General features: G+C 35.9%; 1 long non-coding RNA gene across 2 annotated transcripts; it reads right to left on the bottom strand.

Moving 5' to 3' along the window:
- Window positions 1–49,655: 49,655 nt before the first annotated feature.
- Window positions 49,656–68,873, bottom strand: LOC128091512 (uncharacterized). Of its 2 annotated transcripts, XR_008211439.1 has the most exons (4): window positions 68,645–68,873; window positions 61,616–61,804; window positions 61,158–61,207; window positions 49,656–59,261 (listed from the first exon to the last, which is right to left on the bottom strand). It is a non-coding gene; the product is annotated as an uncharacterized LOC128091512 (long non-coding RNA). The 2 variants fall into 2 exon arrangements; XR_008211438.1 differs by lacking the exon at window positions 49,656–59,261 and having other exon boundaries at window positions 60,170–61,207.
- Between the last annotated feature and the right edge of the window lie 3,216 nt (window positions 68,874–72,089).

Below are 72,089 nucleotides of genomic sequence, written 5' to 3'. Positions count from 1 at the left end.
TGTTATTGTCATCTAATTTGAATTAGACAAAATAGGTGGGAAAAGAGTTATTTTTCTGTAGAACATTGTACAGAATCATCTCAGACTTCAGGCTTCTGGCCTAGGTCCCAATAATGAAGAATTGCTCATTTATATACTTCACTCTCTTCTCTACCAATATAAAAAGCTCTACAGGGGGTTTGATCATATCTCATTTTGGTAACTATGGAAAAGTTATTTACCAAGAAGTTGGTTAGGCACAGGAACAGGTTCCTCAGGCCAGTGGTTGCAGCCCCAAGCTGCCCAAGTTCAAAAAACATTTGGACAACACTCTCAGATGCCAAGTTTGATATTCAGGTGGTCCTCTGTGGAGCCAGGATTTGATCTCACTGATGCTTGTGGTTCTCTTCCAACTCAAGACATTCTATGATTTTACAACATGTTCTGGTACGATTAATTAGCAGGGGACACATTACAAACTAAAGGAATATTTTCCTCCTAACCACTTCAAATGTTTCATCTCTTCTAGTCATAAATTTTTCTTCTTATCTAGAGTGATGTCTGATGATACCTTTCTCTCTTTTAAAGATGGAAGAATGTCTACAAACTTTTAAAAGACCTTTGACCCTCTCTCTGTTAATCATTGCTGCCATTTCCAATAGCTTTATTTACTTTTGTATACTCAGATTAATTGGCCCTTCCATACTAGCAAATTAAGAAATAAGTAAAGAGATGAGATGGTTTTGAAGAGAAAGTAGATCTTATTCAAAAGCAGTTTTAGAATGGAATTCTTTTAATTTCCCTGCTCTCGCCAGGTTAACTGCTTTGCATACTGCATGGAATGCATGCTGGCTCCACAGTCTCTGCATCACATTGCTTCCTCCTACCATAAGAACAAATAAGTTATTCCACCACTACCCCAGTTTCATTTGAAATTACTTTTTATAATGTGGGATCCACAAGAGATTTTGTCAAAGAACCTGAAAAAGTCAGTGAGTACCCAAAGAGATTTCCTCCCAGGTACCAATATTAGCAAGATCAGTCTTTATATAAATAATCCTCCCCTTTAATTGAGATGTATTAAGAAACTTTTCATGTAAGCATGAGATTTTTGGAAATCAAATCATCCTTTAGGAGACTAAACTGTTTTTGTTTGTTTGTTTGTTTGTTTTTAAATCACACATTTTTGTAATGAGAATTCAGAGAAAATTAAGAACAATTTGTTGTTGAATAGATATTTTATAATTTTGAGATTGGATACTGCAAGGACTGCAGCATTCTTTTATGAGAATTATAGCAAAATTTGAAACATTTCATTTCTACTTTTCAAAACCTTTTTCCAATACCAGATTTTAAGTACTGATTAATTTTTTAAATCCTCAAGAAAAAGGTTCCCCCTACTCCCCCCCCAGGAAAAAGAAAAAAAAAAAAGGAGCAAATCATGGGAAGGAAACTACTGATATCTTTCCTGTCATCCTGAATTTTCTTCAGCTTTGTGTTTATATAAATAGACATAACTAGATTAGAGACCTTCAATGCTGAGATACAAATCACATGAGTAGATGGCAAATATTCTCCCTCTAGTCAATAAAATACAATTTGCTAATCTTCATATCTAGAAATGAATGGACAGAAAGATGACAATTGCTCTCGACTTCGGATTTAAAACAAAAAGCTTGTTTGGAACCAAGATAAAAGTTGCCACCTAAAATATTAATGTATCATCAAATATAACATACTTTTCCATAGTATATTAAAAAATATTATAATACCTCTAGACATAATACTGCTTGTATAAAGATGACAGTTATTTAGTAACTATAAATCAATATGCATTATATTGCATTTTTCTGAAACCCTGCATCTATTATTTTTTGAAGAGTAAGAGAATCCGGTCATCTTACAACCATATGAAACATCAGTAATAATCCAACTAGAAAAATCCAGTGTTAGCATTTACACACACACAGAAAAAAGAACGTAGGAAAATTGTTAGAACATTTCTTAGCAAACATGCACTTAGTAGTCCTGGAATATGCAAAGAGTATTTGAAATATAACCTTTAAATTAAACTTGCTAGAAAAGAAGGCTGCTTTATCCAGTCTTCTCACTCAGATCTGAAAGCTCTCTATCTTGTAAGAGCAACAGAAAGTCCTGTTTGCCAAGAAAATATTTTGATGGGCTGAAAAATGTCCTAGCGAAAGAAACCTCAACAAGCTCTCAAAACTATATCTGAAAGTGACCTGAACTTTGTTCTTAATTTCAGTTGCTTGACAAAGTTCTCATATATGAAAGTGCACACTTTAGCAGAGGTAGAAGAAGAACATCTCCACAGGTAAAAGTTCTTATTTCATTATGCAGAGCAACAAGCTCTCAAAACTATATCTGAAAGTGACCTGAACTTTGTTCTTAATTTCAGTTGCTTGACAAAGTTCTCATATATGAAAGTGCACACTTTAGCAGAGGTAGAAGAAGAACATCTCCACAGGTAAAAGTTCTTATTTCATTATGCAGAGCAACAAGCTCTCAAAACTATATCTGAAAGTGACCTGAACTTTGTTCTTAATTTCAGTTGCTTGACAAAGTTCTCATATATGAAAGTGCACACTTTAGCAGAGGTAGAAGAAGAACATCTCTACAGGTAAAAGTTCTTATTTCATAGGAAAGTGAACTGTGACAGCAAAGATCAATACTGCTGTACTGAAAGCTTCTGTGTTCAACATAATACTCAGTCATACTGTATTTGTTATATATGTACAATACACTGCTGAGCACAGCAATCATACATGCTCTTGTGAAGGGGTGAGTTGTGAGGACACTACCAAGAGGGAAAACAAAACAAGCTCACAAAAGTGTAATGCCACAATGAATTATTAATTATACACTCACATACAGACATCCGTGGGTCAGGCAGTCCCTGAGCAGCAAACTGGTGGAGACTGGGAAAGTGTTCAGGGAAATAATGCTGTGTCTGCTCCTTTTTTGTCCCTGTCCCTGTCCCTAGGCTGTCTACTTTATTCATTCTCTAGGACAGGATATTTGAGAAACTGGATTCATCCAATGGATATCAACAGAACAGTTCAAAACATACTAATGGCCAGTTTTATTTTATATGTAGTAAGGCTCCTTCAGAAGTTTAATCCCTTTATTTTAGGGCCACTAATAGTGTATAACTTGTTTTTTAAATATGCATGGAGTATCATTATATAATCTTGGAAAGATAGTTGCAATAACTAAATAGCATGTATTTTATAGGTCAGACACTTGAGAAATTAAAGTTGTCATTACTTACAGCTTATGTTTACTAATCTTGTATTACCTGATATACCATATTATGTTATATTTGATTCCAAGCATGAGGTTTAAATTTTTATCTCACAAAATAATTTATTCAGTGGACATCAGTATCCTTGATAACAATTCCTATGAAAGTGAGATCCAAAGATGTATGTAGGCCAGCAGAAGATGGAGTACTCAAACTACACAGCTCCCAGTTTTCTACAGATTATAGACTTTCTGAGACAAATTAAATAGCACTACATGGGATTTATAAATATCCTTTTATTGTATATATTTATGTTTAACATCCTTTGATTTTATATTCTTTCAACGTTTGCATTCACTTTAGAACCAGTCTGATCTACAGCTTTTTATGGCAATGGTATCCATTACATGAATAAGGGTTTACTTCACTCCATTTTATAACCAACCCCTTCTTTATGAGGAATAACATAATTCATCTTCTTCATCATAGTTCTGATTTTATTGTCTTGTACCACATCTTCTTTCTGTTCTTTGTCTTTCTGCATAAAGAGTTCTTGAATAAAAATATTATTATTTGTATAGAAAATATTTCACAATTTTGATTATCTCTGTTGATTTTTCTTTATCTCTTGTTCTAAGAGACAATCTTATGGATATGGTATTCAACTAGGGTTCAGGAAAAAAGGTATTTTATCCCTGTTTGTGTCACAGATTTTATGATCTACTCACTTTTCTTGTTGACTTAATTTCAAGTCAGTATTTACTGCTAAGTGTATATATTCTTCTGAATCAGAGAACATTCCTACTTCCAGCATGTGATATATCACCACTGTAAAACAAACTGATTTGAAATGAATACTTAAGAAACACTGTAGCATACATCTAATCTTAATTTCTTCTAAGTTGAAACACTCATATCTGCTTTTAAATCAGATCTCCCGAACTCTCAGAGATAACCCTGAGTACCTCATTTCTCTGACTGATTGCTTTATACAAGCTAATGACAACAGAACAGTTCACAATAGTTTTGAACTAGAAAAGTCAAAAAGTCAGACATCCCAGATCACTGACATGTTTACAGATAATTACTCTTCTGCTTAACCTGCAGTCACTCCCACTGTGCCAGACACAGAAACACACTGCTGACAATACCGTACCTTCAGAAGGAGCTGTACTTCAGTAACTCTGTGTTTTCATTTGATCTGTGTAAACAGAATTGTCATCGGTTCTAAGTTATTTTAGAGGAAGAAAAATCTACTGCATTGTCCTTCAGATTTTTTGCTTTGTTTTGGACACCAGCTCTTCAGAAGCTGAGCTTCCAAACTATAACCAATTCCAAACTATGAATAAACTTGTTGTAATGCTATAACATGGCAGAAAGTACAGCGATGACAGCAAGGTGGTGTCTCACTCCAATTTATAGGAGGGAGGAGGTTCTTTGATATATGTATACCTGGCATGAGATTAAGAAGCAATGATTCGAATGTTGGTTATAATAAACCCAATTTATTATAAATCCTAATCAGGGAGATGGGAAGGGGAGGACGGTAACTATTATGAATTAGGGTAATGGGGAAGGGAAGGAGGGTGACTGAAAAGCTAGGAAAGAAGCAAGAATTGTGTAAAGAGTGGATAGCCACCACCAGGATCCATCAGCTGTCCCGTTGCATACTGTTCCGATAGTCTGAAGGCAAAAGTGTAGGGGGAGAGCAGCAGCACCATGGCTGGCCTTGGGCAGCAAGCAGGTAGCAGGAAGAAGCTGCAGGGTAAGTATGGGAGGAAGCAACAGGACTCAGGTAGCAGGCCCAGGAGAGTCCGTCAGCATGCAGGCATTCTGTAGTGAGGGATCTGATGGCAAACACTTTGTTCTTCTTCAGCACGGAGGTCTCAGGTTGTGAGGAATCTGTTGTCAGAAACCTTTTGGGGGAGAGCAGCAGCAGCATGGCCGGCCTTAGGCAGCAAGAAGGTGAAGTGACAGAATAGGTTCAGGAGGTAGAGAGAAAGGACATGAGGCTTCTCATGTCCAAAAAACTCCCTTCTTCTTCTATTGCCAGAAAACCTAACTTCATGGTTGTTTGTCCCTCTTTTATCCTCCTTTTTTTCCTGCCTATGTGACATCCCTGGGTGCCTGAGCAAGTGTCATGTGAGTACCCCCTGAGATGGCCATCTTCCTTGAGATAAACCCACACAAAAGATCGCTTCACAGCCATTAATCTGTAACTTATCTCTCTCTTGTTTCCCATGGCCTTGTCCATCTGTGTCCCTCAGACAAAGGACTTCGCAACCCTTGTCCAGGACTAGCTTGGACTTGTTCAACTGTGTTTCCAGCAAGCTTTCAGGCAATGGCATAAAAGAATAATTTCTTACAGGTGGAAAGTCTTTGGCTACTGCAAATGAGTACAAGCCCAAGTACAGCAGCTTTGGACAAAGAAATGGAGGACAAAAAAAGCGAACAAACAAAAAATGCTATTTACCTTTAGAAGGCCTCAAGTAGACAGAGATCTGAATTATGATAGCCTTACCTCCACTGTCAATCCTTAAATGAGGTCTGGGAAGAGGTAGATCCTTGTTCCACCCCTTCTGGTCACTCAGGTGCATTGCTTAACCTGAGCTCCCCTGGCTGGGCCCTATCTTCCCACCAGGTGCTCAATCACTGGTTCAAGAAGTGACTTAGCATTTCTGCTACACTTGCGATTAAAAGTCACTTATCTGGATGATTATTAAGTCAAAACAACTCACCTTGTTTTCCATTTAGTTCATATACTCAAGTATTATAGAAGTGTAAGAAACAGACAGGCAAATAAGCAGTTTTCAATTTACTATGTTGCAGGTGAATTTGTTTCATAAATAATAAAAAAAAATGTCCTTCCCTAATACTGTTCAGTGATTTATTTTATGTCCCAAAAATTGATAATGCTGAAGAATCTAGAAAGAACATTGGATTTTGTTTTTGCCAGCATGTGTTGACTTTTCCAGTGATATCCACTGATTTCTGAAGTGCTATCATCCAAACAGCATCTATTGTGTCACCTTTCATTGCCAATCTGTCATTTATAAACAGTATATTATTTTTTTCCTCTAGATTTATCTCTAGTGTATAAAGAGAAAGAAGCTTCAGCATAACTCATGCAGCAGCATGCCAGAAAAGCAAATGAAGTGCATGTCAAACTAAATGAAAAAGTAGTTGAACTCCATACACCATATTAAAACATTGCTTTCTAATCAGTGTATAATCTCTGAATTTCTGCACCTTGCTGTAGAGCCTTAGGCATCTCAGCTGGAGTCCATCAAGCCCTAAGGTCTTACTTACTCACAGATCCAAGCCTAATTCACATGCAAAAAAGATTAAAAAGTCCGCTACAGAAATCAAAAATGTTATGAATTTTGTGGGGAATATGCAATTTTTTTTTCAGTGCACAAAATTCACTGTGGTTAGGACAACAAAATACTACAAGACTCACTCATCTTCCTTCTTTAGTATTTTTTTTTTTTTCACATATATATTCATATTCTGTGGAATAATATCAGAACAAGTCCTAATTATTTAACAGGTAGTGATTTAGTTGAGAAAGCATTTAGTGCATCTCTTTAAAAAATGGAATAAACTGTAACAACAGGAAAACAAACAATAAAAAATAAATAGAAAGAAATAATATTATATTAATTTGCTTCATCTGTGTATATATAATCTGAGAAATTATTTGTTGTTTTGTTTTTCACTGAATGCACACAAAATGTTTTCAGAATTCCCAGTGCAAATCTGCACATTCATTCTGATGTCTCACCATCACATCTATCCCTTTCTTTCTAGATGACATGAAAATAAAAAGAGATTTCCTTTTGTGCTGAGAGATTTCTTGGGTCATTCTAAAGAGACACATTGCCTTTCCCAGCAGGTTTCAACAAAATACTCTAATTACTCCTTTATGGGGGAAAATAAGGCAGATCTATCTATGACAGCAACTCACTGTTAACTGACAAAAGTCATCAGTATTCTAGTCATCAAATAATATAGAGAAAAGAAAAGAGCCCAGTAGGATCCTCCAGGGATAACTGCCCTCCTTGTGTACTCAGTCCAGCTTTACAGAGGGCCATAGCTTAATTCTTGTATTTTCCTGGTTTACATTTAATTTGATTTTCCACTTAAGGGATGACTGCATTAATAGATCCATATAAGATCATCCCTGTGGAAAAAAGTGAAGCCTCCAAATTTCATTAGGGAAAAGCTAACAAACTTATTAGATGCAAGACAGCCCAGTAAAGTTTAATCTCATTTTATATTGCAAGATGCTGAAGTAAAGACTACTGTAGGGAAGTCATAAGTAAATAAATGTTGCGGATGATCTGTTAAAAAAACTACAGAAAATAGTAATGAAATGAGGCTGAGTATAGTTTAATGTAAGATTAAATCTTGCAATGCAGCATATATTATAAACAGATTGCACCACAAGAGTAATACTGATATCCACTGATTTTATATAATAAAGCAAAACATACTCTGTACATGAATAACTGCTGACAGAATTCCTGTATCTTCCAGACATACTCTACAGTGATCCAGTCTGTGAAGTTTTGAAGGTCATTTCATGTGAAAATCTTACAGACACTATTCACAATTTGCCGGTGTGTTATAAAGCACAACATAGCCATCATCAACAGTCAAATAATTTGTTAATTGTCAACGGTTTATGGGCTGGTTCGGCCCAGTTCCACGACCAGTGGGGTGGAGGGATTTCACAAAATCCTCTCTTCCAGAAAAAGGGAACAGGGGACCCCAAAATAATTAAAAACAGCAGCAATGATCTGAGGAGAAACAAACTAATTTACTAAATATGGTATCGGAATGCAAGATAACACATCATAATACAATACAATAAGAATTGAAACTAATAAATCAAATATAATGAGAGAGAGAATGTCCGAAAGGTGGATAGGACTCACCATAACACTGAGGTGAGATGCACAGTCCAGTTGAGCAGCAAGGAAATGGGAGGAGAGCTGACAAAGAAGAGCGGACAAAAAAGAGCGCATCAGGCGACCTTGCCAGGAGTTCTATCTCCTCTCCCTGACCGCAAAGTCCCCTGGGGAATGTAGCTCTTCTTCTCTTCTGGACAGGTACCCAGAACTTGAGCATTAACTGTTAAACTCCCAGTGCCACATGTGATGTTATGATGTGGAATACCGAAAACCAAAAACATGACATTAATACACCTGTGTTGAATTGTTTTTTTTGTTTTTTTTTTTTTGTTTTGTTTTGTTTTGTTTTTTTGCAGGCTTGTAGTTTTGAAAACAAATGGGCTTAGACATGGAAAAGATAATGTACATATTAAAAGGAATCTTCGTTACTTAGTGTTCATGAACAATATATGCAGAAACTATGCTCAAACAAATTCACCACATTCCTGAACTCCTGTCCATAAATATCTTCATGCATGTTAAAATTTGCTTTTGTCAGTGTTTTGTATGTTCAGATAAGAGTAGTCTTTAAGATTTTTTTCCTATTAAAAAGTAACTGTAAGCTTTGTGTATATTTTTCTCTCACTATGACTGTATATAGAAGGTTGCAGACAACTGTTTTTGTCCTGTAAGATTATGCACAAAGAGTGGAGTGCCACCTTTTCAAACACTGCCTTTCAGTACAAAACTTAGCTGAAGTTACTTTAGTCCATCATGACTGTTATGTATGGTTTTAACTGACTGTCACAGATGAGTCTGCTCTGCTTCCAAACACATACCGAATTGAATGACAACATAAACACTTTAAAACATCCATCATGAAAGAAAACAAAGATCATATGACGAAAACCTAAACTGGAAAAAAACTCTCAACCTTACTACCACATACTCATTTTGCACAGACTTTCATCTCCACTGATTGCCAGACTCTAATAAGCAGTCAAGTTCATGGGTTTATCTTCTAATTCTCGAATATTCACAGCTTCCTAAATTTAACCTCCTATGCAATAATCGAAAGATTCTAGGGCTAGATGCTTTCTCCTACTTCATAGGAGATCCTCACGTAGGCTGAGACCATCTCCATTACTCATCTATCAAAGGCTGGTAGCCTTTATCCCATAAAGCCATGTAGCTTGCTCACAAAACAAATTATGGTATCTGTCAAGGTGCTGTATCATATTGTGATTATGCTACTAATTCTCTTTCATATCTGCAGCTAGAGCTCTGCACATATGTTAACATTATATGTCTGACTTCTCATGACTTGGACTTACACACACAAAGCCACCTCCCAGATAATTTGCTCTACTTAGCTTCTAATATACATTAGCATTGATTATCTATATTAATAGCATTATTAATAATGTCATTAGGAATATGATATTAGACAGTTAATTAGATAATTAGATGATAAAGTCTAGAGATGAAGCATCTCTAGAGTATTATTTGTGTGTCTTTCTTTTGATTCAACATCTTCTGGAATAATACCTTTCATTTTTGTTTCTCCAGATGAAGAATACCTTGAAAATTAATCATTCTTCATTGTATCTTAATTTCAATTCATCTTATTTAATTTATATAATAACAACTTCAAATCCCATCCAATATCTATTTGTCATTTAAAATAAGCAACCTTTTCATATGGCCATGTGGTTAATCAGAGATTTTCAGATGTATCAGTAGACTAATGAAGTCTAGAATAAGAAAAGCATCAAGTTACTTACTAAATTATCTATTTTCACTTATCTGCCACTGGCAACATTTACTGAATTAGCATAAACAGTAGTTCCTGCACATGATTTTAATGGGGATTCATGTTTATAGTCAGGAAAAACAGAATCAAAACATACTCAGGTGCATACCACTAAACCCTTTACCAGACTGATGAAAAAAATATTATTTTTCTGAAAGATTTAGTTACTTATCAGATCAGTTATGCTGAAATTTGTATGATAAAAGAGATACGACATATGCCTTACACCAAATTGATATCTGCCACTTTTTTTTTTTTTTTTTTTTTTAAAGAGATTTCATAAATAATTATTTGTGTTGCAATTCACTTGTTTATAAACATGCTTTCAGTTCATGGGACACGTTGTGGTAATTCACTTGTAACTATATCATATGCTAAAATTGGTCTTCATTGAAGGAAAAAGTACTGAACTTTGAATCAGATTCTAGGAGACCAGATCTCAGTCCTTACTCAGTCTTTCTTCTTTTCTTTGTAGAGGAAAAACATTGAAATAAATATCTCTCCATATGTTTTAATACCTAGAACATTAATAGGCAAGGATAATGCCATGGATTTTCTTGCCTCTGCATTTTCCAGATAAATATTTACTTATTTACACTGTTGTGCATGTTTGTTCACATATTTAAATTTTGGTTTGCCAGCTCTTCCTTTATCTTCCTGGTTCGCAGCTCTTCACTTGTACAGTGTAAGTACTTTACGCTTTTAATTAGTTCAGCCTTTCATTCAATATTTGCTTGTGTTAGCTCTGTGGAAACAAGTTGTTGCAACACTTCACATTTATCCATAGAATTTAGATTTTTTTCTACAATATGTGATCTATTTAAGGTTTCAAAGGAGTTTCCATTCTCTTTGTTTTAAATGAGAGGAACAGAAATGCCTATGGAAGATATGATAATAAAATGAATTTGCTATTATACTTATTTTTCCTTCTGAAAGGTATTTAACCTGGACATATGCACCTAACAAGGAACCCAGTGTGAAAAAATAGTGTGTTATTCTCCATTAAAAGTGCACTGATTTATGCATTATGTATGCTTGAACATTTACATATAAAACACCTGTAACTATTTTGTGGTTCTCTAGATTAACCAGATTTACACATCACTAATCCAACCTAAATTCAATGTGTTTAAATATTATAAACCTGCCATCAATGGCACAGAAACCTATTTTTTGCAACGCAGTAACAAGAATTATGTCCACACTGAGAAGTAATTTGGCACAGATCAAAGCAGCTGGTGCTAAGACTCCTCATTTTACAAAGTTTGTAAAAATGTCTTTAGTCTAGCAGTGTACCTTCCCACCTTCCCACCACATGACCAAAACTCTTGTCCTTCAAGGCTTGCTTAAACAACGCCACAAAACTTTCCTTCCCCAACTGCAAACCCTTCTGTGAGGGTCTTCAGAAATGAGAACCATATAATCACAAGGATGGAAAAGACCTCCAATATCATCCAATACATGTATCCACCTACCACCAATATTTCTCCACTAAACCATGTCTCTTAGTACATTTACATGTTTATTGAATACCTACAGAGACAATGGCTCAGTCACCATCCTGGGCAGCCCCCAACTGCTCTTTTGGAGAAATTTTTGCTAACGTCCAAACTGAACATTCCCTAGTGAAAACTGAGGCCATTCCCTCTCATCCTATTGCTTGTTACAGAGGAGAAGAGGCTGACCCCCACCTCATTGCAACATAATTTCAGGGAGATATAGAGAGCAGTAACGTCTCCCCTCTAGGCTAAACAATCTCAGCTCCCTTAGCCACTCATCAGCTTCATTGCTCTTCTGTGGACATGCTTCAGGGCCACAGTGACTTTCTTACAGTGAGGGGCCCAAAATTGAACACAGTACTCGATGTGCAGTCTCACCAATGCTGACTATGGAGGGATGATCACTTCCCTGCTCCTGCTGGCAAGACTGTTTCTGACGCAAGCCAAGATGTCATTGGCCTTCTTGGCCACCTGAGTGCACTGCTGGATCTTGTTCAGCCAAGTGTTGACCAACACCATCAGATTAATTTCTTCTACACAGTCTTCCAGCCGCTCTGCCCCAAGCCTGTAGCATTGCCTGGGGTTGTTTTGACCAAAGAGAAGGACCTGGGATTTGGTCTTGTTGAACCTCATCCCGTTGGCTTCAGTCTAGCTATTCAGCCTGTCCAGATCCCTCGGTAGGACCTACTCCCAGGCAGATCAACACTTCCTCCCAGCTTGGTATCGTCTGCAAACTCACTGACAGTGCACTCAATCCCTTTATCCAGATCATCAATAAAGGTGTTAAACAGGACAGGCTCCAATACTGACCCCTGGGAAACACCACACATGACTCACCAGCTGGATTTAATTCCATTCACCAGCCCTCCAGCCAGTTCTTTACCCAGCAAAGTGTGTGCCTGTCCAGACCATGGTCTGCCAGCTTTTCCAGGAGAGTACTGTGGGAGACTTGCTGAAGTCTAGGTAGACTATGTCAGTTATCCTTCCCTCATCCACCAGGTGGATCACTAAATCATAGAAGATTAGGTTGGTCAACCAGAACCATAAGCAGAACTTATGCTTACTACACCAAATCCTCTGGTTGTCCTGCACATGCCATCATGCTATATTTTTCTTTGGCTCAGTAAAGGATCTTAATACACTAACATTCTTCTCATATCACCACTGCTTGTGTAAGGCCTCTGCTCAAGCTCTGACTTTCCTTAGTAACTATCTAATGAAGCTGTGACTTTACAAACGACACAAGTACTTGCTGCCTGGCCTCACTTTCAACGTGTTGTTTTGCATTACTGCCTACCGTGAACTGCAAGAAGAACAGGTTGCCACATCTATCCAGAGGAACACCTTGCATGGCCTGACATCTGTGAGCCAGGACTTTTTTTTCTCTTTAGGCAACAGAACAAAATGCCTGTTCAGATGTCCTTGCCACTATGACTTCTTTGACCAAATTTAAGCAGGGATTTTGGGCCTGAGGCAAGACCACTTCATATTTGGCACACAGGAATGTTGATCCACAAATTCAGAACCTTTAGGACAAATATGTACTGAAGTTCCTGTATCATTAATGGTGTTGTGAGTTCATTGGCTTCTCACACAGCGTCAGGAGATGGTTACTGAAGGGAGACACAGCCTGCTAGAGCCTCAGAGCTGAAAGTTCAGAAATGCAGCTGGCTTACTACTACTCTGGTGCCTGAATAGCACCTAAAAGTCTCCACAGTATCTGCACATCTATCAAGCCACCCCCAACCTCTTCTAGATCTGTGCACTACTTTTCTTGAATGTAAAGCAGCATTGTTTCTTTGTGTTCTCATGTGCAGCAGCTGTCATGTAGGCTACATCCTCTGGGTATGCCCTTGATTTAACATGTCACATGAGGAATGCATAGCCCTACAGCTGCCCAGCATTTTGAAAGATGAGGAAATTTCTTCAAGTGCACTAGTTGTTCCTCTCTGAATTTTCTGAGAAGTGAAAAAGGACTGCAATCAGCAGAGTAGACAGAAGTAGAGTGGATGTTGTAGATAGTAAGTAAATAGATGATCAGAAAGAGATAAGCAAGTGAAAAGTTTACTGAAAAGAAAAAAATGGTTGAATAAAGGGAAATAGGAACAGAAAGAAACAGAAAGAAGAGAAAGGGTCTCAAAGGTGCATAAATAAATCCAAACAACTCTGTTTAGATTAAATTACAACTAATATTATATTTTAGATTCACTCAACATTTTTATCTTGATAATCTCAAAGAATCTGAACAAAGTAAGATAGAAGAAGTTTCACAGATTGCCTGTATTCATGACCTATTATTCATCCCCGGAGAAAGTCTGCATCTCAGTTAAATCTCAATACATTTTGGGGCTTAATTAAACAAATTTTGAATGTATATAGAAGATGTTTTGGAAAAATTCTTTTGTAGCTTCTTTAACTTTAATTGCAGATAAGTATCTGTCTGAAAACTTTACATCAGAATTGATGTTTATTAATAATACTACTCGTCTATAATTCACTTCCTATTATAAATAACTTGCTATTAGACTAGATATTAATAACAGAATATAGTATATTGTATATATAGTATATATGTATAGTATATATACACCTTTTTTTAGCTAAGATCCTATGACATACACTTTGCTTTTCCTGATCAAGTCTTTTTTCATGGACAAAACTGCGTGCTTAGAAAGGTATAGGGTGCACTTCAGCAACCAGCTTGTGTGACAAAAAGGTGTCAGTAACTGATGAACAGCTATTACAAACACAGAAGGTAAACTCAAATTTATAGTCATAAATTTAGTTTCTTAACAATCCCCAAAGATAAATTTTGATAAACAAGCATCATATGTAATGTATGGCCTCTTAACTTTTACAAGGCTTCCTGAAAACTAGATTAAGGTACAGTAGAAAACCTTGCAGGAATCTGAAATTATAATAACTAATTAATAGTGGAATTATTTAAAAGTCCAATCAAATACTCTTCTAAAAATACTCTCTCTGCGTCATGATCCCTGTCAGTCTTTCTTTTAAATAAATTTCAGTTTAAAAAATAAGAAAAAGAAGGAAATGTACAAGTGTGTACTCCTAAAATGACTTCACATATTGATTAATTTTTGAAACTTTTGACTGATAAATGAGAAAAAGACAGCTGAAATATGTGAACTGAAGATATAAATACACTCTAGCTATTCACATTGCCATTTTTCAAGCTGTTTTTTCTGTGGATTATTTAAAATTAACTATAATATACTACTCATGGAATCTGGCCGTTCAACAATGTATTTATTTATTAATTTTAAATAATATTTCCAGCCCTTTTGATAATGGCTTTCTGGGAACACAGAAACTGGTGAATTTGTGATTTATGCTGTACTACCTATATATCAGTCCACATGTGAAATTACAAAATTATTTCAGCACCACCTCACTAAAACTGGTGTAGATCTTGAACTTACAGTGGTCCACCAGAGGTGAATCACTTCATTTACACTCTAAGGGAACTGAGTTCTGTTGAACAACTCCATGAAGGCACCAAAGGAACACAGTTTCTTTATCCACAGCTCATTACAGCATAAGGGTATTAGTTATGCTACACATTTCTGCACTACAGTCACTGTGCAAGTGCACTGCAAATTCCAAGAATCACATCAAAAGATATAACAAGAATATAGCGTAGGTAGTTATAAAAAAGATTGGTGAGTCCATCTCCAGAGGCTTACTTTAAATATATAATGTCTGTTCTGACTCTAAAAAATGTTTAATATTTAAAGATAAAGTAGAAAGATTGATTTCTGAGATCTCTTTTTCTGTAGGTAACAAATATCATTGTTTGTTGGTTTTTTTTGTTTGTTTTTTGTTTTTTTTTTTTTCCTCAGGTAAGAATAAAACAACAATTACTTCAAACATAGCTTTATGTTTAAGGTTTCTGTTGCAAAGCAACAATGATATGAATAGAAACCACTGTCAACTGCATGAGCTTCTTTGTAATGAAAGCTGGTGAAAAGATTTTAGCAAAATTCTACAGTTTTACTGTTCTTTGGTATATTGCTTCTTTTTTTTCTTCTGCATATGGCATATCTACAGTTCATATTTTATAAATCCTCCTGATAAAATTATTCTAAATTGTGATATAGATTAAGAAAATAAGTATATACTGAATTTGATGGAGATTCTGTATACATGAAAGCTACAGGATACAGCTGCTTATAATTGGCAACTCTGAACCTAATTTCATTTTCTGCATAATTGTAATGAAGTAAAACTCATCTTCAAGGTGTATTTAAATTCTAGGCAATTCTGAAGTCTGGTAGCTGTGGCTGAGGCTTGAGATTAAAAAAAAAAAAAAAAAAAGAAAGATTTTTTTAAGAAGAAACAGTAGTTTGTGCTTCAGCCTTAAATGATCCCAATATCTGATGCAATAGAAAAGCTGAAGAAAAGATTAGCCATTTGAAAAATGAACATTTCAAAGCTGTTCATTGATTTCCTAAAGGTCTACTCACTAAAAATACATTTAAAGTATAAATAGCAAAGTTCTTACTGGTAACTCGTTACTTTGAGTCAAGCAGCTTGTACTCCACTGCTTCAGAACAGTATAAAATATCAGTACCCTAGTAATGAGTTAGTTATGATTGTGGGTGCCAACTTGTGACATGAAGGCAAAAATGTGCTGCAGACAGGACTCAGTATGCAGGCCTCAGATCACTTACATCCTCTAATCATTTTGACACTGAAGATGCCTTGTGGATGGTAGATGAGATTTGATTCTTCAGAACGATTGTACTCTGTGCAGGGGAACTAAGGATGTATTCACAAATCCAGCAGCCAGGGACACGTGTTCACAGCCATAGTGCCAATACTAGATTCAGTAGCATAGGTAAGCAAATGCAGTGGAAACAGAAATTTAGTTACAGCGCATGACCGATTGCTGATATGTATTACTGTGTCAGGATCAGATCACTATTTATGACAAGTCACTATTCAGAATACTTGATATGTTGACAATAGAGAATGTTCTAGAAGAAAGAAAAAAAAAAAAAAGAAACAAATTAAAAGTTGAAATAGTTTCAGGGAAAAAAAAAAAAAAGAAAGAAAGAAAAAGGAAGGAAGAAAAAAAAAATAAACAAAATATGGGCAAGGGAATTAAGACCAGAAAGCTTAACTTCATTCCTATGATGCGTTATTAATACTGGGAGTAAGGAAGGTATTATAATAGGACAAGAAGACAAGAAACTGCAATTAGAAGAAATAGCCTGTCCCCTACATTTAATACTGAGAAGGCCTCGAGTGGGCTACTTTGCCCAGGACGGAGCTAGAACAGACCCAGTAACAGGTAGAGTGTAGAAGTCTATTGGAAAGAGGAAATACATTCCCCCACATTTACAAAGCTTATTCTATAACAGTAAGACTGTACAAGGCAATGACATGAACAGAGAAGATCTGTAGCATGTTGGGGATCATGTAATCTCATCAGTGGAATCAGTGAAGTAAGTTAAGCACCTACTTCTTTGGAACCACAACTGACTTTACTTATGCATGGAAACTGAGCAAGATGACATCCTGTGGCTCAGTAAGGCCATTTTTTTCTCTGTGGATTATATTGCTTTGCTTTCCTAGGATAGTTTTCACAGTGTTTCTGACACATTCAAAATTGCTCCTCTAACAAATATCCAAAGCACAACAAATAGAGATACTAGTGATACTGACCAAGTTCTGTTTTGCAATGTCTTCTTCGTTGTGAGTGATGAATGTAGCACATTATCCCCAAAATTACTACGCAGCCTGCAAGAACAATTAATTTTTCTGATTAATTGCAAGGTAGTTAATTAATTTGACTTAAAGTTAATTAGAATTGTACTCCTTGAAGAAAAGAGTTGGTCCATTTAACATATGTCAGTCTTTTTCCACTAATGACCTCAGAAAGAAAATATTATAAATTCTTGAACTTTGTTTTAAAAGGCTGTAGAATTCCTGCATATATTCCTCAGGAAAACTGAAGTTTAATTATTTATTTTTATTTGTTAATTTTTTACCTAATCACAGAAATTCTAAATACTGACATTGTGACATAAAAGCTAATCAGCAACCAAATTTACGCACAAAACTTCTGTTGTTTCTGATTTATTAAGAGTCTGAGGGACACCAGGTAAAGGCAACAGAAATGAAATGTAAGGATGCAGTTCCCTTCTCATGAAATTCGTAAGTCACATGGCCACATACTTCTTGGGCAATGGTTCCTTAAACACTCCTTATAATGCTGTTTGCACTGCACAGTGAAGGAGCTCTATCAAGAAAAATGCAACTGTATCTGCCCATAGAGATTGTATAAACGTGACACAGAAACAGAGCTCTTCCTTATGACTTTATACAGCAGACTGTTGTCAGAAATATTTCAAGTTAAGGATCTTATGCTCAACATTCTATGGAGATGCTAAACAGCCATAAACAGCCAGCTCAACTGGCTAGTGCGCTTTACTTGCTTTAGTGTGTTGGTGAGTCTAGTCTGCTCTTCAAAGCTGAAATAAAATATGATTTAAGATAGTAAGTAAAATCAAAAGATACAGTAATGCTACATTCTTTTTCTGCATTTAAATAGAATAAAAACATATTCTTTAGATTATACATGAAATGATTTTTTGTGTACAAGACAATATATAACAAAAGGATGTGATAATCTTCTTGACATGCATTATGATGGAACAAAAATATGTTTTAACTGCACTCAGAAATCAGTAAACAATTTTAAACTTAATGTGAAGTCTTACTGTGAGAAAAATACTCTGAGGTATGAAAAGTAAAGAACCAATCAAATTAATTCTTGAACACATTTTGTAAAAAATATATTTTTGGATATCTAACAGTAGCCAATCATCTTGCATCCTATCATACGCTAATACTTCATGAATACAAAGCTATTTTTTGTAGATATTCATGAGCATAATGCTCAAACTTATAAATACAATTTATGAGAAATCTATGAATAAACATATTCTGGCATTTCCAATAAAGCTTTCAACACCCTTTCATATTTTTTCTTAATGCATCTTTATCCTTTCTCATTGCATCAATTTATTTGAAGAATTTGTATACACTGAAGGAAAAGCTGTGATTTAAATTGCACAATGAGAAGTGGAAAGAGCGTTTTTGTTTCGCTGTGTGCTTAGGTAGTCAGGTTTTGTTCTTATTGTACTGGACAGGAAAGCAGAAATAAACTCATCTGAACAAACTTTTTTTTACTTTTTTTTTTTTTTTTCGGAGTAGATTGGTAACCAGAATTTGTCGAAATACACAAATAATTTCAGAGATATCTGGATAGCTTTGAAGAGACAGTTAGATCGATAGTGATGAAAATTTAGGGTAGTTTTTGATACATAGTAATGCTAATATATAATAGTGTTAATATGTGTCTTGTCTAGAGATCAAAACACAAAACTGATCAACAGTATTTGCTAAAAAAGTAGTATTAATATTTAATTTAAAATCATTCTAGAAACATGATGAAGATAACAGTTCTTCATAAAAAAAAACACTATGACATTTGATATTTTGACTAAATAATCTTTTGCTGAATAAATTGATAGTTGTAATCAACTGGGATCAGGGACTGCAGACACGTGGAAGTGTGCTTCAGATATGCTCCTCATTTCTCCAATTCCTTCTCCAGCCCCTACTCCACTGCCAGGATCTTCTTTCATCATCAGTGAGTCTTGCAGACACTCGCACTTGCAATAGGAACAGATTGTCCTGTTAATACCAGACTGGCCATATTCAGGATTTTGAGTGAAAGTAGTAAGTAAAGTCTACACTGTGATCTGATTTTAAATACTTCTAAAGCAGTATGACATTTTTAGGCAAAATTTTATACAGAAAATTATTACAAATAGTAACCTTGAGCATACTCAAGGTCCTGTAGCTGATTGTTAGTAATCTAAACTGAATTTAAAGTCCAAAGGAGTAAGTATGATTTAGTTTAGAGTTCAGTACAAACAACAGTTCAAGATCTAAAGTGCTTGTGACTTGAAACAAGTTTACTTAATTGTTAATCAATACTTTGAATCATGAGATAGACTGTTTTTAATGGGATATGAATAACAGTAAAACTAATATGCAGTCTTCACAAGAGAGAAAAGTTAAAACATATTGTCCAAAATGATAAAATAGATCCAAGAAGATCATAATATTTGAACCATATTTAGGCTATGTAAATTTAATTCCTAAACATCATACAGCAATATAATTTTTCTACTTGACATATTTAGTAACGTATTTGGAAATACGTAACAATGATATAATGAAACTTGAGTGTATTGTATGAGATGTTTTGATGCAGCTTACAGAATGTGGATGAAGTTATAATGTTTTATAAAAGAAAAAATTGCTTTTAATTTGTCTTTTAATGAATCTAGATGTCGCAAGCAAGAACCAGCAGACAGGAATCAGAAATGACACAGGTAAGGTGAATTTGAATATCGATTTGATAATACAGATAGAAATTAGGGTGTATATGATCAGGCACTTTATGCTAGCATTATTGATTACCTGAAGGGTGTTGGTTGTCACAGGCAAATGTCAAATGCTCTAATTAGATTACTGTACAACTTGTATAAGAATTAACTGCACAAGAGATTGCAGTGAATGTGCCTTTGTTTCTCATACTTCTTTTTTCCTCAACAGATCTTTTACATCCGCTGCATGATGACACCAAGAAATACAGCTTCTGCATGCAGATTTGTTTTGGGATGTTCAGTAACTTCATGTATTCAGACAGCGTGATTCCTATCTCTGTTTCACTAACAGATCTACAAAACCTCTCAAAAAGATTAATTACAGCTCACATCAATTTTGGCCTCTAGATGTCATGTAAAGAACGTAGCACCAAAGAAGAAGCAAAAGAATTTTGATTATGTCCATCAGAGAAAGGAGGAAGAATAACGGGTAAGTGCCAGAATTTTAAGAAGGGCTAGGTTTTCTGTTTGCATCTTCATAAATATCTGAAGTTCTTAAAAGTAAGTGGGAAGTAGGAAGAAATAAATTCATTGGAAGAAACTGTACTGGTTGAAGAACTTCTGTAAATCAGCAAGATATGAGGAAATACTAAACAAGGTTCAAGAACTCAGAGATGTCATATAACTGATATTCAGGGTTAAAATGGTACATAAAATACAATAACTGTCAAGGATGTTACAGAAATGCAGTTATACATCTGACCTTTTGAATCAAATTCAGCCTGTGGTTCCAAGTATATATCAGAATACTTTTGATAACACTCATAAAAACAATTTTCCAAATATTTTACTTGCAGTTTTAAGCTGCACAGTGCAAACACTATAGAAACACTTTGCTCCATAACAACATTTATCCATGGATCTTAAAATACATTAGTCTAACAAGTGTTGTATAAAATAAGTAAATTATTTTCATTTTTGCAGATCAGTGAATAGGAAGAAAGTTATTGAAATACAGGTCACAACTATAGCTCCAAAGTGATAGCAAAGCCAGAAGAGGAACCTCAAAATCTTTTTCCCACCAAATTAAACTTCCATTATCAAATATTAATAAAAAATATGACAGGAAATCAATTTAGATTCTACAAGGAATCTTGCATGATGAGTTTCTAAGGGAGCATGTTTTTCTGTTTAGTAATATACTGGAAAACTTTTAGGCATCTGCAGGCTTAGATGCCATCAGTGAACAACTTTTCATCTTTATGCAGACACTGGGCATTCTGGCAACACAAAATGCCCATGTTTAGTAGAGACTCAGAGGAAGTCTGTGTCCAAAATATTGAGTCCTGCACAGCACATGGAGGACCATGCTGACCATGCTGACCATTATCCTTGAAAGCCACAAAACCGTATTTCTAACCTACAGAACACTAGAGCTCACCACAGCTTCTTCCACTATTTGCCTCTATTGGCTATAAATCCTTCAACTACCTAAAACTGTGTGCTTTTTCCTGTCCTACATAGCCTTCTCCTAAGGCTATCAATGAGATTATCAAATGGCAACATAAAAGCTTTATCTCAGGGATTCTGTTCCTACTTACTATCAGTGGCTTCCAAGCACAGAATTACAAAATAAAGATCAAGTTTAAGCCAGTTGTTCACTTCTTTGAATGGCCATTTCAAAATGACATTGTTAAGTTACTATATGACAATATATAGGAGTATGACAGTACTTTCGTACTTCTTTAGGTGTCCATTTTTATTTTCTGTTTTCTCCCACTAAAATGTTATTCTGATTAAACAAAAATAGCTGCAACAGACTGACCTTGTTTATCACACTCAATAGATGTAATCCTCTAAGTATGGCATTTTAGGACTTAAAGAATAATGAGATTAGACTACACTTAAAACCAATACATTGAAATTTATGTGTGCCTCAAATGCATAAATGTTCTCAGCCTTGATACACAACAGTGAATGTTTTTAATAATGTTTTGGTATGCTTACACACTTATAGCTTTATTTCACTTTTGCAAGTAGTCAAAACAAAGAGAAGCATTTCAATAGAAAATAATGGTTAACCCACAAAATTGGACCCCATTCCTCACTTTGCCTTTCTCCTATGTTTTTCTCAGATTCTTAGGAACATTAAAACTTAAGTGAAGACAACCTTTTACAAAATCAGTTCTTGCTTCAGCTTCATGCAGTGACGACCCCAGCTAGGTCAGCCAGTTTGTATCAGTCAATTCAAATTGCCAGTAAGGAGTGGAATTTTGTGCTTACTACACCAATTAAAAATGGTGAATGATTTTATTATCATGGAGACCATTTCTGCCCCAAAATGGAAATCCTATTTCTCAATTTCTTTGTAAGTAGTGATCTATAAGAAAAAGTTAGCCAGTCTGTTGAGCAAACAGACAATAACATGACACTAGCTTTTAACAAAAAGTAAATGAAACTGTGTATGACTAAATGATAACAGAATCATAGAATGACAGAATTTCAGGGATTGGAAGGGACCTCAAGAGGACTGAGTCCAAACCTCCTGCAAAATTTGCACAGCTAGGCATTCAAAATGGTCTTGAATATCTCCACAGAACAAGACTCCACAACCTCTCTGGTGACCTGTTCCAGTGCTCCATCATTCTTACCATAAAAAAGTTCCTCTGAATCTTAGTAAGGAGCTTCCTGTGTTCAGGTTTTAGACTATTTCTCCTTGTCCTATTGCTACACACCACTAAGAAGAGCTTGATCTCACCCATTTACCTCCCACCTCCTTATAGATATTTGTAGACGTTCTCTCTCAGTCTACTTTTCACCGGGCTGAACAGACACAGTTTACTCAGCCTTTCCTCATATGGAAGATGCTCCAGGCCCTTTATCATATTTTTGTCCTCCAGGAGATCCCTGTCTTTTTAGAACTGAGGAACCCAGAACTGGACAGAGTATTTTAAATGTGGTCTCATCAGGGCAAAGGAGAGGAAGAGGATCATTTCCCTTGATCTGCTGGCGACACTCTTTTTAATGCACCCCAGGATACCACTGGCCTTCTTGATCACAAAGGCACACTTCTAGCTCATGGCCAGCACTTCTGAAATACTTCTGAAAATCCAAGGGTTAGGCAATAACAATTTGAAGTCTCATGGTGAGAAAATTCTGTTCAAGACTCTGAGGAGTCCTACATTTTGGTCTAAACTACATTTGGCATATCAAATCTTTGAGGCTTTGGAATAATAGTTCATGAGTTTGTACAAACAGAAACAGTACGGAAAAGAAGTGAAAAGATTAAGCAGGAAATTATTTTAAAAGTATGTTTTTTCCTTTTCTGAATGATCCTAACCTTGAGAAAGAAATTGTTTTAACAAATTAAACAGTGAAATACAAATGAATTTTTAAAATACTATTTAATATTTTGTGTCTTTAAATTAATTAAATTAAAATATATTCCAGGAATACAAAGTGCCTTTTACTCAATTTAATCACTGGTTAATTTGATCCTCCATTTAATTTGATCTAAACCCCAGGAATCAAATCAGATGTATTAAAAATAGCAAAACTTTCACTCCTTATTTTGATTAATTTTGATCGCCTTAGGCATGTAATATTGGATAATTCAATCACTGGTTATAGAACATTGCCATTTTAATTAATTATGAAAATGAAAAAAATTGAGTGAGAAGAGAGATAAAAGCTCAAGGAAGAAAATGTATTTATAACTAAAGGACAATTACAACTCAATGTTGTGTTATTAAGACATTATTACTACAAACTTTAGTTATACCATTTGTCATTGTAACCTACTTGCTTACTGTCCAAACTTGATAAGCACCTTAATCTCTGATTACACTGGAAGCATAGAAGCTAAAAATCCAGTGTGAACATCTGCCTCCTCTTGAGATTTACTTGCAAGAAGAGGCCAGTCATAATTAATGTGTACTTTAGCATTTTACGAATTTCAATCCTGCCTCAAGGCAAACCTCCTTGGATATGTTATTTTTCCTTTATTTCCCACCGATTCAGGGAAAAAATGCTGCAGAAAGCATATGCAATTATTTAAACGAAGGTGAGGAGAGAAGGAGATGAAAATATCTAGCAAGTCTCTTCATTACTTTTCATTCCTCTTATTCTATTCTCCTTTCCTTCACACTACCCACCATGTCTCATTGAAGAAGCAGAAAATGAAATTCTGGTGACTCAGAAGAGAAATGCCGGTTCCCTGAAGATGTGCTGAGGTTGGTAGCACTCAGAAAAATGTAGATTGATGCCATAATTAAGTGCTGACCAAGTAGACTAGCATCATGTAGAAAAATTATATTACAACTTTCCTTTGTAAATATGGCAGGAATTCTGATGTAAATTATACACATAAATGATTTGTGATCCAAGGAACCGAGATGATGGTAATTAAATAACAATGTAGCAGTTAAGTAAAAAAAAAAAAAAAAAAAGGATCTCATTTTCTGGTTTTTTTTTTTTTTTTTTGTATGTTCATTTCATTTTCTCTTTCCTTTTTTGTATGACTGGCTTCTTTTAGGATTAATGGTATTGACTCAGTAGTCCATGAATATGAATGCACTTGTTCCAAACTACTGGCATTCAGAAATAGAATTTGCCAATTTGCCACTTCCTGATCAAGCACCAGCCAAAGTTTTAAAGAGACTGTTTTTGCTTTTTGTTTTGTTTTTGCTTTGCTTATTTGCTTTTTTTTTTTTTTTTTTTTTTAGCAAATTATGATATGTTGAGATCTATCCTCGAGGCTCCCCCCACTGGTCCCAGATTTCATCGATTCATGAAATAACTAAAGATCTGATCAGTGCAAAATGTAAGGTTCATTTAAAATGGAATAATCAAAATATCTACTTCCCATTATACTTGTAGCAGATTCTGTTCTGCTGCATAATGTGCACTTTTGGACTGGCTGGAAAATTGACCTCTCACATGAAATATAGTTCTTTAGCAGATACTTTACTCTATTTAAATTACCGTAGTCAAGAAATAGTATATTCTCCTGCTTAGCCATCACAGCTACTCCTTGTCTATCCTCAGAGAACTCCTATTTGTTTAGATAGTTTGCTTTCCACATTCCTATTCCAACACTTAGTAATTCAGATTAATTTTTCCAGCACAAAATCCATTGTGAAACATTTTCTATTGTTGATTATTTTCATAATCTAAACAGATTGCACTTATTACTTTATGACTGGATAAAATTGCTGAGAGATTCCTGCAAAGGAAACAATCCTTCTTAGTGACCTTACAGATTTGTTCTGTGTATTCAGACATTTTAAGTGTAAAACCTTGCTAGAAGAAGAAAATTTTCTCAAGAAGTCTGTCTATACATCTACTTACATCTATTGTGAATTGTACTTACTTTGGGCTCAGGGCTATTCTCCAACATTGCATATACTGCTTTTCAGCAGGTAACATTAGTCATTGTGATAATTTCTATAGATAGTTCATACTGAAATACAATTTCAGGCCCTAAATATATATTTTAAAAAAAGAAAAGAAAAGAAAAAAGAAATAACTTGCTAACAGTAATATTCAGAAGAACACTGCCACAGTATTGCAGTACTCTTTCCTTCAGTTGTGCAATCTACCAAGACAGATTAAAAAAATAAATAAATACTTTACTCTTATTACTCTTTTAAATTAGAAAACATCGATAGTGATTAAAAACTTGTGTGTGAATGTAACAGACAAGCTAAGAAACAGAAGCAACAATGAGATACAACTTTGAATCATATTGAAAATTAAAGAAAAATAATCCATCCATATTAAGATTTGTTTTCGTTTCTACATGTTTTCTCATTCCAACAGGCACCATGGAACAAATACAATAAAAGTACCTTATTTCCTCTTCTCTAGAGTATCAGTTGTTCCATGTCTTAAGGATCTGCAGTATTTTTAATTTTCCACATTTAAAAGCAAACTGTTGAAACTGATTATTTTGAGAAACCACAAGATAATTTCCATTTTAAGCAGTTTTTTGTGATTTTTTTTTTGTGAAAATGAAAAAAAAAAAAAGACAAGAAAAAAGAATTTAAGCCATTTTCAAATGTACTTTTATTACTTTTCAAATTTAATTATTATAAGAACAGTATCACTATATTAAAACCTAATTACCTTATACTCTTTCTGGCTTTATGACAATGCTCACAAAATGCTTAATATTCATGTAACATGCTACCTCACCCTGTAATATCACCATATTTATGGAAAGAAATTGTAATCCTCTTTACTGGCTCAGGTTAATTCCAATAAAATATTAAATCCATTTTCTAATCTAAATGAGTTCATTAGGAGAGGCATGGTACTGAGAATACCAAACTCTCTATAGAGTTCAGCTTCATTACATTTCAGCACTGTGCATTTCCAGAGCTGTTGTACTACATTTATGAGGATTTATCTGTACTGTTCCAAAAACATTCATCCTAATTCTGCTCCTTCTGTGCATGCTAATCATGAATATGTTAAGTGGAAATACTAAGCGAGCAGCCAATCTCATCCCCAGATGGGTTCAAGTTATGATTACAGAAGCAAATTTGCCATAAGCGCTCTTAAAGAAGTGCCAGAGAAGAGGAAATGAAGGTGTTTCTTACTTTCTTTTTTTTCCTTTTTTCCTTTTTTCCTTTTTTTTTTTTTTTTTTTTTTAATTTTGTATGGATGAAGTGAAAAAAGAAAATTTGCAAGAAATAATGTGTATAGAGGGCTGGTATTTACAGTCTGATGTAAAATAGTGATCTTGCATTAAACCTTTAAATGTTATGCATGAAACAATTCTAAACAATATACAACAAACTCCTTTGGGCTAAATTCTGGCATCTTCCACAATCTTCAAGGGCATTTCTCCACAGAAGTAATCCTATTGATCCTGCAAGAACTGTTGATGAAGTATGGTTTGCTCAAACTTCAGTCTAAATGAAACAATATATATTTAATGATGTTACATTAAACTAAACAGCAGTAGATACAACTACTTTTACCTTGGGTAAAAAACATCACCACCTCCAGGAATTTTCATCGACAAAATCTGTATTTTAGATGAAGAAATCATAAACTAAAATGCATACAACAAAAGATATTCTCAAATTATTTACAGTCAAGTGCCAAATATGTTATCTGCATTAATGATAGATGAATAGAAAAGTACGACCTTCTTCTTCAAACTCTCTCCATTTCTCTTATAAAAACTATAAAACTTATAAAAACCACTATTCCTTTGCACAGTTAATGATTCCCATGTGCAATCCCACCAGCAAGTCACCAAAATCTTTAATGGCCATACATATTTTTATAAGCTACTGAAATATGGACAATGTGGATCAGAAGCTTTTTTTTTTTTTTTTTTTTTTTTTTTTTAATCTAAATACAGCAGCTCTATGGCTCTGAATTTCTAGAGCACAACTGCTTTTAATTAGACATTGCAATTTTTTATTTTACACTCCTCATCAGAGTTAAGATAGATACAAGGAAATAAATCAGATCTGTCTTTGAAGAATGGACATGGCTGGCTAGTAATCTGAAGGACGTCCACTCTGAATAGCTTGGCCAATATTAGTTAAATGGCCGCTGGTTGTCACTGTTGCTCCACAAAACAGGAGCTGCAAATGTGAACTAGTCCTCACAGTCCCAAGCTGCAGACTTTAGGTGGATCTCTTTACGTGGCCTGAGATAAAGGCATCCATTGAATTTTAATAGTTTTCAGAAGTGGACTAGTATGTTAAAAAGAGCGGCTTATTAAAGACAAAGAGATCTGATAATTGGAGCTATGACAAAAAACACAGAAGGCACAACAGAACAAAATATAACTGCTAAAAACAAGCAAACAACAACAACAATAAATAAAAATATTTTAATCAGAATTCATTATTTCCTTCTGAAGTCCAATATGCAATTTAAAGCTGTCATTTGTATGATGATTTAGAGCCCGATCATGCAAATACTCTATATGCAGTGCAAATAGTTCTCCTTACTTTACAGAAGCTGTTAAGTCTCTTTCTACAATCCCTGTGTATTACAGAACTGGACTCCAACTGTGCAACCATCAGTATTTACTTCTTTGAGTAGTATCAGTGGGAAACTGGCTTAGTATCCTCAGATTCTAACTGCTTAGACAAACCAACCAGTGGTGCAATTCACAGTGGCAAGCAATGAATTCCACAGTTTGCAAGAACAATTAATTAGCACATAATTGTCACAAAATTAAATCAAATTCATGTGAAGTTGGTCTTCCTCTGTTTCTTGAATTTTTCTGAATAATTTTCTTGCTGACTGATAATTCTGTGTAAGCAGAAAGCATTATTTTTATGATCAGTAGGGATTCTCAGCAAAGCGTCACACTTTATTCTGTTAGGCGTTTGATTTTGACTGTAATATAGGGAAGCTGTGCTACAAAAAGGGACAAGTTTCAGAATTTTCTTTAGATTTTCTTTTATTTAGTTAAAAAACAACAAGAGGAAAAAAACAAAAACAAAAACAAAAAAAACACCAAAAAGCCAAACCAAAACAAGAAAAAAAACCAACAGGGGAAATATTCATATTTAAACCAGACTATTTATTCCAGGTTGGCATCTATGGGCTCCTCTCTAGACGGAAAGGAAGCGTATTAGTTTGATCATCCCTTATGTAAAAGAAAATTAAGTATTAAAGATTAAGGAACTTTGACTAGACTGGTTTCTTAAAAAGTATCTCTGAAAACATGAATACAAATTTCTATCTTTCTAATTTATTACTCTCACCTTTCTAAAAAGAAATACCTGCTTAACTGGTGAAAATATACTTTCCACTCTATTATATTTCATTTCAGTGACCAGTTAATAGATAAATAATAACCTATGAATCATACTTAAAGGGTATTTTCAATGCTATCAAGAACATATATTTTCAGATAGTTCTTCTGGCAAGTTCAATTTTCTTGAATATTTTAAGCTTTTCTCTTAGTTTCACCGTCTAAGTATTTGTTCATATGCTCGTAGTTAAATCAGACTTCATTTACCATATTTGTATTTTTGAAATAATCAGTACTAATTTCCTTCACGGAACAAATATTCCTGTGTACCTAGACAATGACTTCAGAGAATAGTATTTCCACTTGTACAAAAAGGCATCAATTAAGCGTGCAAAAACTCCCAAGTACTAACTGTTCGATCATTATTGTTTTCAGTTCAAAAGGTCACAAAGCACAAAATAAATTAAAAACAGAAAGCCAGGAACAAAAGTGGTAAGTGATGGAATCCCCACAGTGACTGAGAACAGAAGGATCCTTTAACTATGCTTTGCTTTCCACCACACAAAGATTTCTGCCTTAAGACATGTCAGCTCCAGTTTATCAAAGGAGCAGGGCTCACCCAGCAATCCAATGCTTGGACTTGAGTTAATGGCTTGTTAGAAAGAAACCTTCAGTTGAACGGTGCTGTGAAATAATTTTTGTGTTCATTTAAGAGGAGCTGATTATCTGTCCCACATCTAGGTAGAGGGTTCCCTTTTTACATTTCAGTTCTGTGCCCTACGTCTGTGATTTTTTTAATACTTCATTCCCCTTACTTCTGCATCACAAAAGAATCAGTGAAGCTGCAGAGCACTATCAAACTTTGCATTGGCTTTCAAATGTGTCTGAGTATCCAAGGTATCGGAGCCTTCTTTTGCAACCTACTGAGATCATAGAATCTCCATTCCTTCAATTAAAAAAAAAAAGAAAATGATATTTTATTTGTAAGTATAATACTAAGGGAAAAATTACTTCAACCCCAGAAAGCTATTTTTAAAAGTTTTGTAAAATATGTGAATTATAGGTTATTCACAACCTGACCACATTTCACTATATTCAATAGTAATCAGTTTTCTTCTGACACTATGGAGTTTCTAATACTGACCTTTTAAACACTTACAAATTAGAAATTCTGAATTTCTAGCATCATGATACTTTGAGAAAGGAACATACTACAGCATGAGGACAAGTCAACTTCTTTTTTTTTTTTTTTTTTTGGTGATAACCTTGTAAAGGTTTATAAACACCTTTACCAGCATGTCCCTGAGGACAATGTACATCAAAACCAAGCTGTGACATCAAATTGAGAGATAAATCCACACAGGGCTGGATTTCAAAGCTGAAGAACACACTCCCAACAGGGAACTGATGAAGGGAACTGATGAAGGGAAGCAGTGTCCAGTTAAGCTGAACACCGTGAAGCTAGGCTGCCTGTCTTGGAGGGGCTCACAAAGGAATTTTCCTGTCCAGAAACCGAAAGCAGAAACCCTTGCAACAACAACAACAAAAAAGCTACTGTGGTCATATTGTCGGCATACAGATGCTTTTCATTCTAAGTGTATAAGGATTTCAGTAACATGAAATCTTTTTCAAAAAAATACGTGGCTAGTCTTTTTCCAAAAAAATCACAGAGAGGACAGGAAAATAAAGGCCATAAGACACCAAATGTCACTTCAATTTTGGCTACATCTTCTTTTTACATTTTTGTCCATGGATGCACTAAGCTTGATATTATTCAATATGGCTATGAATTTCCGAAGGCTGACTAATTATTAGTTTTTAAGATCTTTTTAAAAAGAAAACATATAAAATCTTAATCCCTACTTCACTGCAGTCATTAGGCAAATGCTTAACTATACCATTGTACTTGGAGCAGAGCTGGACAGCTGAAATATATAAGTTAAATCTTAGCTGTCAATTCAAGTGTGAGGCCAAAATGAGCATAAAAGCATTTCCTAATAAGATGTTTCTAAGAACTGCTGTCTTTAAAGGACAATAAGAAATTATAGCTAGTAGGCAGGCATTTCTGTTCAAAAAAACCTACAGTCAAAAATAACCACCAAAGACAGTTAAGATCGATTGCAATCTTTTTATCAATTCAGTTTTGACACTGAGCTCCCACATTGCTGATCTACCCCCCAGACACTGCATAGAACTAAATGGAGAGACAAACCTGTAATCTCATGACCTTAAGCATATATCCACCCAATTTTTCAGATGCACCTCACTACTCTGGGAAACAGGCTGTCCTGTATCATCAGAAATGCAGCTGTTTGTATTTTGCACCCGCAGAGTGAAGTGGGGAGGAGGGTATTTAAACCTACCCTTTGTTTCTGATTAAGTTCCTAACAGATCCTACAAAAGGAAAAAAAAATCCTGCTGTGATTTCTCCATTTTCCTCTCTCTATAAAACATACATATAATTTTAAAATCTCAGGTCACTGCTGAACGTCTTTAAATGCTCTTTTGCGTTTCTGTGACAATAATTCCTTTGTATAGTGGTAAACTGTCAGAGGAAGTTCCTTCGCCTTTATCTCTACATATTAATTCCTACATATTAGAAATGAAGAAATGAGGAAAAAAAAAAAAAAAAAAAGCTGGTTTTTCTATTATTTTGCTTATCCACTGCCTGCCAACCAGCTAGAACTAGAACATCAAAGCTTTTAACTATTTTTTTTAAGGCAGTAAACTACTAGCTTCTTAAAAGCATTTGACCTGGGGAGAGGATTCATTTCAGTCAGCATACTGAATGGTATCTGCTGAGTCGACTCCAGATAAGTTGAGCAACGAAAATGTAAGTGAGGAAAGCAGTGCTGCAGGATGGTGGAGAAGGAGAGCAGGTAGTGATGGAATAAGACTGCCTGATGCAAAAAGAGGAGGCATGTATTTTATTCTGGAAGGAATGATTTCCTAAATAGGATTAATCAGTTATGTCATCAATTAAAGATGGGCCTTCAATGAAGTCACTAATGAGGAAGAAAAAAAAGTATCTGCATGAGTTTTCAATCAATTACTATTTATTTTCCATTAAAAAAAAAAAAGAAGAAGAAAAAGAAAAAAATAATGGATACTTAATCCCAAAAAGTACAATAGAGAATAAAGAAGAGAGACTGGAAGTATATGTTATGTGAGACTGTACAAAAAGGAAGTAAAACATGTGGAAAGGGGTACTGTTGGCTGCATGTTTCATTATGCTGTTATTGCTATTTCTAAAAATGCTATATTTTTTACTTACTGAGTGTTCCCCATTTTTTAGGAACAAGAATATGACAGTAAAGCTCTTGGGGAAACAAGTGCATATGAAGCAAACGTGTATCATTTAGTTCCTCTGCGTGGAAAATATTGCACCCATTTACAGTCATCAGCAGTTTGTGGAGACCGAACAGTGAATTGCACAGTGAGGCAATGGGTGGTACACTTCAGCAGTGGCAACAGCAACAGTGGATCACCTCCACTGGTGCAGATTTTTACAGACACATTGTGTAGGCTCATGTGCATTGCTGGTAAAATACCACAGCTCACAGTGGTGACTGCTAAAAAATAACATTTTGTAGCTGAAAATTTTGTCTACCAAATAGTGTCATTGTGTATCTGTTGTAGCTTCCAAGGAAAAAGACAGGAGGCATTACTTTTGGAGTGACCTATATATATTTTCTTGTGTAGCAAAATATGTAGTAGGAAGTTATAAAAGATAAAAAAAATATATAATTTGAAATGGAGAGGCTAGGACTTGCTCGCTATACTTGTCAAAAATAAGAAATATTTTGGCCCAAAAATGTAAAGTCTTTTCAACACACTAAAAGTACAAAAAAAATGACAAGGAAGAAATGTAAGTTAAATTCCAAATAGTAATTGTAAATTGTAAAGCTCTGAGAGGAAATCAGAATCCAATACTTTTATTATTCTTTATGACGATGTATGTTTAGGAGCAATATTTTTCTTGAAATATTTTGCAAGCAAATAAAATTATTTAAAGGCAACTTCACTGAAGGAATGCAAGACTCATTCTGAATGCTGTTCTTGATAATGTTTCAGCTTTTCCCTGCTGCATGGGCTTGGCAAGTCTTTTCACCTTGCATCACTTCTGGCTCCAGCCCAGTCTTTTTCTCTGTTCTATACACAACAAGCTCTTCAAAAGCTTATTGCTTAATAGCCAATATGAACACAAGATCAGGTACCAATTCAGCTTCAGTTTCTAGGCACTGCTATAATGCTGTTAAAAACAAAAGCAACTGAAAAAAAAATGCTCTTTTTGCCTACTATTTGGCAGTACTCTGAAAGCAAGCTAGTCCAATTGAACAATTTTACACAGTTATTTCAGAAATGAACTATATTAAATTAATTATATGAAATCATAGGCTTGTTTTTATTTTAATGATGAATTTTTAAGTGATTAACACTGAAATAACAGCATTAATTCAAAATATTGACCTTCTTAAAGCACTATTTGGCAAAAAAAAAATGTATCAAAAACTGTATGTGATGTATTACACAAGCATCACAGTGAAATATCTCACTATGCAAAAAGATACATACCAGAAAAAGCTAGAAAAACCTAGACAAAAATGTAACTTGAGTATTCCTCAATCTGAATTCATAAGCTTTTTTTCTAAAAATCAGAAGCCTGACTTAGTGGCAAGCTTCTGAAAACTTGCAGAGCTCTGATAAGAAAGGACATCTCTCATAAATATTCATTAAAAATTACCTTTTCTGGATCATGAATTTTTCAAGCAGACACTGGTTTGACCTCTGCAAGGAACAAAACTGAGCCCATAGCAGAATGTCTCCATTTTCTAAAAAAAAAAAAAAAAAAAAAAAAGGGTTTTTTCTGGGTGAGCATCTACTTTGTACACTATATGAGCCTTCAGGTCAATTACCTCTGCAATCCAAGCATCCAAGCAATAATACCAAATTCAAATTACAGTCTTTAAATCCTGAATTGTTATCTTATTTTCTTGAAAAACTGATTGTGAGGAAAGATTTGCATTTTAAACAGTTTTCTAAATTGGCATCCCAATTTCTCAGTCATCTTTTAGTTCAAACAGCAGTCTTAATTGGTAATTCATTAACACCTCCTGAGCTGGGAAGCCTGGAATATGCTTGCAAGTCTTCTCAAGCTGTTCTGTCCTGCTACCTGTCTGGAAAACAGGGAGTCCTTTTGCATACTTGTTTCCACAAAGTATAAAACACATAGGTTGCTCAGCATCACCAGCTACTTGCAAAGGATGCATAAATGGGTGCTCTGATAGCTGCATCCAAAATGTGTTGAGCTGAAGAAGCCCTCACTTTGTCTCCATTTTGTCTGTTTCACACAGGCAATTCAATCTCACTTTTGCTAAGGCCTGTGATGCCATTTTAAACAATCTTAGGTTTTAAACCATCATCATAACCTCAGCAGCTTCAACTTTTGCTGATCATCTTTACATTAACATCTACTTGATGTACAGATAAAAATACCATTACCCAATGAAGACAATGAACTGTAGGCTTTATATCTCAACTCTACAACTCTACACAAAAAGGAGTGGCTCTGGGAGGATCAAGGAACTGTTCTATACAAATGTATTTCAAATTTGCCAGTACAGAAGAGAGAAACATTGTGCTTTTTGTGGATTAACATATACATACTGTAATAATTTTTCCTTAGAATCTTATGATTTTAAGGCTATTTGAACATCAAGTATCGAAATGAGATATTTCTTCTAATTATTTCTCTTAGTTGTAGGTATCCCTGTAGGAGATGTGTTAAGCAAAAGATAGGTATGTATTTTTTTTCTATTCAATTTCCTCTCTTCTGCTTCTGTTCAGGCAATCCTTAAAAATGGAGTTCTAAACGTAACAGGACTGTAACTAACAGGGAAAAAATTGGCAGGCTGGAAATTTTAGATTTTGGCATGCTTTTATAAAATTCAGCTAGCACACTGCTCTCAGACAAGATAATTCATTTAAGCAAAACTGCATGATTTGCTGCTTGTGCTGAACATAAAATCCTTCTAGTGCAGAAACTTAACACGACATGTTAGGAGGATTTAAGCTATGTATTCATACAATTTTAGCAACAACAAAAAAAGTTATGTTGGAAGAGTGTGAATTGTATCTCTGCAAGCATGGTAGAGACAGACATCTGTCTGAATCAGCATAATAAAACTTTGGCAGAGTAATAACTACATTCTAAAAATGCATGAAAATTGTTCAGCATAGAAGGATATTTTTAGAAACCTTATTCTTTTAAGTTGACTTTAAATGTCTTTAAATGTGTTTATTTAATTTGTTTATGACTAAAAAAATTGTACAGTTTGAATGTTGAAATAGAATGTTATGTTTGATACAGAAGACAGATATCCGTCAATGCCTGTTATTGTACTTCACATTTCCACAGTTATGTACAGAGTTGAGGAAGGAGAGAGAGGAAATGAAGCCAAAGATACAAGATGTGGCAAATTATGTATGCTCCCCTTTTCAAAGGCAAGGTGCATATATACATATAGGCTATTCATTATGAACAACAGAATTGCTATTTGCCTATTTCAAATGGAATCCAAACGTGTTCAAGCACAGCAAGAATACCGAGAGCGAAGAGTGCTTAATATTCTAGCCCAGCTCACTGAAAAAAGCACTGAATTGACAGAGCAGTGTTCTGTAGAGCAACATGATGTGTCTGCTTTAAATGGAGAATAATGGATTTAAGTTTAGTGCAGAACTAAAGGGCTCAATTACTATTCATGAATTCTGAAATGTTCTACTACAGAAACTCCTTTTGCATGAAATGTTCATCAGAATCAATATGCAGAACTACAAAAAGTAAACCTTGCCCCCTCACACAATGCAGTACTTACCTAGATTTGCGCATTTACAAAGAGCATTGCTATGGCATTTATCTAAAACCATCCAGACTACTATTTATAATAAATATGCTTCGTATAGTTGCAGGAAAAGCTACTCTACTAGAGCCTTTTTCTTTAGCTCTTAGACATCCACATTTAAATGTGACCAGCCTGAGGTGTGTTCTGTGCTTTGAGAAAACAGTTTTTGTGATGCCTGAGTGTAGGCTTTTAGCCAGTAATGCAGGAAGGCTGATTTCCAGGCCCTTTGAATGGTTTCTGCTACGTAACTGTGCTTTTGTTGGAAATCATATTAACATTGAATGTACAGAAGTCCAGAAATCTGTTTTATGTTTATTTATTTAAAAACATATTCCTTATTCAGCATTTACAGTTCTCAGGTTCATGTAAAGTCAGAACCATTACTTACAGTAAATACAATTCAGCATTTCTCTTGAAATACAGGCTTTACTCACAATTCATGTCTCATCAGTCTCTATAGTTATACCTTGTAAGCTTGCTATTAAAAATAGGTTTTAATCAGTTGCTAAAATGCAAGCAGGGAATTCCTCTTGTATCTTGCACCATACATACAGGCATGTAATGATATCTCACGGAATTATTCTTGAAATTCAGACTCATCAATGTTCGAATGTAACTTTCCTTTGTAGTCTGCAGTATTCAGTTTAACAAGGACTAATCAGAGCAGAAATTTTTACACTGAATGAAAGGTAATTCAAAATTACTTTAAAATATGAAGTTTTTCTGTGGATCCTTTATTATCTTAAAATAACATTAAATCTTACAAACATATATTGTAATTTTTTGTAATTACTTAGGGTCAAATTAGTCAGCTGTCTACTTGGAAAATAGATACCATTCAATATTTAGTATAATATAAATATTGCTAATTCTTCAAACATCGGTGTTTCCTGCATTATATTTGAGATTTGAACAGCTATATATATATTTTTTTACATTTACATTATCATCTTAATAGTCAAAAAATCTGTTTCCTTCCTGATTATACAGATGACTGTGTCGGTTCTGAAGGCAGCTTCTAGAGGCTTTGTGTTAACAAGCTACTTCAGTTTGCATATTCCATCTTTCAAAGTAACATATGCATAATTTTATCATCGTTGTATGCCATCTGGAGCATACTGATTGAACTGCAGTTTTAAAGTGAAGTCTATGGAGTACTTTGATTACTTTTATCTGGAAGAATTACACACTTCAAAGCTTCTCTCATATAATGTGCATGGAGTTTGGTTAGGACTTTGCACGTATTTGAATTAGTATATGAACTTGAGTTTGAAATTAAGATTTTTTTATTTTTTTTTTTAACTCCTTCTGTTTTATTTTTCTCTACAGTGAGTAAGAGTCCTGTAAAGTAAAAAACAAATCTTATGCTTATCACACAGGTGATTTTCCCATCATTCTTCCTCAACCGAGTGGCCCAAGTAAGGACAACAAAACAGCTGTGTTTGCTGCTTTATAGTTCTAAATCTGAAGAATTAATGGAAAGGTTAAGCCACAAACCTCCTGCAAAGAAAACGTAATAAACTGATGACACCAATCCAGGGTCATTTGACAAGGAAACTTGAAAGCTATTAGTTCCCACTAAAGCTTTTCAGAAAAATAGGTGGGAAGTCATTTTTTGAGAAAGATTAAGAGCAGATCTGGAAAGGAGTAAGTATAAGATCAGAAATGACTTTATCAGTGTTAAGTTTGTCTGAATAAGTATGAATTCATAGGAGAGAAGGATTCCATGGCCAGGAAATGCAACAGGGAACAAAACCCAGAAATAATAGATTAGGGGCAAAGAATATAAGGAGAAAACATGTCATGTGTTCATTTCATAAATGAGAATTCCATTTCCTTGCAGTAAAAAGGAACTTGTTTGTTGTTGTTGTTTTTCCTTTTCAATCATAAAAATCTATGATTGTCTCCATTTTGCTCAAGACCATATATTCCTAAAAGTTGAAGCTACAATAATTGCATTGCTGGCACACAAGAAAAGGTTGAGTTGAAGCCTTTTATAGTGGATCTATAGTGGGGGTCTAGAGGAGCTAGACACAATATCCTGTTTTCCTAAGGAGCTCACAGATGCAAGGCAGTGAGAAGAAAACCTAGATTTGTGAAGGTGTCTTCCTATGTGAACTTCATTTAAGCTCGTGTGGCAAAGCGTTTTGATTAAAATTTGAATTTCTACAGAGATTGTCTTTCAAAATGCATCAGTTTATGATGATCACACAAAAGGTAGATTGATTTGACATTGTTAATTCAGTAGCTAAGAAAACATAATTTAGATGAAGTAGTATTTGTATCTCACAGTATAGTATGGCTCCTGTGTCGTGTCACCTTACTCAAGTTCTCTAATGCATCTTGGTTAAATGGTGACAAAGACTAGGCTCAGACAATTCATTTCATGCAATCTAATGTCACTAGAACTACAGTTGAGATTACTTTAGGTAGAAAAATTTATCAGAGTTCATCCAATTGAAACAGTATAGATTAACTCTGTTGCCATAGAAACACATGATTTTGGCATTGCAAACACAAGAACACTACATCTATCCTAGTATTTCATTTCCAACTAAGAACTATCAGATTCTTCAAGGGATGATTAGAATAAAACACGGATCAGATGGACTGTTCTATAAATTTGAGGCTCTCAAAACACACAATGTTCACAGAATTATCTAAAGCTGGTGTAAAACTGTATCATATTATCTTTCCTATAGAAACAAAAACATAAGAATTCCAATCACAAAATGTGTACAAGTAAATTAACTTCCTGTAAATTAAGACCAGATCTGTCTTTTGCTCCTGGGAGCTAACTATATTTATTTTGGGCATCTTTCAGACATTCTCAAGTATAATTTACCAAAACAACTTTATCTGCTTGCAAACAAAATAAATAACATGTTAAATAATGTTATTATAGCAAAAATTTTCCTTTGTATTTGGTTAAACCCCTGATTGGTGTTTGAGTTTGCTGATTTCCAACAATTTAATATGTTTAACATTTTTGGGGTGTTTTTATTCCCCTAATATCTGTGTGTCTGTGAGACTTTTTTCAATGTACACTTTTATTCTGTCTCTTTACACATGCACAGAACACAAATAAACTCACAGACGTTTAAATCAGAATCAGCCATTTTGTGACTGGGATCGGATATTATTGCCAAAGAAGAAATAGCATTTATTTCAGTAATTCTTAAGTCAAATTCAGCTTATGGTTGAACTGCAGAAAGATATTCATGCTCAATTTAAAGGCTCTGCATTGAAGAGGTTTTAAGAAATGTCTCCCCAACCCATTCTAATGGTTAACTGCTATAACTGGCAATGTTATGAGTCTCACAATTAGTTTCAAGTCAGCTGCCTTGTTTCCTACCAATGCATATTCCTATGTGTTCATCTAATGCAATTTAGATATGTACAACTACTTCTTCATAGATAATGTGTTACTAATTCAGAACAACTTTGTTATTAACCTGCTTTACAAATAAAATTTTCAAATATGTTATTAAATATATGCATAAAATTTAAGCTACTTAGTTTTTCACTTCACAGATTGTTATTTAAAGACCGTAAGTAACATTTTTACATATATGTATTGGAAAGAATAAGATACTGGTAGCAATAACTCAGTGGAACCAGAGTCTGTTTTATTTCTGTAATGTCTTTGCTTTAAGGTGGTATTTATTCTACCATGAAATGTAACTCAGAAGCTGCAAAATATCAAGACAATCTTCACTGAACTAAACGTACTCTTTCACCCCATATTAGATGTCACTTTCTCTTCCCCATGGATATACCATATCAGTATTAAACGCAGATGGAGTCTTAGAAGTGAGGAGAATTTCTGTTTCCATTTTTGACTGCAGCCTTTTATTACTGTTCTGATACAGCAGTTCTGGTTACAATGCTCTTATGTATTATACTACTTTCCTCATTGTAAATAGAGGCTGACGAACTGTTTCAAAATATGCTACACTTTTAACGCAAGATAATCCAGGTGTTTAACTAAAATATCAGTTCCAGCTGAAATCAATGCTCCTATTAAACAGGTATTCTGTATAATTCAATTGTTATTTGGGGTGATAACTGCTCTGTGAAAAATACACTAAAGATCTTCTAGATATACTCTGCCTTAGTATGTGAATAGAAATATACATCGTTCAGGAAGATATACAGGAAGATTTTTGATAGGATACTATCTCTTTGCTCTAAAGAATATTTATTACTATTTGAACATTATTCTTAATATTGCAGGATTCCTAGAAATACTTTGTCTTTATACAGTGAGCTGTACTATGGTGGGTTGACTTCAGCTGGCTGCCAGTTGCCCACTCAGATTCCCTCTCATATCCTCTTTTCAGTGAAACCAAGGGGGAAAAATAAAGTGAAAATGCTTGTGGGTTGAAATAGACTAGGAGAGCACTTACTGTTTACCATCACACACAAAGCAGGCTTAAGAAAAAACAATTCAATATCAACAATATTGCCAGTAAAAACAGAGTTGAGTAGTAAGAAACATAGACAGAATATTAAAATGATATCTTTCCTCTTCTTGTCCAGATTCAGTGTCACTTCATTTCCCAGTCCTGTGCTTCTTTGCTCCCCAAGTAGCACAGGGGATGGGGAGCAGAGGCTCTGGCCATAATACTCTTCTCTGACACAGCATGGGATCTTCACAGGCTGCAGCTCCTTCAGGAAATACTCACTTGCTCCTGCTCGGAGTCCTCCACAATCTGCAGTGTGAACAGTTGTCCTCTACATATGCTGCAGAAAAATACCTTCTTCACCTAAGGATATATTTCTTTGATTTGGTTCCAAGTTTTTGGAGTTGTAAAATTTCCAGTCCCTCACTACCTCCCCTCACCTGCAGTATTTGATGATTTCTTACCAGTGTTTAAGTACTTGCAAAAGTGTAAAAAAGTTGTCCCAGACTTGAAGAAATTTCTCTCCCAGTATTAAGCACAAGTTAGAGTGAAAATCTGTATATAAAGATTTATTTTAAGATTGGTCCCTACTTCCTCATTGTGCTTTTTACTCAAGATCAGGAGGGCTAATTATTTCTGCTTGGGACCAGAGGAAGAATGGCAGGAGACAGAAGGTGTGGAAGACTGAAGGCATTAAAGACCAGGTTCCATAACTTTCTAATGAGCAATTGGTTTTGGTATGAGTTTATCTTGCGGTACGTGTGTTAAACTGCAATATGTAGGTATTGTGAAACTTCATTCTTAATTAGAGTGCAAATGTTTTTATTTTTAATGATTATTAGGCGGGAAGGTAGTTTCAAACAGTTTGTTGCATTCCAACGATGCAAAAAAAGATCAGACAACAAGTTTATTTCCTCTTCTTATTTTATGAAAATATTTATATTGTCTTACGATTAGCATTTATGATTTTCTGATTTAGCAATGTTTTGTTCAAGTTTGAACAAAACATTTGCTCAGTCCTAGAATTCCGCTTCTTTGGTATCACTGTTCAAAATTGGTTACGCTTTCACACACAAATTTAATATATAAATTTTATTCCCTCATGTTTCTTCCAATAACTCTTCTTAGCAATTTTTAAAATGACTATGTTGATAATCCATTACATATACTGTTCACAGTGATCATGTAAACAAATTCTGTAATATCTGCACAAGTTAGAAATATTTTTTTCTGCAATCATTCAGCTTATTAACGTGAAATATAAGTAGAATTAGTCAAGTGCACAAAGCAATATAGACATGTGTAAGACTATTATGTTAATTTCAGTCCATTTTAAGTCAAAAGGCATTTTTCCCTTGACTGAATAGGAAAACGCTTCCATTATTGCTTTAATTCTGTTTGTTTATTGGAAATAGCACATAGAACTATAGTTTCCGTCAATTCTAAGTACTTGAGCTCAGGTGCTTTTACTTTTAAGGATATTCAGATTGGTTTTCAGGAGTTTCTAACATTTGTTTATGCATGATAGCCACTTTTACAAAGTAAACCTCAATAAATTTCCAGGGTAAAATGGTAACTTTTATTATTATTATTATTATTATTATTATTATTATTATTATTATTATTATTATTATTATTATTATTATTTTCCAGCACTCTGCAGTGCAGGGAGTTTGTAATTTGACAAAAATATGAATACCTTTTTTTATAGTTTACTTTCTGTAAAACATGATGCTGTATACATCCAGCCTAGATAGGAGTAAAAACTGCTGCTTCAGAAGAAAGGCATGAGCAGTACTAATGATGAAAAAAAATCTGTCAAGGGTAAGCTTGTTTTGGATGGCTTCCAGAAGTTTAGAACTTTTTTAGCAATTTTACCACTTCAGAAATTGTGAAACTATAATCACTTCTAACAATTTTTTCCTAAGTCAAACAGCATATGCTACCATATTTGCCACCAGAAACAATATTTCTAGTGCACACTTATTTTTTCATTTTTGCTAACCAGCAGGAGTTCAGCCTCATTCTGGTTTGCTTTCAACTGCCAATGACAGATATGAGAAAGTACCTGGGCTTGCTTGGCAACAATGTTTTCATGCTCTGTGAAGGACAAGCAAACAAAATTACATCTGCATATTAATGATATTGTTGATACTAATGTCAAAACTCAAAATATCTCACTGGTTTCTATAATGTTACGAAATGTTGCTAAGAACAGAACAACAGAAATAATCAATCTAAAACCAGACTGTTTTAGCACCTGTCTTCTGTGTCTTGTAATCTCCATCAGGTAGGACATTATATCACTGCAGGCAATGCCAGAAGCAAAGGATGGGTCCAAGCTAATTTGAATAGAGGAATGGTCCTCCATTTATTAACGGCAAGTAAGCAGAGCTAAGTTATACTAAACCCGATGCAAATCCACGACCTCCAGACTGTTTCATGTTGTCAGCAGTTTATGGGCTGGTTCGGCCTAATTCTATGACTATCAGAGCGGAGGGATTCAAGAATCTATGCCTCTGGAAAGGGAAAACAGGGGACCTGAATGATGAAAAACAGTGGCAATGATCTCAAGAGAAACTAACTTACTAAATATGGTATCAGAATGCAAGATAACACACTATATTACAGTATAATTAGAATTGAACCTAATAAATCAAATGTAATGAGAGTGTCCAAAAGGTGGAAAGTCCTCACCATAGTGCTGAGGTGAGATGTGGAGTAGGGTCGAGCAGCAGGGAGGAGAGCTGAAAAACGAAAGGGAAGGTCAGATGGTCTACAAAAGGTAGGGTTGTGTTCCCCTCTCTGAACACAAAGTCTTCTGGAGTATGTAGTTCTTCTCTTCCGATCAGGTGCCTGGAACTGGAGTATTAACCTTTTAATTCCCAGTGTGCTACGTGATGATGTGATTTGGAATACTTGACAATCAAAAATCATAAAATCGTAACACAAGTCTAGAATGTTAGCTTTATCTGAGATGATGTCAGAAGTTGCAATTTTGCTTCTCAGTAGAGTGGACTATTTGACACTCAGTGGAAGTCTGAAGTAGCAGGTGAAATCTCCACAACTTTTAGGAACTAAAACATTGCTGTCCTAGACAATATTGGCATTATCGTCTCCAATTATTTTGATGTAGGGAGACAGAACTTGAGACTGGGATATATGTCTCATGTATTAAGATAAATAGCTGACCTTTGTCGAGTCAAATAGTGGCCAAATCTTTACCCACCATGGATACTATCCAGCAATAATGGACAGCACTCTTCAAAACATCTTATTGTTCAACTGACTTGAATCAGATCAAAGAATTTCAGTAAGCCATATGTCTTCAGAACTAACACATCCTTCTAAACATGAAAGAAGAAACTTCAGATTCAAAGGCCACATTGTGCTGTAGGCACAGTATTGAAGACAAGTGATATAATTCCATATCTCATGCAGTCCAGTATGACTTTGGAGCCTTCGCTAACATGCAAATTTCTACCTATATGTGAAACTACATTTGACATATTCAAGGATCCAAGATTTAAAAATATTTTCACATATATATCAAAGATTTTCTTCCTAAGGAAATGACAAATCCAAAACTCACACTCTGCAGCAGTTCTATTTCATCTGTATCCTCAGTGCTTTCCTCAGAACAGTAAACAACTCCATCATTTCTCCTCCTAATCTTTCATAAAGACTACAGGCCTAATTTTTCCTTTCTTCAATACAAGCATTTGTCATCCTAATGACAATATTCTTCTACATGCCTGAAATATTGCACCTAAAATATATAATTACTTTAGACATGCTTTCACATGTTTTTGGGGGTTCTCTTTTTTATTTATTTATTTATTTATTTATTTATTTATTTATTTATTGCTAAAAATAGCAATCTTCATTTTCTTCTGTCTATTTAGTCCAAAGAAATTTTATCTTTTTCTATCGACGGACATTTTTAACCCCACTGCTCTTTGAAAACAAACACACACACACACACACACACACACAAAAAAAAAAAAAAAAAAAAAAAAAAAAGAAAGAAAAAACCCCAAAAACTAAAAACCAAAACCAAAACAAACCAAAACAAACAAACAAACAAAAAAACCCAAAAAACCAACACCCAAAAAAATAAATGAGGTTTGATCAATTCCAGATTTAAAATTCGGGTGATTCTTTATAAACATTAGAGCAAACCTGTCAGAAGGTCACTCAGGCATTTATTTTGAGCCATGTTCTGTATTTGTATGCATTTACTTACCTTACAATTGTTCACCATCTAGATATGCTAAATCTTTCAATTCAGTGAGGCATCATTTAAACTAAATTGAACTAAATTATTCATGATCATTCATAGGCTATAATCTTCAAGCATGCCACCAAATGGCATGACACTTTTTAAAATTTGAAAGATAACCCTGATAATATATTTTGGAATTTGACCAGAAATAACATCACAGCTATTTTAATGACAGAACAAAACAAATTACTTTGATGCAGAAAAACCTTTCATTGAAGGTAAGGAATGACTGTTCAGAAAGAAACAAGCAAGGCAGGCATCTAAAAATGGACAATGCCATTATTTAACAACCAGAACTGTAAGGAGGTAAATGACTTATTAAATGTTATGTTCTTGTAGGCAGTTTAGTAGTCTGTGACTTGCATTCCTCAAGTGTTTATTAGTTTCCGGCTTTTCTCTGAAATTAAAATATCAAGAACTGGAATAAACAACTACATTTTTCTGCAGATTCCTAGCTTATTACTTCTCATCTTTACAAAAACACTAATAATCAGATTGGTTTAATACCCACCCATTTGCTTCTATCTCTCATTTCCTCATTTCTAGGCATGAAAAAACTCTCAAGAAATTGCCCTTTGCCTGAATGAGTCAACTTCCCTTCTTGCTTTTTTTTTTCATCTTAAAGATTGGAATTGCGTAAAAGAGATGTTTTCTCTATGGTTGCTCTGATACCACAATCTTCAGTCAGGTCTGATTGCTATCTCTCTGTATTTAGGATTGAGGAAGGAGTTGTGCACCCCTGCTGCACTGGGTCCCCAGTACAGTTGTGCTTACAGGCACCTTAAAGCCTGAGAGCCTCTTAAATCAGACATCATTGGCAAAAGAACAACTGACAGGCACAAATGGAGTAACAACAGGAAATCTGTTACACAAGAGACAGTTACCAAAGGTTGGAATGGAAGACCTGCAGATTTCCAGGCAGAGCACCTCCATCAGTCATTGACAGATGAAGAAGCCTTCAGGAGTTGCTGAGTATAATCAGTTCCAGAAACATTTGGGGCTCTGTCTAAATAAAATATGTCCCTAATGCTACTACTGGTAGTATCATTTAAAATTCCATAGGGATTTTGAAGAGAGATACTACCTCATTTTCCTATTCTTGAAGAGCAAAAGACACCACCAAAACTGCTGTAGTCAAATTCAGCAGACTGAAAAGAGACTTATGATTTGTTAAAGGTATCACATTTTGTCACTCGTTTTCTTCACTGCTCACCCACAAATCTTACCACCACAGCTTGTGAGTCTAGGTATTTAAAAGCTTATGTAAATACATAAGTTTTCTAACAGTCATGTAGTCATATGACTGTCAGTTTCATGCTCTCTTGATTTCACTTGCCATAGTTACAGAAAATGTACCATGTAAATTTCCTAATAGCCACTTATAACAAAGAAAGCATTCTTTTCTCTCTTCACTGTTTCCCAAATCCCTTCTCTAAGTGCAGTGAATTTGGAGCCGTGGTATTTTACATCTTGTGGGGACTTTCTGTCATAGGACTTCTGATACACTGGTTTCTGTACTCCTTAAACATCAAAACACTGAACAACTAAGTTTTGAATTCCAGATAGATAATTCCTGTACGTTGCAACAACCAGGAATATACATTGCTGTAGAATAAACACATTTGAACAGATAACCTGAGCAAATAATGTTACTTCAGTCCACATGGAAACGTGCATTTCCAGCAGCAGAGATTATCTACAATATTGTCTTATATTTAACTTATTTTCTTTTTTTTTTTTTTTCAAGCATATCCTACTAAACATAAGAGTGAATTTTAAGCTGTTCAATGGACTGTTGGCCAAGATCCCCTTGGATGCTGTCTTTAAAAACAAAGATGTTGAGGACAGCTGGCTTCTTCAAGGATGCCTTCCTGAGAGCACAAGAACTCTCTGTCCCTCTGAATAAGAAAGCGGGCAGAGGTGGTAAGAAGCCAGCAAGGCTCAGTAAGGACCTGCTGGGCATGCTAAGGGTGAAGAAAGGTGCGTCTGGAAACAAGGACATGTCACCTGGGAAGAATACAGGGATGCCGTCTGGACTTGCAGACATGGGATCAGGAAAGCCAAGTGGCAGGCAGAACTGAACTTGGCGAGGGATATGAAAAACAATAGGAAGACTTTCTACAGTTACATGGGCCACAGGAGACAGGCCAAAGCAAGTGTACCTCCTTTGGTAAATGTAAAAGGAGAACTGCCTTCAACGGACGAAGAGAAGGCTGAGGTACTGAATGAGTTCTTTGCCTCGGTCTTCACTGGCAGCCAGGATTCCAGTACTTCTCATGTCCCCGAGCCCTGCATCCCTATACCTCTAGGTGGTGACTAGGGTAGCAAGCCAGAAGCATGGCTTCACCAGAGGAAGGTCATGCTTGACCAATCTGGTGGCCTTCTATGATGGAGTGACAGTATTGGTGGACAACGGAAAGGCGATCGATGTCATTTACCTGGACTTGAGCAAGGCCTTTGACATGGTCCCCCACCGCATCCTTATCTCCAAATAGGAGGGATGTGGATTTGATGGATGGACCACTCAATGGATAAGAAACTGGTTGAAAGGCTGCAGACAGAGGGTGGTCATCAATAGCTCTGTGTCCAGGTGGAGGCCGGTAATGAGCAGCGTCCCCCAGGGTTCTGTATTGGTACTGGTGCTCTTTAACATCTTTATCAATGACATCGATGACGGAATCGAGTACACCTTCAGCAAGTTTGCTGACAATACCAAGGTGAGAGGTGTGGTTGGCATTGTGGAAGGAAGGGATGCCATTCAGAGGGACCTCGACAGGCTTGAAAGATAGGCCTGGGTGAACCTGATAAGGTTCAACATGGCAAAGTGCAGAGTTTTGCTCTTGGGCTGGAGAAATCCCAGGCATCCATACAGACTGGAAGGAGCTGTCCTTGAGAGCAGCCCTGTGGAGAAAGTCCTGGGGGTCTTGATGGATGAAAAACTTCACATGAGCCAGCAGTGTGCCTTTGCAGCTCAGAAGGCAAATGGTATCCTGTGCTCCATCAAAAGATGGGTGGCCAGCAGGGACAGAGAGGTGATTGTTCCACTCTACTCTGCTCTTGTGAGGCCCCATCTGGAATATGCATCCAAGTGTGGAGCCCCCAATACAAAAAAGACAGGCAGCTGTTGGAGAGGGTCCAGAGGAGGGCCATGAAGATGATCAGGGAACTGAAGCACCCCCCCTATGAAGACAGGTTGAGGGAGCTGGGCTTGTTCAGCCTGGAGAAAAGAAGGCTGTGGGGTGACCTGATTACAGCCTTTCAATACCTAAAGGGAGCCTATGAAGAGGAAAGGAATCAACTCTTTGAAAGGGTAGATAATGGCAGGACAAGGGGAAATGGTTTTAAGTTGAGGGAGAGAAGATTTAGGTTGGCTGTCAGGGGGAAATTCTTTACAGAGAGAGTGGTGAGGTGCTGGAACAGGCTGCCCAGAGAGGTTGTGGATGTCCTGTCCCTGGAGGTGTTCAAGGTCAAGGTGGATGGGGCCGTGGGCAGCCTGGTCTAGTATTAAATGTGGAGGTTTGTGGCCCTGCATGTGGCAGGGGGCTTGGAGATTCATGATCCTTGAGGTCTCTTCCAACCCTGGCCATTCTGTGATTCTGTGATTCTGTGGCCTTTTATCACTAATACAATTCTATTGCTCCTGGTTAATCTGTAAATGTGACCCTTCTTTTCGATGTCACAGACCCAATGGCAGTATCTACATTGTTCATACAGCGACAAAGTACTAGAATCCATGTCACATTTTTTGAAATAGTATTACGCTTTGCCACAGCAAGAGCCAGTAAGCAAACTGAATAGATAATTCTGGAAATGTCTGGGATGATTTTCAATCTGCAACCAAATTCAATTCAATCCACAACCAAAATGCAACTGATATCTGAGTATTACTGGAAATTAAAATTCTGACATTTTTTCAAAGATTCTGAAAGGAATCATTTTGTGCAGTAATTTTCCCTATCATTTCCTTTTGCAAGAAACACCTTGAGAAATTATTTTCAACAAGTGTTAAATCATAGCACTAAGTGCTATGAGTATGAAAAAATCCACAAGTTCTTAATTTCCAAAGGAACAACTCTGTTGGTGTACCTCACAGCATGACAGGCAGAACTCAGAATGAGGAGACATAGAGTCATAGAGTCACTTTCATTGGATAAGATTTTCAAGATCGAAAGTCCAGCTATCAACCTAAACACTAAAAAAGTCCTCCACTAAACCAAGTTTCTAAATGCCACACCCATACGGCTCTCAAATAGTGATGGCGTCTCCATCACTCCTCTGTACAGCCTGTTCCAACGCCTAACCACCATTCCTAAACTCTTCCTAATAACCAGTCTGAATCTACTGCAGTGCAGTTTGGAGCTTTTGTCTTGTATCCTTTCACTTGTCACCTGAGAATAGAGATCCATAGATCCATATCGTCTTCACCACAACGTCCCTAGAGGTAGTTAATGGCAGATTAACCAATGTGATACACATTAATTATAATAGCGGACGATCTGAGTCAGTTTAAACAAAATCTACACATAAATATACAAACATACAAAAGTGTTTTTGCCCTTTCAATACCAAATTTGATTAAAATTTGTACTTTTTTTTTGAAGGAAAAGAACATTCTTGGTAAACATAAGACTTGTCAAACTTTAAAATCTCCTAAATTTTATCTCATTTATGTGTTCTTCCCCCAGGCAAAGTTTACTTTCAGTCTTGCTATGCAGCTCTGACATCTATTGAGCTGGGCAAAAAGTCATTAAACTAAAAGATACATGGCTTCTAATGCTGGTCCTGCAAAAGTCTTACTGTAAAACATATTAGGCCTCCATGTCTAGCTGCAGTTCTATTCTTCTATCCTCAACATCTTCATGAGGTACATGATGGGGAAGAATGCACTGCTAAAAAATTTTAGATTTGAACAGGAGAATACACTCAGACCAAGAAATAAGGTGCTATTCCCACAGTCATATCTTCTCAAAGGAGAAATTACTTTTTTTTTTTGGACAAAAATGAGGAGAATTCTGCAAAAACTATTATAACAAGGTGATTTTGGCTTCTTACAACAGCATCCTAAGTGAATTATTTTTGAGTGACAATAATGTAATTAAAGTCCAGAAGTCATGTACTTTATCTGAAATCTTGATAGAAATATAAATTTAAGGACATTTTGCAGACTCTTTTATTTCACATAGTGTTTATCTCAAAGGGTGCTCATTACAGCAGTGCTTCCTGTTCTGGCCCCAGGTCCCTGAGGAACTCATCAGTAGTCCTTCAGGGATCAATAGGAAACTTTTGCTTGACCGTGAAACTGAGATACAAATTATAAACTGGGGTCCTTGCAGGACAGTGGAGGTCATTTCTGGGGAGGTTTGAAGTGGAAAGAAGGAAATCAATATGTAGTTTTAAAAATAATTCTGTTCTGAGAAGAAAGATAGCAGTAATACAACAGAGAATTTTATAATTGTTTACTTCTGCAGTACATCCAAAGGCACAGAAGATGTTTTTTTTCCCAATTGAACTACATAGGTTCCTCGTTTCAGTGGAAATACAGAGTACAATACCACTATTTGATAAAGCAAATTCTCAGCTACAAAACGCTACTTTTCAACACAGTCACACTAACTAGCTATGCATTTTCACCAGTGATTAACAAGAGCCTGCATGATGCGCTCATAAATATCTGAGCCAGCAGCGGTGACTCACTGTCACTATCATCACTTCTGAAACGCACCTCCCACTGCCTCGCTGTACTCAGATCCACTGTTTGGTCTCCGTAAATGTTCAGCAAGTGTTGATGAATATCAGTGGGTGCCTTTTTTTTCCACCCAGAGAAATTCAGTGACACATCTTTTCTTTCTATGCACTTTCATGTCAGACTGCCCCTCTGCTGCCATCTATCACATGGTAACAACACATATTTTGGTGAAAAGGTGCAATTTCTACTGCCATAGCATCAAAAACTATATGGCACTGTGGACCACCATAGTAAAATAGGAGTCATTACTTTTGGAACAGTCTTTATAATACTTATAATTGCTATACTGATTTATAATATATTTCAGAAACAATATATTTTTTAAGAGAAAAAGAAGCATCTAATAAACACGGAAAAGAAATTCTAAAATACATGTAATTACAAGTTCTGGTTTCAAACACTGCTCCTTCTAATGAGTTACCTTATAACTACTTTTCTTCATTGAACAGTGGACTGCTTCACAAGCTTACACTAAACTGTTAGTTTTCAGCTGGGAGAAAAGTGTGTCCTACCACAAGACTGCAGCAATTAACACCAGATTTTCACAAATGAACCACCTCGCTCTTGGTTGTGCAAGTTTTGACAAGTGTTTAATATTCCACAGCTCTCATTTTGGAAGATAAAGTCCTCTCCATTTCCAGTTCCCTGAAATTTAAAAATCAACTGCTAGATGCTAATCAGCCCCAATGCTCTTTTGAAAATCTGCCCAGACCATTGCTCAAATCACAGTAGTAGACCTATAATTTGTTACACAGACAGTCACAGGCAGAACATTTATTAAAAAACTAATTTACTTTTGAGATCTTTGCAGAGGTAGGGCTTGCAGGGGAGAGGGGGATCAAATCTCTTAAAATGTAAGGTCAGTGGAAGCCTCTGTTATAATGATCCTTGCAATGACGCCTTCATCTAGGCTGGGCAAAGATCCCTGAACCATTGTTTCACTCAATTCCTATAATCCAGCTGGTCTATAGTCTTAATGTTACCAGACTAGCACATTCACAATGCACTGAAATTGGCTGCGTTAAACTACATTAAAAACACCTCTAACACACAAAATTCCTACATGACCTTTTCTGTATCTGCAGGAACTGTTTTTATTAAGATGTAAAATTTCATCAATTTTGCATCAGGAACCACCTGGGAAGCTTTTCTAGAAAGAAAAATGCACATTCTCCATCATGGATGTTAAATATATTTAAGCACACAAAGTGGACCAGTGGACAGTATGAATAGTTTATTTTTTTTCCCGAGCTCCTCATTAAATTTAATTATTTGAAACATTTGTCAAAGCATCATTTGAATAGAGCTGTTGAGAACCTGTGTTTGAGCGATATAGTACTTTTTGTCAAAAAAATTATGCAGTCAAGAATTCAGGAAAGCATATTTAGGCACTTATAAACTTCTCAACTTATGCATCATATCAAACAGCTTCAAATCACCTCATCATGGAAATTACACTCATGCATTAATATTGTTTAGCCACAAAATTATTATAGAATTATAGAATGGCTTGGTTTGGCAGAGACGTTAAGAACCACCAATTTCCAACCCCTCTGTCACAGGCAGGGTTGCCGGCCACTAGATCAAGCACTAGACCAGGTTGCCCAATGCCCCATCCAACCTGGCTTTGGACATCTCCAGGGACAGGGCATCCATGACCTCTCTGGGCAGCCTGTTCCAGCTCCTCATCACTTCCTCAGTAAAAAACTTCCCCCTGACATTTAATCTGAATCTTCCCTCCTTTAATTTAAAATCATTCCCCCTGGTCCTACCACTATCTACCTATGTAAAAAGTTGACTTCCTTCATGCTTATAAATTCCTTTTAAATATTGGAAGCCTTCAACAAGGTCTCCCCACAGCATTCTCTTTTCCAGGCTGAACAAGCCCTCTTCTGGATCCTCTCCAACAGATCCACACCTTTACTGTTTTAGGGGCGCCAGACTTGGATGCAGTACTCTAGCTGGCACCTCAGAGTAGAGGGGGACAATTGCCTCCCTTGCCTGTCTGGCCATGGTATAGCATGATAGAGCAACTGTATGAGTTTTTGGATTGGATAATGGTTGCACTTAGTTGAAGGGGACAGGAGTAGACACTTTTTGTGAACACTGGAGAAAGTCATTCTTAAGGCTGAATTCAGTAAGCTTCGTGCCTCTGAACTGGGATGAACTTTCACAAGTAATTTATGCTAATCTAGTCTATGTCTCTAGAGAAAATAAAAATGAAAGCTTTTGCCCAGGTATGTTTTTGTCCTTTCTACTTTGGTCATCACTGCCCCCGTGTGCATCCAGGTTGTGGGCAGGACAGAGTACCAATATTCATCTAATGGATCCAATTCTGCTTGAAGTAATGGCCTATTGGGATTTTTGACATAACTACAAAAGAGGCATAAATATCATTTGTCTTTCAGATTACCAATTCTATTTTTAATATACCAGAAAATGAGAAGGGAAATAGACAAGAGAGGTTTTCCTTAACATCAGCAATCAAACTGTAGAAATACACAGATTCAGAAACAAATATTACTTTCAACTACTATGAAAGTTACATGTATATCATGGTTAACCTGGTTGTACAGTTAATTGCAATGGAGAGACTGGAAAGGTTGGTTTGAGAGAGCTGCTGTAATCACTTATATTTATTAGCAGTCAGAGGCAAGCTTCTGCATCTTCTGTGATAACTTCTCTGTTTCTCTTGCTCTGGATTTGTTTATTTTATTATTTTAAGACAAATGGAGTGACGAGTCAGGTCAACCTTCCTGGTGGAAAGAAATCATCAAGTCATTAGAAGAAAAGGGACACAGAAAGGATCAAGAAGTCTGTAAATGATTATGAAATTTAGAAAATGCTAGGAAAAGCAGGGTATGAAAAGTCTAGCATTAGAAATAACTACTTGGTCTCTCTCAGGGAGCTCAATAGGGTTTGCTACAATCCAGGGAGCCAGAAATTGGCTAAAACCCAGCGTAGAAACCTGTCCTTTTACAAGGACACTGAGACTGGAGAAAGAGTTGGCTTTGTAAATTGGCTTGTCTGCTTTTTTTCTCTTTTAAAACTTGTACCAACAGGTCTCTAGTTGTTTGTTTTTTTTTTTTAAGAAAAAAATAAACAAAACATAACATAAATATCTTTTTATCTTCCTTGGGAAGCTCACTATCCAGAAGAAAAAAAAAAAAAAAAGTCTTGACAGCTTTGCCTGCTGGTTTGAAGCCTCATCAGAGTTATCTCACACTATATTACAAGATACCTTAGCAGCTGTTAAGTGGTGACCTTCTGTCCCTGAAAAACCTGTCAGGCTATATATGGTATAAGGAGGAACAAATCTAAAAACAAAACAGAAGAAAAAGGTAAGGATAGAAGGAAATATGGACAAATGCAGCATAGAAGTGCAGCAGAAAACTGGAAGAATTATAGTAGGACTTTGGCTTCTCATGAACCCAGGTGGAAATACAGTTTTTGGCTTTTTAAAATGACCTTTTGGAGAACCAGAATCTGTTTAGCAGCCTACTGCAAAATGAAAGATATCAAAACCAGTTATCAGTTTAGTCTACAAGTTTCAAAAATATGACTTCCCTAGAGAGAATTTTTTTTTGAAAGTGAACAATTTCATCTGGGAACATCAAGATGGGAAAAAACATGGAAAAAGCCTTTACAACAAGTCTGAAGCTCAATCCAACATCTGTTGAATAGAAATTCCTTTGAAATCTTTAATCTGAACTTAAACAGTAATGGCTTTAGAAATCCAGGCCACTGAGTAAGATTATTGGAAGATTTTACCTGAGAATTATTAATAAATTACTCAAACAATTAATTACATAATAAAATAAGGCAGTATCAGAAAGAATAAAATGAAAACTGACCAAACTAACTGATGGACAGAAAACAAAACAGTGTCCCTAGTTAGTAAATATTAAAACTTAAGAAGCATGAAAAAGGAAAACAGCTGAAGGTTGAAAGGACATATTTGCAAAGTTCTATTAAAATGAATAGAAGTAAGATGGCACAAAAGGTAAGTCAAAATCCTGAAGGTGACACAAAACCCTTAGCACTATTTTGTGCTTGAACAAGGTCATTATATGTGAAATGTAAACATTCTGCAGAAGCCTGCATTCAAAGAACTGAAGCTACCTAAAGAGAAACAAAATATGAATCAAATACACATTGAACGAAGAACTAAATTTTTTTATAGGAGCTGCTCAAGATAAGGCCACATTCAGAGGCTTTGTATATCACCTTGAATATGAAAGACGCTTTATGACTTACAATTTAGACACTGATACATAATTTAATATGATCTCTTGTATTTCATTAAATCATGTTGATAAAAAGACAGTCATATTGAACATGGAGAGATAAAACTCAGATTGCACAGTGATAAAAACACTCCTATTGTGAATGAACACATGTTTATTGTAAAACAAAATCTTAAAAAAGTGGCTTGTATTCAGGTTTCAGGAGAAAGTATATATCCCTGGGTAGAAAACACGGCAAAGTCTACAGCTCACTGAAAGAAATACTTTGGAAGTAAAATGGCATCCAATGAAGATTTTAAAAGTAGCCACATGCAGAAGTAGAGAAATGCCAACAGAAAACCAAATGGTAGAAAGACAAAAAGTAGAAATGATGAAAATAAAGTGACAAAGACAAAAGCAGAAAGTGGTGCTATGTGTGTGAATGCGGTCAAAGGCATTTTAAATGAATGATAATAAGATTCCCTTATGTGGTGAATCTTCTCTTGTAAAACAGTGAATAGGTACAGGTTCAAGGTTATTTCCTTTGTGATCTAAAGGATGAAGAATTTAAAAATATAGATATCTAGCATGCAGGATAATGCATAACCTATTAGAGCTGACAGCTTGGCTGGGGTAAAAAACATACAATAGATGACAACTTGATTATTATGCATTTTAAAATGTTGTTAATAATATGATTTTTAGTGCATTTTAAGAACACAGGCTTCAGTTACATATATTCTACAAATCTGTAGAAATCTAAGAATCATTTTATTTGGAAAAGACCTTCCAGAACATCTAATCCAACTGTCAGTCTGACCTACAAAGTCGTTAAATCCTGTCCCTGCTTGCCACCAGTATTAGTATGGCAAAGCTCAGACTTTGTTTGGAGCCATGTAGTTGGCATCCTCAAGATGAGAGTACCTTCTTGGTATTGAGTAACTATTCAATAGAACGCTTAGAAGGAGACAGGCTGATTATACAGCAGCTTATAATATATTTTTAGAAATGCTATGCCCACAAAACTGTACTGTTGATAACCTGAACTAGATTTTGCAGCCACAAGAGAATTCATACAATACATATTCAGAACAACTAAAGCGAAAATAACTGGAAAGAGTACTTCTTGTCAACTTGCACCTGACTTCCACACAGAAGAGAGAAACCATTTTCAGCTGCTTCAGAGGAAAAAGATGGAAAAAGAAATAGGCATTTAGAACTGATGCTGAGTAGTCAGGGGAGGAGACACTACAGAAAACAGCTAGGAGAGAGCTTTAGCTCCTGAGGTAGTTTGTACACTGCATTACAGGGTGGCCTTACATACTGGCTGTTACACCTCGATGTGAGGCTCAGAATACCAGACCTAGCTGACTTTTCTCTTTTATGTGCCACCCTGAGATGCAGACTCCCATGTGTCCAACCTCATCCACTGAAGATCAGACAGTCTCACTGCCTCCCTCCAACTCCTGATCTTTCTGACTACTCTCCTGCCTTGTCTCAGGTGTAGAAGTTTGGCATTCCCTAGGGAGGAAGATATGCCAGAAAATATGTTGACTGAGTCTGTTTGTTTACTATCAAACCAAGAAGCCAGCTGGGAAATCTCAGGCCTGCAGAACCCTACAGTTTAGTTAATCCGATCCATTCATTAAAAAGCCATCTTCTTAGTTTTGACAACATTATATGATGTGATTTTAGAATGATTTCCATATGTGCATATGTGCCTTACTGCTTTTGGACTCAGACCATATCACTGGAATATCTATAACAAGGTCTATATCTAGAGGGAAAAATATATTGTCCCCTGCCAAGAAGGAAGAAGAGATAGAGGGGAATAAAAGAAAACTAAAAATGTCAGGAAACACAAGTCTGTTGTCTGAAATGTCAATCACTGATTTTGGTAGCTGAGATTTCTTAAAGAGCTCAGCACTAGCATAGCTCCTTTCTTCACTAAAATCTACTCTCAGGGCATTTCATGAGTAAAATCTACCCTTGCACAAGAAAAGGTGAGCAGTAATAAGTAAGCAGCATGTATATTTTGGAGAAGTTGAGAATAAGCATACCAACACACAGTTTATTAGAAATTGGTTTATCCAAAGGCAGTCACCTAAGCAACCTAATTATGCTGTGCCTGCAATCTGCTTCCACTGAATGTTCAATACTGATCATTTTATGCAATCGCTGTAAACAGAGACATAGACAATACCTGGTGTCTGGATGTGTGCCATGTCTTTCTAAGATAGATGAGGCTTACTATTATTCTATGCAGGAGAATAAAAAATTATGAGTAACTCACATTCTCATTTACCACTTTGATCCTGTATACTTTCTTCCCAATGGCTATGTAGAGAATATAATTACAACCTGTCATATTATTTTTTTTTTCAGCTACAAAAAATGCAATTTGGCTGAAGCAAAATGTTTTGCAAAAATGAATCAATTTCAATTATACATTTGCTAGGATTAATTCTTATGCAGAGAAGGCTTCAAGGGAGAGCTAGGAAAGGCGAGGCTGTGGAAAGAATCTGTCAGATCCAAAATAACAATTGTTCGAATGCAAATGGAGAAAAATAACAAAAACCCTTTTATTCCTAAAAAACAATAAAGAATCTAGTTCAGCCATCCCCTGGCTGGACTCCATGCTCTAAATCTCAGTAGTAGATTTTTCTGTGAAAACCCAGTCTCACAATCATCATAAAATAAATATAATGTAAAATTAAAGTTACTTTAAACCTTCAATATTTCATAAAATGAATTTGCTTTTCCACTTTAATAGTGCCTTACTTAGAACGTTGACCAGCTTTGTGTCACCACAGAACCACATTTTAATGGTGCTTCTCCCTGTATGCTAGTTGGAAAATTGGAAAGCCCTCAATAAACCTCTATCAAATTGATCAACAAAAGAGAAGAGTATAATGCCCAGTAACATTTCTGCTTGCAGTGACATTCCTAGCATTTTATTTATTTGAAGAAATGACTGTTCAAAGAATAATGATGAACTTTGTAGATGAGCAAAGAAGTTCCTAAAGAAAGAAAGGAAAGGTAGAATGGTAAATAAATCAGGTGAGACAGAAATCTCTTCCAGTGAGCTAGAATATATATATACTCCTTTTTTTAAGACACAAGGACCCAGTTCTGTACTTTTTCAGCTAGCAAGTAGCTACTTTAATACCCACGAGGTCAGATAAAAATCTAATTAGCATCAGTCCACTGCTTGATAGGACTGTGACTCAAGTCCTGTAGTCCAAAGTAGGAAACCCAACCCAGAAATGTCAATGTAGCTGATAACATCTATTAACACTTGCTCTGTGCACATTTACAGTAAATTCCAGTTCTTACCACAGCTATGAAGTTAAAAGAAAAGATAAATGAATCTAAATCAATGCTTTTTCTAACTCAATCCTCTCAGTATTTATTAGAAAAATACTATTTTGACTGACTTTTCTTTGTAAAGACACACAGGAAAAGCAGTACTGCATAATCCTAATAGCTAGTAGTATGTTACCTACTAGTAATGTAAAAGAATCTATAAACATTCTAATATTTAATACAAAAATTTCTGCAATAATATATTTTAAAAATAAAATAAATTTAGTGGTATGAATAAATAATTTCACTTCTCTTTGAAAGTCAGTGCCAGACAAATGTTATGGTCTAATATGAGTGCTGCAAAGGGTGGTGGAGAGACAGAAAGAACCATCCATTTGAATACTTATTAAAATGTAGGAACAATTGATTCTGTCTTTCCACCGGTGACACTTCAACAAACTTTTGCATTTGACCTTCACTGTTAGCCCATATGAGCTATGAATTCACATAGCACATTTCATTATAAGATTGATCACGTAGTAAAAACTGTGTGGTTACACACTGTAAATGACACAACATACATCTACATGTGTAATTCCTCATTGTGCCAGTTCAGTGTGCTATAGTACAGACAGTGCACATCCTGCACTGCCTGCACTCTTAGTTGAATATTGGAATACATTCATGCACATGCCATATATATAAACACACACATATATATGTACATGTTCACACAGCTCCTCAAATAATACAAAAAAAGCATTGCTTAATTTTTCTCTCTCTTGATGGAGGAGCAGAGGAAACAAAGTTTCCTTATCAAATAGGCCCACAAATAATCCTGAGAAGCACATCATATGCATACTTACGTGCCCCATTCCTCTGTGTCCTTGGGGATGCAAGTAAGCTCTCCAGCCCTGGTGCCGCAGTGGCACTCATTAGGTGGTGTCAGCACCTCAAACCTTGCCACCAGTCTTTCTGTGTAACACTTCTACTCACCCTGCTCATCACCAACCTCATTGCCTCTTTTTATCACTAAGCCCATAATACATGCCCATATATTGAAGGCAAGGCAGATGGCACATCTCATTTATTCAAGAGAATATCAAGCTGTTCCCCATGATCACTCCTTTTATATCAAATCTATGACTTTTAGCAAAATATATAAACTATATGACAAATGTATATTCACGCTGTTTCCACCATGGGTGAAGATGTTTCATCCTTCTTTTCTGCAACATGCTGATGTTTCTGAGTGATGTTTCCTATTTCTGGATGCTACTCAGTTCAGATGTGAAACAGTAATCATGAAGTAAAGCATGTGCTGCGTCCTGATTGAGTGGAAATGTTAGTAAAGCTTGCATTTGTACATGCATCTGGGGAATAAATGAAGAGAGTTATGCATGAAATACAAATAAAGCATCATAATAGCTTCATACTAAGTCAGACCTAATCAAAGGTCCATATGGTTTAGTATTCTGCCTCAAGATAGGCCAAAAATAAGGTAGTCAACCCAAGAACAAAACAAGTGCACCACAATGCATACCCATGGCATGATTACAGATTGGGTTAGTAATCTATGCTGTTTGTTTAGACCCAGTTACCTGGTGACTTAATTTTACGTCCCCATGTAGTGAATGCCCGGTCCTTGGGGATGTTCAAGGTCAATCTGGACAGGACTCTGAGCACTGTGATCTAGTCTCTGTTCACTGCAGGGGAATTGGTCTAGATGTCCTTTAAGTGTCCTTTCCCAGTGAAATGACTCTACGATTCCACATTGCTACACTAAAGAAGGTGGCAAAAAAATTTCAGTCATCTCCCATCCATTCATTAGTCCACATGTTGCCATATTCTGGCATGCCTTCCACTGTATGTTTCCCAGAATGAAGAAAAGATACTTTTTCATGCCATCTGTTGGAGTTCTATAAATAGCTGGGACTTTATACATGGCCTTTAATAGCAAATTCCTAACAAGCTTCATACTTTCCAAAATTGGGTCAAAACTCCTCAATATTTTCTTGCATGGGTGCTTGGCTTTAGCCGAGATACATCACACAAAAAAAGTACACTGCAAAAATTCACTGAATGCAAATTTCTCAGTATGCCAGAATGAAGAAAAGTCACTGGACAACAGTTCAGTAGCACAGTCACTTTGTTGAAGAAAAAAATTACCTAAGTACATGCATTTGGTAGAAAACTTAAAAAAGAAACAATGGAAATGTAATGTTAATTTCATAAATGGCATCTTAGCAATTATTAGTAGAAATTGAACTCCAAGATGCAAAAACATCTGCTTGAGTCAACAATATGCCATTAAAAAGACTAAAGAGGTCAAAATACTGCTATCAGCTATGTGTTTTTCCTAGCATTATGCAAATAGTAAAAAAAAAAAAAAAAGATTAAGAAATAGAAGATGTTTAGACTCCAATCTTTATCTGATATCAGTGGAATTTAGGTATCTAAATATTTTTTATTGCCTACAAGTGCTTATAGTAAGTATTTTAAAAGCTTTAAATGAAGATCTAGATTAGTTTTCACAGCTTTGAGGTTCTTTTATCTGCTATTTTTTTTTTTGCTCTCTCCTTTTCTAACATATAGAAAGAAAATATAATTTTATGTCATAATTTGCTTTACCTTTGAGTTATAAAAAACCTTTTGTTTCAAAGACATTTTAAGTCATGAGGAGATCTAAAATGATTGGCAAAGATATCAATCTTTTCTCTGTCACTACTGAGTGACATCAGGGCAGCAAAATAAGGAGCAAATTGCATGATAAATGAAATGAAATGTCAACCAGAGCATTTTTAGAGGACACTGTTTTATTTCTGACTAAGAATTTGAAAGGAAAACATTGCCTTTCTTGAACTTATACATCAGAATATATTACTATATATAAAGTAACCCATGCTATGAATTATCTTCTCTGTGATCAAATAGATCATCTCTTCAGAGACTTTCCTACTTGCTAGCTCCATTTCAGGTCACTAAAATCATGAGATTCAAAACCATATCTTCATGATGATGAGGTAATAGAAGAAAAACAAACAGGTTGGTGTTTGCCTCCATCCAGACACAGATGATCATAGGCATCTGGTCTATCCGTTTTCAACCTGCTCGAAGAAGGGTATAAACTGCAGTACAATAAGCTTTACTAGATGATTGCAGTTCATGAGGAATCAGGCTCATCAAGCTATAGTACTAAAGATTCTTGAAGAGTGGAGATTAAAATAATACAACATTCCAGTTAAATCATAAGTCTTCATGGATAAAGAATGTAATATTATATAGATGAGTTATTAAGAAATATAAATATCTCATGACTGAGAAATGCTCAATACTTTGATTACAAATTAGTAAAAAAAAAAAAAAAGTGTTTCGGAAAAGGAGACAGTAGCAGTTTCTGGCAGATGTAACTTTCCAGTTGTCAGTGGTTTATGGGCTGGTTCAGCCTGGTTCCCTGACTAGCAGGGCAGAGGGATCAGCAAATCCATGCCTCCAGAAAGAGGAAACAGGGGACCCAAATGATGGAAAATAGCATCGATGATCTCAAGAGAAACAAACTGATTTACTAAATATGGTATCGGAATGCAAGATAACACGCTATTATACAGTATAATTAGAATTGAAGCTAATAAACCAAGTATAATGAGAGAGAGTGTCCAAAAGGTGGAAAGTCCTCACCATAGCGCTGAGGTGAGATGTGCAGTCAGGTTAAGCAGCAGGGAGGAGAGCTGAAAAAGGGAAAGGAAAGTCAGATGGTCTATAAAAGGTTTTATCCTCTCTCTGAACACAAAGTCTTCTGGGGTATGTAGTTCTTCTCTTCCGATCAGGTGCCTGGAACTGGAGTATTAACTCTTTAACTCCCAGTGCTCTATGTGATGTTATGATGTGGAATACCAACAACCAAAAATCATAAAATCATAACACCTGAATTGAATTCTGCACAGGACAGAAAAAATAATCACTTAACCACTGTCTCTCAAAAGTATGAGAGATTTTTTTTTTAAAGCCAACAATAATAGCAATAAAATGTTTAAAAACTACATTAATATAACCTGTAGCTTTACATTAATGCTTTCTGCTGAAAGAGTAATGACTTCTAACATCATTTCTAAGCCATGCAGAGGTTCAGCACTGACCCAACTGATGTAGTTCTTTGCTACTGTAACACACAAAATATTTTGTAGGAGATTCATATCCACATTCTTCTCAGGTCTGTCTTCTGCTAAAGGTCTCATTTCTCATGAGATTACTCAGTTCATGAAGTATGACAAAGAATGGTATGGATTTCTCTCCGAGCTTCTCTTCAAACTGTGGGCTGTCAATCTCTGAAAGGAAGAGCAAGAAAGGGGGGGAGGAAGAAGGAAAGGGAGGAAAAGGCATGTACGTTCGCACACATGAAGGAGATAGAAGGCATTACGGATGATGGATACATAAGACAATGCATTCTGAAATCAAATTCCCAAATTCACCCTCCCCCTTTTCATCTGTCTTTTATTTATGTACAGTTTGTCATATTCTGTTTTCCCATCTGGTGGCAGTTATGTGTGTCTGATGAATCCTCCAAAAATTTCAACTTTATATTCTTCTTTGGTTTCTTAGTGCATTTATGGATAACTTCTTGAAAGCTTTTCTCAAAAGCAGTCACTTGGGTAACATGCTTCTATTTTGCAGGTATTACTGCTACCCTGTGTGTTGCCTGCCTTGCTCTGAAGCCCATTTTTATAGCTTTGTGATTGCAACAATAGGTATACATTATATGAAATAATATTCACAAATGACCACATTGTTCAGTATACTGCATCCCTTTACATTTACTAGTGGCAATAAATCCAATCACATTACTTCAGCTACAGCAGATTTATATCTGCTTCCTTTCAGTCAACACATTAACTTTAAAATTTTGTTGTGAGTTTTTCATTACCTGTCTGAAACATCCCTTTCATACCTATCAAAACTGATCTCCATTTATACATACCCTCAGTCCCTACTTTCTAATAATAAATCTCAAATTCATCAGCCCGCTTGTCAAATCTCTCATCTGTGGGTAGCAGAGCATTCGCCTGTTACGCCCCTGAGCTGTGGGATTCACTGAACTGGTCTCATCTCCATGTCCCCCGAGCTCTTCTAATCCCTCTTTGATTCCCACTTATTAAAAATTACTTTTAATATTTGATCCACTACTGACACATGCTGTAGGCTCTCAAGACTACCGCTACTGACAAGAAAATATTTCTGTGTTCTTTACAGAAGATGCAGTGACACTTTCTAGACTAAAAACGCAATTATTTTTTTGCATTCCACATGGATTACAAGTCTTGCCTTTCTCTGCCTCTCATTTCTGAAGCTAAAATCATTTCATCTACATAGGCTGTGGTCTCCAGACCCCAAATCTAAAACAAACAAACAAACAAAGTGAGGTTGCTTTTAGTAACATACCAGGAATGAAATACTGAGTAGGCACATTACCAAAGCTCTCCTAATTTGTAGTAAGGATGCTTTACAAAATATCTTCTAATGAAATCTAAGTATTTTTCTGGCCTAATCAAGTACTACACTCAAGGAAACTGAAGCTAGGGGACATGTCAAAAACCACAACAGGCCTTTGGTGGAAGATCTCTGATGCTCCAATGTCCAAACTTCTGCTTTTTCAGCAGCACACAACTGTGTCTTTCCTGCCTATGCTCACTTTGTCTCAGTCTGCATTTTATCATGTGTAAAAGACTTTTTATTTCAGGAGCATTATGTGAGAACAGTAAAGTGAAGTACACACAGCTCTGAAGCATATTAGGACCGTAATTCCTGAAGGCAGATACACAGAATCCCAGTGACCTAAGCTTCATCTCACCCCTTCAGGGTATAATAAGTGGTAGTTTCAAAACCAAGGACAAGCAAGAAAATAAGCACATCTATAATTTGGGTATTTGTCATTTGTTTTCTTTCAATCCTTCCAGTATGTCTAATCCCACATTTAAATTTGTATACATAATCATACACACACTAATGCTGTAGATCTGATGCTGTATCACTAAAAGCCCATTTTAGAATTGCTTGGGGTAGTCAGTAGGGCATTGTCTGACTGTTTTGGTAAACCCAGTGGGGATCAAGGACAAAAGAAAATTTGTGATAAGTGAACATAAGAAGGGGATTTATTTTCTGATCACGAGAAATGGCTGCACTTCTGATTATACCTATCCCCTGACCAGGTTTCATAGAAATCTTAGTAAAATGCAAGGATGTCTTCCTGCTTTGCACACTCTACTGAATATCATGCACCAAGGCATTTTTTGAGCTGTGGCTAAACTGAATGCAAGCTAGAGATTCTCTCCCTGGCCCAAAGCAGGGCCATGACTGGTGGGAAGCATTGTCCTGTAATGCTTGTTGCAGTCTTAACAGAGCACTGAACAGCTCCAGGCCAAAAACAAAACAAAACAACTCAGACAGAACAAAGCACCAAATGGTAATGATTTCACGTGTATATTTACATCTCCCATACACAGTTAAACAGTTTATCACAGCAGGCTACATATATTTACAGATTTGAGTTCCAAATCAGCCTTTCTGAGTTTTGGCTCAAGATTAATGTCAGGTTGCCAACTCGACTTATTGCCATATATATTTTAATTCATAAATTACTGGTACATTGAATTTTTTTTTAGTACTCTGGAACTTCTTCATTGTTCTGTGGTTTATTTAAAATCAACATTAATGGTTCAGAGAATTTCATAGTGAGCTCTTTTATTACTCTAGGGTGAAAGTTATCTGGCTCTGTCAATTAAAAAAAATGGTTAGCTCTGACAGTTGCTGGTTAACACCTTCCCAACTTATTGATTGAATAGGAAGTAGTTCTTATCACTATCAGATATGAGTATATCAAGATTGATATACGTGAAAGATACGATTTGCTTTGTTCCAAATCGGAGTAGAAAAATTCATAGCCAATTCTTCTGCCTTTTGATGGTTGATACTTTTACCATCCTTATCTAGTATCAGCTGCACACCGTTGTTAGAATTCCATCTTTCTGCAATACTGAAATTATTTCTTCCTCTTCATCCCACGCTGTTATCTTTAACTTTTCATATGTATCTGCAATTCCTAATTAACAATGTACACTCCTCCACCAGTTTTCTGGCTTTCCAAATGTATTACACTAGCTTTAATGAGGATTGATTTTCCCTCCCTAACACCATTTTGGAGTAAGAAGCTTTTGAAGCTTTCTTATACCACTTTGGAAATGTATGTGTCTTGCTCTGAAGGTAATGCCTCCTATTTGTTTCCATAGAAACTACAACAGAAACAAAGAGCACAATAACTCTGTTTGATGGAAAAAATTCTCAGCTAGAAAACACTATTTTCCAATGTTAGCTATGCATTTTCATCTGGAATGAACAGGAGTCTGCATGCTGCTCTTGCAGAAATCTGCACCAGCGGAGGTGATCCACTGCTACAACACATCACCCACCGCCTCACTGTGATCAAATCCACTGTTTGGTCTCCATCAACATTCAGCAAGCATTGATAAATGTCAGTGGGTGCTGGTCACATCAGTTGCTCTTCTGGAGCAAGTCTATTATAAATACTTTCAGAAATAAAAAAAAGTATTCTGTATTTTTAGTTAGGAAAATTATGTTATTAGAAAATAACTAACTTTGAAACAAACTTTACTTTTTCTTTAATAAAGAGTGAAGTGTGCTAATTTTACCTCCCCTCCCCTTTCAGCCCTTCTTATCCCCCACCCTCCCCCCTCCTCTCCATCTTCTTCTCCCTTTCCTCTTTCCATCTTTTCCCAAATCTAACAGAGTTCTTTTGTATCTTGGCAGAGAATATGGTTAAAGACTTCCTCCGTGTCTGCTCTGAAAGCACTTTAAGGAAGAAGGGCGACAGCCAGTAGTAAGTAGCTTGGCTCTTCCTGCCTCAGCTTCAGCAGCACTCCCACCTGGCACCTGCTTATGAAACAGATGGGAATTGCAGGCTTTTAATTTCCTGAAGCTGTTTGGTCTCACTTCACCTTACCCATCTTAGGGAGAACACTGATAGGCAAAACTGTCCAGAGAAAGGTGTCAGTTTTACAAAGCTAGGCAGGATTTTAATCAACATGAGATGTCACGTGCTTATCTTTCCTCTGCCTCTTCTTCATAGAGTCCACTCCTCTCCCCTTCCTTTCTATTTGTTGCTCATTAAACTTACTCTTTTTTTTTTTTCCTAAATCTTCCTGAAATGCCTTGAATTCAGAAACCATCTTGCTGTTCATTACTTCAGCAAATAATTTTCTTGTTTTTCTGTTGTGTTTATTTAAAATGTACACTAGGGAGCTGCCTCTATCTTGTCTCTTTATTTCATCTACTAAAATAAGCCAATATTTTGTTTTCTTTTCACTTGGGTCAATTAGAAGTTGTAATACAGAAGGAAAGAGGCAACAGATCTATTTTCTTCCTTTTTTCTTGGTGAAGGACAGTAAAGCATTGCTCAGATTCACACCACTCTTCACAATAGCCTGTTGAATAAATTCCTTTATGCACTGAGCAGAGATACCTGCTTTAAATAGATGGTACAGTGTGCTATAAGATGATTAGTAACTTATCATAGTGGACCTCTAGTTACCCACAACACCAGACCTCAGGGTTTTGTATGATAAATGCCCACCATGAGTTACAGAGCTACAGGGAGTTAAATACTTAAGCTGGGGACAGTAAGCAAGGGACGACAACAATATTTTGGGCCTTGAACTCAGAGTTTAGAAAGAGGAAGAGTGGAAAGTGCCTGTTTAGTTCAAGTTTCTGGCTGGAGAAGCTCCTCCAAGCATGACAGGCAGCACAGGAGTACATACACAAGTGGCTGTTTAAAAATTTAACAAGTAGGCAGTGGAGGCTGCTATAATAGGTTGATCAAAGGCAAGAGTCAGCATCTTGACAGTGAATGACTAGTAATAGCTACAGCAAGGTTGGACTCTAAAGAACTTGGAAGGCAAAAGCAGTTATTTCTGATGCATTATAGAAAAAGGAAAGCTGTGAGAGAGGGATACCAAAAGAGAGTGATCTTTTTAGCAGTATTCTTCATGGCTACAAGTGGAGCAGAACGCTATTTGTCAAGGCCAGGGTGAAGGATGTTGCTATAGCTGAGATAAAAGAAGAGGCTGAATGAGCTGGATAGAAAATCTTCTGTATGGAAGTGTTTTCAGAAGTGCTGAAGAGGAAGAAATGGTGGGGCTGAGACACTGTCCAGAAGCCTCGCTAGTCAAAATGAGCAGACCATAGGTCAGACTGACAGGTGCAAGTGGGCAGAGGGCAATGAGATCTTCAGATGTACTGAGCCTTCCTGATGGCTACCTACATGAATGCAGTAAAGGCAGTAAAAAAGGCTAGTCAAAGGAAAATATATTACTAAGTAGATGAGAGAAAAGGGAACTAAGTTAATGTTTGCAGAATGCATTATTGAGATAAATGGAGACAGAGAGATGAGAGACATGAGATCTGGTAACCAACTGCGGAAAACAGGAAAAGGTTAGTTGGTTAGATCTGTTTGTCGGCTAGTTTGACCCTGATTATTGAAAGCCTCATCAGTTCAATTACTTAGTTCCCTTGGCATTCACTCTTATACTGTACTGCAGTGGAACAGTCATCTCACGGCAGGGAGCACCAGGATATTTTTCTGTCAGGCTCAAGTGGGGCTGCCAGAGCAGGCAAGAAACAACACACTGGAAGAACTAAGTACATCACCTGCATTCATTTGGCCAAGCAATCACCATAGCTTAGAAAAAATGATCTGCAAATTGTAGACAATCTGGAAGTCTTCTCTGAAATGTAACATATTGACTTTTGTTTTTAATGCACCATTTTTCTTCTCATATTTTGCTTAGTCATTCTAAAATGTTCCCCATCTGTTTAGTTATAAACCACATGGCACAGTGGGAGTACTGTCTGGTTAGAGACTAATTCTAAAAGCAATTTAAATCAATGTGAATGTAATTTCCCACGTATAAGTTTCTGACATTCCCTTGTCAGTTTTACCCTTTATTGCAAGGAAGCATTCGGTTGCAGTTCCCTGTTTTTCCACAAATTACTGTTATAAAATAATATCCTTATCCTCTGAATAGATATTAGAAGTACATACGACTCTTTCAGAAAACTAATCCACTTAGATCTCTAAGATTCATCCCGTGAACATGGTAAGCTTAACTTAGCTTACGCTTTTGGCTCCAGTCATTCTTACTTGCAGTTACTGCAAAAATTATAGTGTCAAGAGGGAAGATGAGAAAAATGATTCCCTATTTTTTTTGTACTTTGAAAGAAAAGTCAGAGGACAATCTATTAAGAACCAAAGAAAGAAAGCCAGTGAAAGAAGAAATCCCAGGACATGTATGGATGAAAGCATGAAAGGCAATTAGTAGTTCAAGCTTTGGCTAGGAAACAAAATCAAAAGCTTGAGAATCCTTGTGAAAAACAGGCTGCAAGGGATTGAAACTAAACTTTAGAAGAGCTAGAATGCAAACACAGTTAATATACCCCAGACAGAGTCAATTGAGACACCTGCATTAATTTAGAATAGGAAGAAATGAATTAAAGGAGAGTGAGGATGAAATGCCAATGAATGAATCAGGAAAAACAAAACAAAACAAAAAAAGCCAAGAAAATAACAACAACAAAAAAAGCGAGCCACTGAAACAACCAAAAACACTGAAGCAGAAAAAAACAGGACCAGAAGGACAGTAAGGTCACTTCTGTCAGTCTTTACATACAATAAATTTTCAAGAACCTTTGAAGAGCTTTCTCTTTAGAAGGAAAGTTTTGAGATTGCAGCTGCAAATCACTACCCTAAATGGGAAAGTTATGTGAGAAAACAGTTTGACGCTGGAAGAGGAGTGCTTCCTGTGAATGCTGTAGAGCTAGACAGTACTGAGTTATTTAAATTACGTCTCTCCAGTTTTTTTCCAAAATTAACAAATTTAACAGAAAAATACCAAATCTATACAGAAAGAGAGGGCAAGCTGTAGAACAGTATCTAAAAATATTTCACTTTTCTTTTGTATAGAAATACAAAGTATTCCTGGGGTACTTCTACAATTTCCCAAATAAAGTTGCTGCTTCATTTGCTTAATATCCAGTCATTTTTACTGCACATAATTCACAGTTAAAATTAAAGACAAAAACACTATATATATTTGTCCCACCTCAAATGTACGTAATATACTTAGAAAGAACATCCCCAGGTCCTCATCTCTGTAGCCTTAGCTTTAGCTTTCATTGCTCCTTCTTTCCCTCAGAAAGTAGTCTGACCTCCAGATCCTGTTGGTAACTAGAAAGTAGGACTAGGAATTATTTTCATATATGCGGTTCCTTCTTATCAGTGGGAAAAGGATGGGCTAAATTTATCCTCTCTTGTATCTTCACTGAAGGTCAATGAAGTGCCACACAATGGAACAGAGCAGTGCATACTGATCCACTTGAAGCCAACCAACAGAACGGTTTTCTGTTCTAACCCAGAAGTTTAGAAAAGACAGGAAAAGCATTTCCTGGAATGCTGCAAGCAACTAACAGTGTTTCAGTATCAGGCACTGTAAGTGAAAAAGAAAAGGAATGTACAGAAGTTAAATGAGGCATTTATCTCAAGAGGCTCCACATTTGTTTCTCTCACTTTGCCTATCATAAAATGTCAGATCACACCTTTCATAACCACTTCCAAGAACTATTACGGAACACAGTTGCACAGAATGTGGACTGGTGCTTTGGGTTGCTAGTTTTTAACAAAATAGTTTCTAACAGAAAACATTAAAGAATTTCATAGAGAGATTGAATTCCTAGTCAGAAGAGAGCATAAGCCAGGTGCTGAGTTTTGTGACCAGAGCTCGCTACAGGATGGCAGATATAGGATCTGAGCCCAGTTCAGAGCAGAAATCTGAATGTGTTCATTTCATCTACAACCTCTAACTAGCAGGAAATCTATATACAGCAGGGCAAAACAGAAGAGGAGGAAAGAGTGATTCTGTCTTTTGCAGCTTGTCTCTACTCTGCACACCACGCCAGCACCTCAAAAAGCAAAACACCTGAAAGTCAAACCTCCTCATTCAAGTATACAGGCTCACAAGCATATTAAACAACAGTAAGCTCTGTCTTTTGATCACAGGTCACCACAAAGTGCCCATAAGCGTCCCCTTTTGTAGTGGATCCTGATATTCCAGTCTTTAAACTTTTCAAAGCTTTCTCAAAAATTGCCAGCCAGAAGCAAAACCAGAGGAAAGAGCAGAGTGTTCTTTTAACCAGGAACATCCTGCTGTCCTTTGTTATATGCATACTTAAAAACAGTGCTGATTCTTTTGCTCATCTGCAGGTATTACCCAGCATACAGAAATATGTTCCACGTGTTTCATTAATGTAAATTATATAGCAGCAAATTTTCCCACTAGGTACAGGCATTTGATCTTACTTGCAGGAATGCGCACATAAAGACAGCTTCATCAGTTCAAGTGCACTGCTAGGAAGACCTGAGCTCATGTCTTCAGACATCATTGAAAAGAGCAGACAAATAATAGCATGATTGCAGAGGTTATCCAATTTGAACGCAATGGGTATGTCACCCGGCATCACTTACACAAAGCACAGGAAGCATTTAATTCCCATAAACCTGTTTTCAAAATGTGCCTGTGGCACAAGATTAAAAGAAAAAAAATCAGAGTAAGAACTCAATAAGGCATGAGAAATGGTACTAAGAAGTTAAACAGAAAAGGAGATTTTGTGTGATTCAGACAACATTATATTATTTTTTTAACCAAGATCCTATTCGTGATTTGCCACAGAGGTGTAAGGAGTACAGCTTTCACAGAAATTGTTTCCAATTTCCACTGTCTTCTCTTCCAAAGGAGATGCCAATGTTTTATGTCAAGAAAGCAACCAAGCTTTTTGTTTCACTGAAAGAAAGTGATAGATAAAATGGAGCACAGTGAGAATCAGAGAAACATCTATTTCCAGTTCCAGCACTGAGAGTGCCAGTGCTATCCTACTGTCTTCTTTCCATACTCTCAAAGAAAGCCTCTTGATCACAGCCATTTCAAGCAGGGAGCTGAAAATAAGCAAAGAAATCCAGGATATTTAAGAAGAAAAGAGTAGGTTATAGTAAAGCCACAGAAATTTTTGAGCCAGTCTTTTGCTATAAAGCAGTAATGATATTTCCTCATCTCTAAGTGGTAGTGCAACTCTGTAACAAGTGGTACAATACACAACAAGCAGCCAGTGTGTGCCGGATCAAGGAATACCTACAGAGCTGACATTCAGACACAGAAGATGAGGCAGTGCAAATTTGGATGACACACACCAGGCTCCAAGAATTTAAGTTGATGCTTGTTCATCAAACAATTTGAATAATGCTTCTTTGTGCTCGTAGACTGCTTCTCAAAAAGGAGTTGCCATATCCTTTTTTTTCCTTTTCACACTATGAGAAGTGGAAGAGCAATTTCATATCTAAATTCAACTATTTTCTTGGTTTAGTTACAGCAGACAAATAGATAGCACCCTAAATTATCCAAACCCTTATCATTACCTTGTAAGGAAAAACTTTCTCAAGCTGTCCCAGCTCATCCATCATCTTTATTTTTCTGAAGAAATATTGGGATTTTGGGGGGCTCTTTTTTACCTCTTGTTTTTTTTTCCCTTAGAATGAACAACAAACATGCCAGCAGACAAGCATTTCCGCAACTATCAACACGGAATGAAAATATCACATTTCTGTAGAGGGATACTGAAAAATAATCTGTTTATCTGTATACAAAGCAATATAATTAACAAAAGACATTGTACCTGACAAGATGGTTAACCTGTTTTGGTTTCACATGCCTCCTGGAACTTACGTCTTTAAAAGATATCTTTGAATCACCATCAAATGCTGAAGTACCTGTCCTTTCTCATTTCTAGGGAAGAACTTCTAGATAAAAGAAGAAGAAGAAAAAAAAAAAGATAAAAATCTTGATTAAAAAAATGAATTCTGGAAACTTTGGGTCCTTATGGCTATTTTAATAATGTATCTGGAGAGACAATGATCTCCTTGCATGTGTGTTAATTACTGGAAAGAACATTAAGCCAGTATAAAATAAATTTGTATGGTAGGACTCCACATCCTTTGCATGTTTTCAAGCCTACTGAAAAAGAAGGGAAAATGTCTTATAAACAACTGAGTAGTGCAAGGCTGCAACTTTGAAGGTGCAGATAGAAAATATTGCTTGTATCCATTAGAATTAGTACTGTCTTTAAGCTTCAAAATTATCATTACCTATATTACTTCCAACTATAAAATGGAAAGCTGTAGGGTTTTTATGGGAAACTAGAAGTGTTGCAGAAATTTAAATGTCCTTAAGCTCATGTAGGGGTTTCAGAAAGTCCTTGATTTGAAGTGGTTCTTTCGTACTAGCTAATTAAACTACCTGTTCTCAGGGTTTAGCTAATTACTAGCCATGTACTAATTTTTTTTGTGCAGCTCAGATAACTTTGGGGGTTGTTGAATTTAGGCCAACTTGCCTCTCTTGAGAAGTCTGAAAGAAGAACTGAAATTAGAACTAAACTTTACTAGGTATGAGCATCGAAGTGAAACTTTGAATTTACATACGTATCAACTGAAAACAATTAGTA

The sequence above is a fragment of the Tympanuchus pallidicinctus genome, unplaced genomic scaffold (genome assembly GCF_026119805.1).
Source record: "Tympanuchus pallidicinctus isolate F22 unplaced genomic scaffold, pur_lepc_1.0 scaffold10, whole genome shotgun sequence".
In the NCBI taxonomy this organism is placed as follows: domain Eukaryota; kingdom Metazoa; phylum Chordata; class Aves; order Galliformes; family Phasianidae; genus Tympanuchus; species Tympanuchus pallidicinctus.
This window is presented reverse-complemented; position numbering and strand designations above follow the sequence as displayed.